Here is a 65000-nt window from a genome sequence, read left to right as displayed (position 1 = left end):
AAGGCAATGCTGTGGTTACCTGTGTATAATCTTACCCAGTCCAGTACCTAGGGATATAGGGGATTTAAAGGGCTTTGTTAAGGAGAAGAGTAAGCAAGCCACCAGCTGCATCTTTGTAAATATCCCATGGACAGGTAGATTTGTAGATTTCTCCTGAACCTTTTCAAAGCTTCTAGTTTCTAAGAAAGGGCTCTTGTTGAATTTTTTCCAAGACACTTGAAATCTACAATTGTACACTATACTTCCTTAAGCCCATCAGCCCTTTCTAAGCAATGTCTCTACAAAAATCTTAGCTTTATAGAATCTCAGACTTAGCATCTTCCTGTCAGCCTCTTGCATGTTAGGATTACAAGTGTGCACTACCAGGCCAGCATAAGATCAGTGTTAAGCCAGAGCTGATCTTTTACAAAGCAAAGCATTTTCATGTGCACACAGGCACATGTGCATACATGTGCACTCGAGCACGTACACACACACACACAATTTTAGAACAAGATTTATTAATATCACTTTATTCAAATTTCCACTCACTCAGTTTTGAATGATTCCCCACTCCTAGTGTGAGATCCACAGAAAGTGAGAGAAACCGCTTCGTTAAATGTTTGACTCCGGAAGCTCTGGCCATTGCTATTTATTGGCTTGGAGACCTACCTAGAGATCTGCCTCCCCCAAATCATAGGCATACCTCTAACTGCATGACATGCTTCCGGGAGGGGAGAGTCTGTGATACGTGAGTTCTGAGAACCCGGTCGGTGCTTGTGTCTCATTCTAGGTGTTTGGTGGGTTTAGGTTTTGTGAAGTAATTGGATAGAATCTCTAAAGCCAGTGGCAGCCAAGGCAGAACACCTCTCCATTTGTACGTGTTCTGAGCAGGCTGTTTCGCACACATGGCAGGCTTTCTTGAGCTATTTGGATACAGTTTTTTTTAAAAGTTGTACGTTTTTATATGAAGGAATTTATAGAAAGATGGTTCAAAAGATTGTAATTTTTAGACCGGAAGCCCCTGTCATGTGTTTCTTTTTCCTTCTCTTTTTAGAAAAAAGAGAAAGCATTGTTGTCATGCTTAGAAGGAGGTGTCACTGCTTTTCAGGGAAAACGTGTCCTTAATGACGCTGTCACAAACCTAATGAAAAAGTTTGTTCGGGTTGGAGTGTGGGCAGTGCTGATTCATGGGCTGTGTAGTGAGAGCTCGAATATTTGATAATGTTTTTAAGAGGTTTGGATTTTTTTCTTTTGTGATGTTTAAAATGCATGTCCTCACTTGTAATAACTGGTCTGTTATGACAGAAATATGGTGTCACACTTTCATCTACTTTTGACTGGTGGTTTTGCCTTTCTGTACTGTATACAGAGTTAAAACTGTCAACTGAAATATACTTACAGTCCTCGTGTTCCGATTAGGGTCTCTGTTTCACCAGTGCAGAAGGCAGAGGGTTCTGGGAACATCTCTGTTTCGCTCACCGACATCCTCAGCTGATGTGCCATGGTTCTGTATCTAGATTGTGCCTTACACCTATCTGAATGATTTGTGCAGTCCATTTAGAAAGGGAAACCCTGGACATGTAAAGGAATACCTATTGTTAAATTACTCTCTACCGCCGAGCTTAACTCTTACCCTTTATAATTACTTGTGAAAGTCTGTGCTTTGTGCACTGACTTTAGTTTAGATACAATAATAGTCATCATAGAGCCCCCAAATTGTAGGGGCTGTTAATTCTGCTTTTCAGATATTACTTTTGGGCGAGGAGTTGGCGCAGCTTTTGATGACCATCATCCTTGACTCTATTTTAAAACCCAGCACCCTTGGGTGCTGGTGGGCATCCTGTGTACATTTATTTCTCAAATTTGTGTGCCCTCTGGCACGTGAACCTGCTTCTCTCACTGGCCGGTGCCTCTCCCTCCTCAGCCCTGCTGATCTCGGTTGATTACAAAGCCCTTATTCATGCATTTGATTCCTAGGATATCCTGCTGGCTTTCCTCACATTTACCAGTAGCCTGGACACTGAGATTGGGATGCTGAGGAGCCCAGAAATCTTTGAAGAGCAGGAATGACTCAGCACAGTGCTCCTCCTCCTTCACTTGCACCCCAAAGTGCACAGTACACTGGTGTGAAACAGGGGCAAAGGACACCACCAAGGGGGAAGGGTAGAATGGCTTTGTCACCATTTGTCCTTTGAGGTCTTCCAATTACCAGAACAAGCTGGCAGCCATGTAAGATTACAAGAGGTGTGTTCTGCAGAACTTGGAAAGTTGATATTGTATCCTCTCAGACTTAAAATCCTGCCTCCCAGTGTCTGGTGCTGCCTTGAGGAAAATACATTTTTTTTGATGTAGGTTTGAGTAGCTGGATCATTGATTCTAAGTGTCCCCCACTAACCTGGTTCAGGGGTTGTACCTGGAGCCTGAAGTCAGCTGCGGAAGAGTAAACCCGGCTGATGAAGCTGTTTTGCTGAAGAAGTTTTCAGTGTTTGAATTCCCCCAAGGCATGTGAAATGATACCTTTTAAGACACTAAGCTATTTTTAGCCCCTTTCTGTTAAGGATAGAAAATTTGGGAGCTTCCCAAGTGCAGTAGATGTTCCCCTTACTCTCAAGGACAAGGTAGTTTCTGTAACAGAACCAAAACCAACAATAAAAAACAAAACAACCCCCAAAAAAACAAAACAAAACTGTACCAGCTCAGTAGATTGCTGTGATACTGTGTCCTATTTTTTTTGTTTGTTTTATGGTAAAATATAGGGGTGACTTACCATTTTAAGGAGGACATCTTGGTGACATTGAAGATGTTTATGATGTCTTAAAACAGCCACCACTATCCAACAGAACTTTTTCATTATCCTCGATTGAAACCTCATTTATTAAGGAGTAAGTCTGTCTTTCCTCACCCAGACCTACCTCTCTACTGTCTCTGTACTTTATCCATCCTAAGCATCTCATAGAAGTGAAATCACATGACTTGTTATGTGGCCAACTTATTTTAGTTAGAATATTATTAAAGTCCTTTTATGTAGCAGATATCAGAATTTCATTGCTTTTTGAGGCAGAATACTATTCTGTTTATTCCTTCATTCACGGATGAGCAGTGTGAGTTGCTCCAACCTTAGGATCACTGTGAATAATATATTTAATGTCTCCTGAACTATGCCTGGTCACGTGTGCTTTCTCTTCAGCATATGTTTCTATTTCCCCAAGTTAATAACTTCCGTGTACTTATGCTTTTTGCTGTCTTGTGTCTTTATTTTTGCTTCACTGTTTTAGCTTATTAGTAAGGCCAAGAAATGCTTGATGCTGATAATCGATGATAAAGCTGAATTTACGTGCCTAGAGATGTGTGTAATTTTCCAACATCAAATCAGTATGTACATGGGGAAAAGTACTGAACTTGTTTTCCAAAGCTCCTTTGAACAGGGGTCAAAATGCAATTGTGTGTTCAGAGCTAACCCCCTGTCACTGTCCACCCCTTCTTGAGGGTTTGGGAATAGAGTGGCAGGGAAGTTATGTATGAGGTCACGTGGCAGGGAGTGTACATGAGCCCAGACTGCTTAGATTATAAATCTGCATGAGCCTTTCTGTTTGGTCAGTTTTGTCTTGTGTGTCTAGGACAGGAGATTCAAGCAGTTCAATAACTGGGAGGCAAAAGCTGGACCTGTCCTCCTGGGAAGCAGGAGAGAAGATGCTACATTTGTCTTGGAAAACTAGGTCTTTGGTGAATCTGAGAGTGACCATTGGGAGCAAAGGGGAGGATTCATTGTGTAGGCTACAAATGAGCCCCAACAATAGAAACCAACTTGTTTTTTACTGAAAGAACAGTGTAACAAAAGTGACAATTGGGGATGAGTATGAATTTGTATCAGCTGTGCATGCTTCCTTATAATTTAAGGCTGCTTTAAAACACTTAGGCTTGGCTGCAGGCTTCTGTTGGCTCACCTTGTGCTTAAGATTCACGTGGTGTTATAGAAATGTCCATCAATGGGCCTTTGTTCAAAGCTTTGAGAGAAGTAAACAACAACAGGTAGGAGGGGGTGCCTTCTAGAAGCTGCTTTGATGAAATTTCACCTCTAGCTCTCTGCACACAAGCAGGTTTGCCCACAGAGAGGCTCACAAGGAGGCTATTCAGGCCAGAAGAGAAAACACAGATCCACAGCTGCTCACAACCTGACCACTGCCTCATTGGGAGTGGTTCTCTCTCTCTCTCTCTCTCTCTCTCTCTCTCTCTCTCTCTCTCTCTCTCTCTCTCTGTCTCTCTCTCTCTCTCTCTCTCTCTCTCTCTCTCTCTGTCTCTCTCTCCCTCCCTCTCTCTCTCTCTCTGTCTGTCTCCCTCTCTCTCTGTCTCTCTTTCTCTCTCTGTCTCTTTCTGTCTCTCTTTCTCTTTCTCTCTCTCTCCCTCTCTGTCTCTCTGTCTCTGTCTCTGTCTCTCTCTCTCTCTCTCTCTCTCTCTCTCTCTCTCTCTCCTTCAGGTCAGCTACTCTAGATGAAGCAGCCAGTACTAACACATTCTTTTTAAAGGATAAAAATATATTTGCATGTAGTTTACTACTTTAAAAAAAAAAAAAAAGCTCCTTTATTCATAACGAGACCCAAAGCCTCTTGCCCACTGCCTTCTGCCTTTAAGTCCTGCAGCGCTCACTCCTCTTGGGTAGCATTCTAGGTTAAAATATCAAGCTTGGCAACTGGCCTGTTTCATGGCCAGTCTTGGCTCTGTTAAGAAAACTCCTTGCCGTCCTTCCTCCTTCAAACATATGTTGAAATGTTGCTGTCGGGCCTTTCTGTGGCACATGGGTCCACACAAAGACACCCTTCTACCTCTTGTCACACATGGTGGACAGTTCCTGAATCTCTCAGCCATTTCTTCCTTCCCTCCAGCTGCTGTCCTGCCATCCAGAATTGGAACTGGCTGTGTTTGGCCCAGGCTGCTGACTTTGCCTGGCCCTTCAGTCAGTGGCTTTTTACAAGTGATTTCAAGAACTGTATTTGCCTTTCACTTAGAAACTGTATCAACTAGGGACTGTACATGATAACCTCATTTAGGATCAGGAGCCCTACTTAGCATAAAACCAGGCCACGGGAAGCAGATGCAATTATTTAAGTGCCCTAAGAGGTGGTGTGCAGCAGGTGGTGGAGGCCAGAGCCCCTCCCATGGTGTGTGTGTGTGTGTGTATGTGTGTGTGTGTGTGTTCTGGTCTGATTCACTTATAGCCCTGCTATGTGTGTAGCCAGTATGGTGAAATCCAGGTCTTCTGGTTGGTTACACGTTTGTGTGGCCATTTGGTTTTTAAGGCAAGCCTCCTCTCCTACGGCATTCTGAGAAAAAGCACCAACTGCACCATCTTCTTTTACAGACCTCAGTCCCTGACTCCCTTTGATTTCTTCTTTAAAAGGCTACCAGTGTGTTATGACCCATGAAGCCAAACTCCCTCATCGCAGAAGGCTGACTGCTGCTTGACTCTGAACACACCAGGAAGGGATTAACCCAACTGTTCCCTTCTTTGCCTTTCAGATTTGACTGAAGAGCGACTTGGGGACAGCAATTCATCGGACAATGCTGCGGAGGCCTTCAGTGACAAAGACACCGACCAGAGGAGCTCCCCAGATGTTGTCAAAAGCAAGAACTGCTTCACTCCGGAGAGCCCCGAGATCGTGTCCGTGGACGAAGGTGGGTACGCCGTTCAGAAAAACGGGGGCAACCCCGAGAGCTGCCCTGACAGCCCCAAGTACCACACTGAGCAGAGCCACCTCCTGATTGAGGGCCCGTCGGGGACCGTCTCTCTGCCCTTCAGCTTGAAGGCCAACCGGCCACCCCTGGAAGTGTTGAAGAAAATTTTTCCCAACCAGAAGCCCACTGTACTGGAGCTCATCCTGAAAGGCTGCGGGGGTGACCTGGTCAGTGCCGTGGAGGTCCTGCTGTCCAGTCGGTCCTCCGCGGCTGGGGCTGAGCGGACGGCCGAAGAGAGCCTGGTGCTGCCCTCCAGCGGCCATATCTTTGAACACACGCTGGGCTCCTACCCTATCTCTTCCTCCAAGTGGTCCGTGGGCTCTGCCTTCCGAGTCCCTGACACCTTACGCTTTTCCGCGGACTCCAGCAACGTGGTCCCCAACCCCTTGGCCGTGCCCCTGCAGCATCCTTTCCCCCAGCCACCCCGGTATCCGCTGATGCTGAGGAATACTTTGGCCAGAAACCAGTCGAGCCCCTTTTTGCCCAATGATGTCACCCTGTGGAACACCATGACGCTGCAGCAGCAGTACCAGCTGAGGTCCCAGTACGTCAGTCCATTTCCCAGTAACTCCACTAGTGTCTTCCGGAGCTCGCCCGTGCTCTCCTCCCGCACCACAGAGGACCCTCGAATCTCCATCCCCGACGATGGGTGTCCAATCGTGACAAAGCAGTCCATCTACACGGAGGATGACTATGACGAGAGGTCTGACTCCTCGGATTCCAGAATACTCAACACGTCATCCTAAAGTGTAACTAAGGGTGGTGACCAGGTGACATTTTGTGCGTGCTGGGACCCTGTCCCCTACCCCCGGGAGAGCCCACTAATACTGTATACTCTTTCCTCCTGTTTAACAAAATGACTGTGCTTGACAGACGCTACATTAGCAATAAAAACATAACTTATTTAATTTCCTGCACTTCCACTGGAAAATGCCAAATAGCTCTGCTCTGTGGATTTAGTGCCGAATGTTGTAGATGAGTTTAAGGCCGAGAGCTGCTTGCGGAGGCTGGGCCAGTGGGGGATTTAGTGGGGTGGGAGGGTAAGTGTTACTCCTAAATTCAACCTGGAATGTTCAATGAAATAGTATACTTGAATGCCATTTTGTAAAAGAGGATTCCTCAGGACACTGGAAACCTTAGGGAGTAGTTCGATTGCCACCCGACTGTGAGCAGAGACGTTGTTTTACTCCAGTTCTGAAGAGAGACAGCGCTCCGGCTCAAGCAGACTGCGTAGGCTCTTTATTTAAGCTCGGACAGTTTTCAGAGACAAACTCCATTAAGCATCATTCTTTTCACATGGCTGAATCAAAAAAACGTGTGTAATGCCAACATAAAGCCGATCCCAGCTGTGAACTGCATGAAACGTATCTGGAAACGAACACAAAATTAAGCTTTGTCAGGTTAATGTAGCATGCTAAGTAAGGACTCTAGAAAAATAAACTAAGGACATGATCTTGGTTGATGTCTTTTCTGCTTATGGGAGGGAGATCTCCAAACACAGAACCTCCCTACTAATTCGTGGGTCCAAAACCCAGATACCATTCAATGGGGACATGTCTTAAACGGGGCATTTCCTCTACTTGGTGCGACCTGGGTTCAGCGGGTTGGGCTCTGGTTCACCCTCTAGCACTCCAAACTGAACAGAAACAACAAAACATAGTAAAAATGGAAAACTACTATCAGTGTACACCCCAGCGAGAGACAGAAGCGAGGTGTGTCCATCCAGCAGAGATCTGGCACAAAACCCACTGGGTACATGAAGTATGTGGACACTGTTGCCCTGGAAGTCCAGCAGCCTAAGCCTCACATTCAGAATATAGGTGTGAGTTCTCCCATTTCCATTAGGATCATTCTAATATAAGGCAAAGCATTCAGGGCTCCCCCACTCTTCTCTGGAAAAGCATTCTTGGGCTGGCCGAACCATAACTTTCTGTTCTGTTCTTCACAATGCTTGAGGGGGAGTGGGTGATGACTGTTTAGGTCAGACAATCCTGCTACGAACCTTATTAATCCTGAAGGGAAGGCCAACAGTGAAAGCACAAGGCCCTCCGCATGAGGAGATGCAGGGAGCCCCCCTCGACAGGTGTCAGCTTTGAGAGACAGGAAAAGGGCCACAGTTCACCCTGAGACTCCTTCAAACCCAGAGTGGGCTTTGCAAAAAAGATTCTTTTCAAAAAAGAATCTCATTTTTGTTTCCACGGGGTGCCTCTGGGATGAACAGTCTTGAGAGGGAAAGATTTCTTTGTGTTGCTTGAACTATTATTGTATTTTGTGGACATATTACATACCAGTGTGCTTGAAAATAAATATCATTTTGCTGTTGAGGCTCTGTGTAAACATTAGTGCTTCCAGGAAGTGGAAGAGAATAACTTTCCCTTTGAACTTAAAGATGTGACGTGGCCCTGATGTCTAGTTTCTGAGTCTGCCCAGGGCAAATGCATTTTAAAGGACATTTGCATCCCCATGGTCTTCCCACCTTTGTGTGGACCATAAAGCTTCTGTTTGAGCCAAGCTCTTATGAAGTCTGCCTTCTAGATGTCACTTCTCCAGGTAGAATGATCCCAGGTGGAGCGGGAATTGGTAGACATGTGTCATCAACTTCTTATGACAGACAGCAAAACAGAAATCTCAGAAACAGTTTACTTGTGAGCTAGTGTAGATCTGCTCCCTCCCCACACCCTGTGTTACCTTTCACAGAAAAGTATATTTTAGTGGGATAAGAGTGGGCTGGGCTCTAGAGTGAGAGTGGCTTCCTAGGTTCCCATATCCGGTTCCCTGTGTACCTAGGAGTCAAACCCTTCTGGTTAAACCCTCTGGTACAACCTCTCAGATTCCAACTCAGAAAGCACCCTGCTACAGCACGTAGAGGTCAAGTGAGCTGGGTACACCTGTCCACTCAGCTTCTTTTCCCTATGCCAGTAAACATCTGGATGTCGGGGCCAGGGGGGACATCACCCCAATTCCAGATAAATTCCAATGCTCACAGAGCAACTAGGTGCTTGGCTGTGAACTTACAATATTCACTATTCGACCTGGAAGCCCATCGGCCAGATTAGGAGTCGATTCCCACTGACCTTCAGTCTCTCCGGTCCCTTCTGGTGAGGTTTTTCTTTTGTCTACTCTTAGTTTTTGTTAAGTGCTACTTTCATCAATTATGCTGAGAACGTGTTAGTTGTCCTGTGATCCTTCTGTTTCAAAGTGGTTCATGCATCCTGGTGCTATGTTTCCAGGGCAAACTCCTGAGCAGATTTTACCATGGAGCCAGAATCCTTGGCTTCTGGGGCAGTACATCTTCATCACCCTCTTGAGGTGATTTGTAAATTCACTAGACTAGAGTCTGGTTTCTCTCTCCCATGATGCTTTTCTTCTCAGGCCTGTGCCAAGTGAAAGACTTGACCTGAGCTTCCCGGCCTGCCTTTACATGGCTAGTAAACCTCACTGTGTAAGCACCGAGTGCCTACTCTAAGCTTAGTACACACAGGATCATTTACTAGGTGAGTACACACCTGGGCACACAGAAACAGAAATGTCTGCTTCTGGAAACATCACGTTAGCAAAAAACCAGACAATAGTTCAAATATGTGGTCCCCCCTTTTGCCCAGGGGGGAAAGAAGGTGCTGTGATCCTTCTAGATAACCCACATTTCTAAGTTTAGAAGTGACATTGGAGAATAGTTCTTACCATGCCAATTTGGGTTTTTGGAAAAGCATCAGCCATTTTCAGAGTGGGGCAGAAGGAGTGATATAAACTCATCAAGAAGCGAGGCGTGCATGTGCTTCCTAAACAGCAGCAGATACCCAGGTAGCTACCAGCCCAGGGGCAAGCAGGAGTGGTTCCGGATGGAGGTTGGTAGGCAAACTAAAAGCTGTCTAATGAGTCATTTTACATATTTAAACTCTATGAAGAGAAACTGCAGTGAGAAAGCATGGATGTAGCGGCCAGAGAGTCTAGGATTTGCTGCTCAGGGACTCCCCTCTCAGGGTCCTTCTGCTTGCCCCGTGGATCCATCTGGACAAAGTCAGTGAGGGGGAGAATCTTGGAAACATTTGTCGGGCGCCCAGGAAACAGGTTCTGACTGCTTTTGAACTGACGGCTCTGAAAAATGAACTTGATCTCACTGCATAGCGTCTCAGTGATTCATTCTTTCGATGAGCATTTGCTCAGCAGAAGGAAGTCGGGAAGAAGATGGATGCTGAGTTTATATGTTAATTCTAATACTGAAGCTATCTTTTATTTGAAGAATAAGATCAATGCTTCAATTTCATTTCTTATGTGATACTGAAAGTTGTCATCGCTGCGGGGGAGAAAAAAATTACTTCTGAATGCATCCTCCCCAAATTCCAATCTTCCAGGGCAGAGCAGCCTCAGAAGAGGCAATCTTGCCTTTGGCTGATGGTCTATGCTGGGCGGGCTTCAGAGTTCCCACAGTATCACTTACTGTCTCTGTGTCAAGGGGAAATAGCAAGGGTAGTGGTGTGTCCTTAAGTTACAATGGCGGTTATTTACTAATTGGATGGTGAGAATCGGCTGGTTTGCTGAGCTGTGTCCTGAGTTTCATATATCACACAGGCAAAGCCACCCGACTTAACCGAAAGTAAACTTAGCAGTTGTTAAGAAAACTTATCCCTCCAGAAGGCCAGAGAACTGCCTGGTGGTTTTAGACCATGACCCCAAACTCACACTGGGATTTGGATGAAAGATTCCAGAGATCCGCGCAGACTTGCCTGGGGGAGAGGAGGGAACTCTGCCTCCCTGTATGGTGGGAGCAGATGTGTGAAGGCTGCTAGGAGGGAGAGTTGGGCTGGGCATAATGGCTACTGTGGAGATGCAGGGCTCTTAGCAGGCTGGATCCTTCTTTTGGCTTCTGCCTTAGTAAGTGCTGGCTGCAGTACTCTGCCGGGGTGGGGGTGGGAGGGGAGTGGGGGAGGGAGGGTGTGGGGGTGGGAGGGGGGTGGGGGGTGGGAGGGGAGGTCCTGAAGGGCTGACCATCAGCATGAAGAACCCTGGAGCTACAGAGAAAGACCTTCATCACCCAGTGTCCTCTGGGAAAGCAGGAAGTGGTTTCAGACCACAACAACCCCACCCTCACTCTGTGGAGTTGAGAGGAAAAGTTCCAGGAAGGGGAAATAGATAGTTTTTGTTGAGAACCCACCACTTGCATCTGTTAGCTTGGCTACCCATGTTGTATTTTTTTTGTTTGTTTGTTTTTTGGTTTTTGGTTTTTTGAACTTCTGGAGGTGGGTTCTAGGACCTGTTGCGTGCTAGCCCAGGCTAGCCCTCCATTCTGACCTTGATTGCTCTCTAGTGATTTTTTTTTAAAATCAGTTCAGGTTCCCAGTGATTAAACTGGACAGATGTTCTTTAGGGCTGCTGGAGCAGTGTGGGAAGTCACAGGAGGGTGGCTGCTGACACACCCTCCAGTGAACTGTTTATACTGCCTTCTGTCTTTGAGAGGGCTTGAAGGTACTCATCCGGATTTCCCAGACAGTAGTAGTGTCTATACTTACAATTTGTAAATCCAGAAACACTTATGTCTAATGTAGCTTATGCCTGAAAAACACCTTATATTTAGAGTCTTGAAAATTAGAGTCATGCTTTGTTATTCAGACCCACAGGGGAAGTCTTATTAACCCAACAGCAGTGTATCCAAATTAGCATCTTAAAGCTCTCTCTAAATAATACTGTTTCAAAACATCTGATAATCTAAATTCCGAATGCAAAATTAATTTCTAAGAAACCAGTTTCCCCCAGAACTGCATTTCCCCAAAGTGGCTTGGTATTATGGGATATAGGAGTAAGGGCTGAGAGAACACTTCCTAGTGTTAGCCACTGTTCTGAGTGACTTCACCTCATCCTCTTGGGGATTGTGCAAGGCTGGTCACGATTGCTCTTCCCATTTCATAGAAAGCAAATAACTTGCCTAAGCGGAGCTACCTAGGCATCAGCTCTTCCAATTCAGCTATAGGCCTCTGTCCAACCAGGTTGTTTAGCTTTGGGCTGAGGAAAGCCTCCAGCAATGAAGGCAACCACAGCCTGGCAGTAGAGAGTGGGGCCTCAGAGACTGAAGGCAGCGGAAGCCGGAAGTTAAAGCAACCAGAACCCACCTGGTCCATCCTGTCCGCACAGCTTGAATGGCCGGCTGTGGCCACCGTTACTGTTTCTCATTGCTCTGCTGCCCCCTAGGGGTCAGTGGGAAGAGTGAAATTGGGTATTCATTAGTATTCCTTTGGTCAAACGAGAAAGGTCCGGGTCGTTTCAAAGAAACAGAATACAGATTCTTTATTCATCTCTTTAAAATTCAAGGATCTCTGAGTCGGGACCCTTGTGACTGAGGTCATGGCAGCACATACCCGGCCCCACAAGAGACACTGAACAGCAGTACCCGGGAGTGACTTGGAGTGGAGTGGACAGGGTGGATCTCCCTGGATTTGAAATACCCATATGTGTCAGCCTATAATCTATAGCCCAGATCTCCCATAAGCCTTCTCATTTATAGATCCAAGAGTGGACAGCCACTCCCTCTGGGGATCCACAGTTGTAAAGAGAGCCACCGAATTTTTATCCTACCAGAGAACAGCCTTAGGAAACCCAGGCTAGCACTTCAGTGAGGAAGAAGGGACAAACTTCTAGTCATAGCACTTGAGAATCTGTGCTCATCTTTAAAGTGAGCATCTGGCTGGAGAGATGGCTCAGTGGTTAAGAGCACTAACTGCGCTTTCAGAGATCCTCAAATTCCAGCAACCACGTGGTGGCTCACAACCAACCATCTGTAATGGGATCAGACTGCCTCTTCTGGTGTGTCTGAAATAAAATACATGAATAAATAAATGTATACCCAGAAGAACAGGCTAGTCTCTCAGGTTAGCACATGTGAGTATATCCAAATCACTGTAATCTCCCAAGACATGAGTTACAGACAGTTGTTAACCGCCACATGGGTGCTAGGAATAGAATCCTGGTCATCTGGGAGAGCATCCAGGGCTCTTAACCACTGAGCAGTCTTTCCAGCCCTCCTGACTTGCTGTAGTTCAGGGTTCATTGTGTTTCTATTTGCTGACTTTGGCCAACCTTCTCAGAGAGGCCTATCCATTTCGGTGATCTTCTAGCAGTCACAGATCACAAGGAAACAAAGCCGGCAAGAATCTGGCTAGATTTATCTCTTGGTTGCTTAACCAATGTGGACTTTTCTTCCACATTGCTAACACTATACATTGGAAAGCCTCGCTTATGTGCTGTATTCTGACTTTGTGGGCGGCATGAGAAACATGGACATGGTGCAGGAAACAGACTGGCTCTACCTTCCTCCGTGCCTGGCTCCTGTGACTGAACTCAAGACAGTTGCTTCTGGAAAACTTGAATCTCTGGAGAAATGGTTTTTGGTGCTGAAATCTCTGTCTGAGGCTGTCCTGGAGCCTGAGGTGGGGATTTACCCTCCCACCCCCGCCTCCCGCCTCTTCATTTGCTTCTTGGAGAGTGACCTTCCCTTTGATGCCCTATTTTCTTCTCTACAAGGAAGGCACAACCATCCAAGTCTCAAATTTGTTCTATTTTTTTTTTTTTTTTTTTTTTTGCCTCCATGCTTTCCATTTGGAAAGCCTTGCCTATTCAAGAAAATGACACTCTTAAGCCTACCCCTCTGATGTCTGAGAGGCCCGAAACTTGGTGGTTTTGAGTATGTCAGAAACTAGGATCAATTCATAAACACGAATGAAAGCACTGGAAAGACTTTCAGGGCCCTTGTTGCAACCTGGAGGGAGACTCAGGGCTAAGGCGGCCTCAGTCATTCTCGTAACACCTGCAAAATGTCCATGCTTCTGCATCTGTTTCAGACCCATGTAAAACCTGTCACCGTGCTGGCCACTCTCTAGGAAGTGACACAAGATTCTGGGTCTTCCCTGGGGGCAGCTGACATTTCTGACTATGGCTTCCCTGGCTGCAGGCAAGAACTTGGGGCTGTTCAGGGACTTATGGGGCTGCAGTTCCATTGGCTGATCCCATTGCATGGGTTCTCTTACTACAAGGGGCTTGGTGTTCTATACGAGTAGGAAACATGGTAAACCCAAAGTGTTGTCACAAGGACATTTGGTGGACAACCTGTGTGATCCTCTCCCAAATCCTCCATGCTGTAGCTCTTGGTAGGCATAGAACTGTGATGTGGTGCCTTGACTATAGCTTTATCAAGATTGACAGCCACTGAGTGGAAAGATGTTGCAGATATTCTGACCTGGGAGTATTTCCAAGTCTCCCCTCCCACCTCCCAAGGGCCGGTCTTCACTTTAAGCCTCATCATGGTTGCAGGAGGACTTACCCTCAAAATAGCCCTGCAAAAACAGTTCTTCCTCTGTACTATGCTAACCTGCTTTAAAAAAAAGATTTATTTATTTATTTTATGTGAGTATACTGTCGCTGTCTTCAGACACACCAGAAGAGGGCATCAGATTCTATTACAGATGGTTGTGAGCCACCGTGTGGTTGCTGGGAATTGAACTCGGGACCTCTGGAAGAGCAGCCAGTGTTCTTTACCACTGAGCCATCTCTCCAGCACACAAACTTCTTTATAGAATTGAAGACAAACAAACCCCAGACTAGGCTGTTTTTCTTTCCCTTACCACATTTGAAAAAAGAACTGCTGAATCAAGTTGTAAGAAAAAAGAAAACAAAAACTATGGGTTGAAAAGAAAAAAAAAAGGAAGAAAGAAAAACAAACTGCCCCCTGCACACCTTCTCAGTATTCATTGTTTCTGTGTGCAGAAGGCACAAGTCACTTTGGGTTGCAAAAGGTTGGTGTGAACCTAGAACCTACTACCCACCCTTTACCTCAACAGTGAGACCGAGCCTGGCTCCTGGGCTTGACTAGTTTGACTCTGGGAACCCAGGCTCAGGAGTTTTAATGGTCTAAGCTTCAGGGCAGACTCTTTGGGACCTCAGAGAATGGGAGATCAAGAGAGCAGAGCATTTGGAGGGTTGAGCCCCGCATAAGAAGAAACTGATGTTGCTTTGCTTTGACCAGATATGGTGAGGTAGTTTTAATTTGGCATAAAATGGTCTAGTGTTCCCCCACCCCCATAGGGAGACTTTACTTTGTTTTGCTCTTTTTGCTGATTTGTAGCTCACACTCAGGCAGCCACAGTTCTCCTGTTCCAGCCCCAGCTCAAATAGAAGAAATAGTTTCTTCCCTTCTGTTTTGTTTGCTTTAGGTTTTAACTGTATCTTTTGAAAAAATCAAGCATCCATAGAGTTTCTATGGGAAAATAAAATCAGGGTTCGTGGTGAAAAGTCTTTCTTCTTCCAGCCACCTGAGAGTACACAGTACTATCACACACCTTCAGAAGAATTTTAGGCATATGGAAACAGAAACATCCCACCACCCTTACCAGAAAAAGATTGGAAAGCGTATTCAGATCATCGATTCTCAACCTGTGGGTCATGACCTCTTTGGTGGGGGTCAAATGATCTTTTCACAGGGTCACATATCAAACATCTGGCACATCAGATATTTACATCATGATTCATAATAATAGAAAAATAACAGTTATGAAGTAGCAAAAAAAGTAATTTTGTGTTTGGGGATCACCATAACTTGAACTGTATTAAAGGGTTGCTGTGTTAGGAAGGTTGAGAACCACTGGTTTAGATGATTGTTCTATCCCCAACCCCCAAAACCCTGTTTTAAAGGTCATCCGATGTTATTGAGAACTAGATTATTTTCAAATTTTCATATTGTTACATGGTCTAGAGTGGATTCCTCGGTACTGTGATGTTTTCACGTTATGGGTTATGAATGATAGCAATAAATAAGTAATCTTAGGTGTATATGCTTTGTGGCCGGAGCAAGTAGGAGTTAAATAAATCCATAAAAGAGGAATTTCCAAGTCAAAGATGACACACCTTGCTCATTTATTAAATGCTGCCAAATTGTCTCCTACTGTTATTTTCTGGTTTCTACTCTTACTGAGAAATCCTGTGAATGACTTTTCCTACTTGCTTAAAGAATATTGCTTTATAGTTTTCACTGTATACACTCTGAACATCTCAATACGGCCCTTCCCTTTTCCTTGACTGCCTTCCCATCCTTTCCCCTCCCTTCCCTTCCCTTCCCCTTCCTTTCTCTCTCTTCCCCTCCCTTCCCCCTTCCCCTTCCTTTCTCTCCCTTCCCCTCCCTCCCCCTCCCTTCCTCTCTCTTCCTCTTCCTTTCTCTCTTTTCCCTTCCCTTTCCTTCCATTTCCTTCTTCTTCTCCTTTCTTCTCCTCTCTCCCCTTCCCCTCCTCTCTGCACCCATCTTTTCCCCCTTTCTATTCCTTCTCTTTCCTCTCCTTCTTTCTTGGAGCTAGGCAATTAGTACCAGGGCCTCATGTACTCTGGGCATATGCTCTACTATTTAGCGATTCTGTCAGCTTCTCTGTGTTCTTCTATTTAATCCATTAATTCATTTCTGAGTTTTGAGACAGGGGTCTCACTTTATGGCTTAGGCTGGCCTTGAACTCTTGACTTTTCTATTCAGCTTCTTGGATGCGAGGATCTGCAGGCTAGCCCCACCATGTTCTTCCAGGAGTGCTTTGTGTTTTGTTTTATTTGTTTGTTTATTTATTTTATATTCGTACTCTATCTGCATGTACATTTGCACTCCAGAAGAAAAGATCAGATCCCTTTTTAGACAGTTGTGAGCCACGTGGTTGCTGGGAATTGAACTCAGGACCTCTGGGAGGAAGAGCAGCCAACTGTCTTGCTGTTGAGCCATTTCTCCAGCCTGCTTTGTGTTCTTATTGAGAATGAAGGTGCACATCTTTTCATATTTTAGAGCTGTGCACCTCAACGGCATTGTAGTTTTGGGATCCCAGCTTCCCACAGACTCTTGACCAGACTCAAAGTTGGCAGAACTTACTGTGGGGAGACACTCGAAGTTAGAGATGGTGACATTGCCAGGCCTGTTGGTCTCCTCAGTGTCTTGGTCACCGAATCACAGCTGCAAAGGCCGATGGCGCCATCTATCTGTGGTAGGGGGACTTGGGCACCTAGCTGGCGAACTTTCCTGTCTGCCAGAAAAGGTTACTGGCCTATGGAATTCACCCCATCTGCTAAGCAGCTGTGACCATATCGCCCTTGCATCCTTTTAGCTAAGCAAGTAATGTCACCAAGGCAGATAATGTCATCTCACCTTTAAACACCCCTGCTCTTGATTGCGGCACATTGTAATTTGTTGTCATGATGGGATAACCAGCTGTTGAGCAGGGTGTCGATTCCTACTGGCTGTGCGGGGCTGCTGGGCTCCCTTCACCCCTGGATTTCTTCACCATTTAAGCTACTTCTAGAGCCGTGGTTCTCAGCCTTCCTGATGCTGTGTGCCTTTAATACCATTCATTCCTCATGCTGTGCTGACCCCCAACCATAACAACATTATTTTTGTTGCTACTTGTCTTAGCTAGGGTTTTACTGCGGTGAACAGGAACCATGAACAAGGAAGATGACATTTAACTGGGGTCAGCTTATAGGTTCAGAGGTTCAGCTCATTATCATCAAGGGAGAAGCATGGCAGCATCCAGGCAGGCATGGTGCAGGAGGAGCTGAGAGTTCTACATCTTCATCTGAAGGCTGTTAGCAGAATACTGACTTCCAGGCAGCTAGAATGAGGGTCTTAAAGCCTACACCCACAGTGACACACCTATGCCAACAGGACCACACTTTCAAATAGTGCCACTCCCTAGGCTGTGCAGATACAAACCATTACACTACTTCATAACTGTAATCTTGCTATAGTTATGAATCATGATACAAATTTTGGGTACTTGGGACATCTGATATGTGACCTCCATGAAAGGAGTTGTAACTCACACATTGAGAACCTATGTTCTAGAGGCTTCTTTAGTGTGGGCTCAAGGGTTTGAGTCAGTGTCTTTCACAGGATTTGAGTCCCCTTTCTACTGTGCCACTTCAGAAGGGGCAGAGGAGTCCTATGTCCCATTCAGCAAGGCCAGTGGCTCAGGAACGCCAGTAAACCCCTCCATTACAAACCTTGTCTTCAATCTTCTTTCTCCATCCTTCATGGAGTGAATTCCGGTACCTTTGCCGCTCGAGCCTGTTATTACTGAAGAAAAATGAGATTTAAAAGAAAATTGTCATTCTACATTTACTATCTGATTTTTTTTTCCGGTAAAGAAGATTAGAGTTATGATCACCATAGGGAGGTTCACGTCACAGGAAAGAATTTGGAAGTGGGAGGGGGAGAAATAGATGTTTGAAAAATTTTTTCTGATTACACTCATTTCATGTAGCCCAAGGCTGGCTTCAAATTTACCATGTGTCTGAGGATGGCCTGAACTCCTGTTGTTCTACAACCTCCTGGGTTCTGCGATTGTAGGTGCTCCTCCCCCAGCTCTGTTCATGTAGTTCTGTGGTTCAGGCTTGCATGCATGCTAAGTAGGCTCTCTGCAAGCTGAGATACATTTGTACTGCCCCTGCCCCCAACAGTTTGCTTGCTCTTACTTCTGGGACCCAGAAGTATACTGGGACCCAGCAAATACTATATAAGTGCTCTGCCACCAAACTCAGCTCTCTGTCTGGAGAGGTTTTCCTGCTCAGAAGTGAGTCACGTGTGCCTGTCATGGACAGTCATTCTCACCTGCCACACAGTACCTAGAGACAGAGCCAACAGGCATTGTCATTTGTGAAGCCTCTTGGCAGCCATCCCTCAGTTTCTCTACCTTTGAAGTAACAAAAAGATAAGGCCAGGTGGCAAAGATCAAGAGAAATAATAAACGTAAACTATTCATTATCTTTCTTTTCACCTAAGCTCTTAATATATAGTAACCCAGTAAAAGTGAAAAGGGGAGGGGCCATTAAGATGGATCAGCAGGTAAAAGGCAATTAATTCCTACCAAGTCTGACATACTGAATTCAAATCCTGAGGACCTAGTCTCCAGAAAGTTGTTCTCTGACCGCCACAGGCACTAAAAACAAACAAACAACAAAAAGGGACCCCCCCCACCCTAAATCTTCAGCATTTGAGAACACACAAAGGTCTCCAGGACTCTCATCCGTCCTTCAGTCCTTCAAAAAGAGCGTCCTCCAGATAGCTTCACACACACCCCCATACCACTCCACACACAGAATGCCTTTCGGAGGTTAATAGGTCGCAAGCGAAGTGTGCAGTTGCTGACGGGTGGAAACCAGCTTTGGCAGTATTTTCTCAGTCAGCGGACCCCTGATTGTAAAGTCCAGAGATTGCTTGCTGCCCGGGAGTAGGCTTGAAACAAAAGGACACGCCCGCGCGGTGCTTTCCTCGGGCCTATAGCGCCATCTTGTGGTGCTAGGGCGTCAACACAATTTGGCTTTTGCATCCTACTCAGAAACATCCAGGCTTTCCCAAGGATTTCTGCTTTAGAGCTGTAGTTGTCTGCATGCTTACCAGAAAACACGCAGTTGTCAGGTAAGCAGTCTTCTATCAGTTTCCCGGATGATGGTTCTCTTGTTGGTCCCATGTCACACTCCCTTGCCTCTGACATTGTAACCGCTGCCAAGTGTAAAAAACGCACCTTTCGATGTGGTTAATACTTCTACAGGAGGAGTTATAACCATTGGGTTTTGTTAGGGTTTAGAAAAGGTAACGATCTGAGGACACCAGATCCCCCTAAAAGGATGGGCCAGCTAACCTCACCCTCTTCCTGCTGAGTGTGGTCTCAGGACTGGCATCACAGTGCTGTAGACAGGGGCAGAGATGCAGGTTCACACTTGTCCCTACTGCTCAGAGTCTGGCTCTTTCGATTATCTGCTGATGGAATGTAAATCTCTGAGTTTGAGGCCAGCATGATGGATAAAATATTCCAGGCCACCCAGAGTGGGATGCTGAGCTCCTGTCTCAAACACGTGTAAAACTCACAGAGCCCAGCACGCTGTCTGCTCCCATTGGACCTTGGAATACCCTAGGGAGCATTCCAAGTTTTAGGTGTCCGGCATCACGTAACTAATATCACTGGAATCTCTGGGAATGGGGGTGAAGTTGGATGGAGTACATTTTGGATAGGACCACCCCGTTAGACCAGTGCTTCTAACCTTCCTAATGCTGTTCTTCATGCAGAGGTGACACCCCCACCCCTAAAATGATGTCTCTGCTACTCCATAACTGTAATCTTGCCACTGTTATGAACTGTAATGTAAATATCTTATATGTAAGCCATCTGATATTCAATCTCCATATAAGGGTTGTTCAACCTCAAAGGGGTCACCACCCACAGGTTGAGAAGCACTGAGTCAGACGACCCTTTCCCATAATGTCAGGGAACACCGATCCTGACTGAAGGAAGAGCTCACAGAGGCAACGTGAACCATCCAATCTCAGCAACGGTTGTCTGACAGTAAACAAAGTAAAAGGTGCAGATTCCTGATAGAGCTGTTAAAGAACATACACAGACAATCCTGGTGTGGGCCAGAAGGAACTCACCAACAAACATGCTGTTTGTCTTTCTGAGTCTAGTTTGTTTTTCTTAACATGGTGATCTCCAGTTCCATCCATTTTCCTGTAAGTGACATGATGCTGTTTTTCTTCATATGTACATGAAACTCTACATATATGTATGCCTTATCTTCATAGGCTGCTCACAAGATACAAAAATGTACACACACAAAGACAAACAGACACAGATATGTATACACACACACACACACACACACACACACACACACACACACACACATCTTTGTAGAGTAAAATGCATCCTGTAAGGTGAACACAACCATGTTTCCAACACCAGGAACAGAACGAGAACCTCCCTGGGACCTCAGAACTTCTATATTTTCCTCTCGATTCATTTTATTTCCATTTCTTTTTGTGGGTGTGGGATGTGTGCTGGGGCTCTGGGCACACACACAGGTGTGGACTCTGCTGCTGAGCCTTGCTCCCGTGTCCTCAGTCTGTTTTCTCAAACTTTGTGCAGACTGCTCTCCACTCATCTGGTGCCCGAGGCATCTCCGCTGGCGTGGTTGTACCTAGCTGTAATTCATTTCCATTTCGCATGTTGTTTCCGGACTTTGGCTGCTAGGAAGACGGCTTTGGTGACCATATGTAGAGACACCAGTTCTGTAGAGACATAGAAGCAGAACATGTTCCTTTTGGGTAAATTCCACTAGTTGCCCACAAATTTGTGCCAGTTTGTCCTAGTCCTACAAAGCACGAGGGTCACAGATGTTCCGTGTCCTTGCCCAAAGTCTTTTACATTTTATCCATTCTGGGAGTGTTTGGGGATTATCTCCCTGTAATGTTACAACTCTTCCCCAACGAGTAATGCTGTTGGGCAACATTCCACATGTTTGTGAATTTTTTTTTTTTTTTTTTGTTGTTGTTTTTGGCCTGTTTCTCCTTTACACAGTTTTTACTCATTAATACTGGCTCTCTTTCTTTTTCTTATTGATTGGCACACCCTTTGTATTTTGTGAATTTGAGTCTATAGGTGGATGTGTTAATAATTCTTTTTTTTTTAAGATTTGTTTATTTATTTTATGAGTACACTGCAGCTGTGTTCAGACACACTAGAAGAGGGCATCAGATCTCACCACAGATGATTGTGAGCCACCATGTGGTTGCTGGGAATTGAACTCAGGACCTCTGGAAGAGTAGTCAGTGCTCTTAACCGCTGAGCCATCTCTCCAGCCCGTGTCAATAATTCTTAATTTTAGATGATGTCTACCATTTTGAAGCTAGTCTGTGTGCTCATCTAGAGCTTGCACTGCCTCACAGAACAGCAGTCCATCTGGAGTGGATCTTTGGTGGAGGGTGAGGTAAGGTTCAAGCCCATTTCTCCACAGTCTCATTTCCGGTTGGCCTAGCACTCCTTACTGGAGGGACCTGCCATCCAGTAGCTTCACTGATGCTGTAAATACGGCATCTTCCCGGTCAGTTTTAAGACCATGAGTTTTTCAGATTGTGCTGGCACACTGTCTTAGATGTCAGTCAGGATTCATCCCTGTCTCTTGTCACAGGAGCCCTTTGGCTTTGTTAAGACTCGGTTGAAAATTCTTAGTCATTTGCATTTCTAAATGAGTTTTAGATGTGTACTGTCAATCTCGTCAGAACAAAGTTGTCAGTGTTCCCTCCTTTCCCACCTGGTCAATACTGGAAGTTCAGCCCTGTGTCCATAACAAAAGCTTACACTAAACTCTGCCCCTTGGTGGTGCCTGTGACAGTTTTACAATCACATCTGGGGACTGATATCTGTATGATACAGATTCTTTCAGCTTAGACTACATCTCATCATGTCCTTAAAGTTTCACTCATTATATTCAATAGCAGTTTGTGGTGTTCTATAGAGAAGTTCATATACATTCCAAGGTTATTTCTAGATAACTTTTTCTTTTAAAAAGTTGTATTCCTTTTAATTATGCATCTTTGTGTCTGTGCCCATGAGTGCAAGGGGAGGGGAGGCCAGTGGTATTAAATGACTTGGACTGGAGCTATAGGCATTTGTGAGAGCTCTGCTGTGGGTGCTGGGAACTGAACTCAGGTCCTCTCAAAGAGCAGTCCTTGCTCTTAACTGCTGAGCCACTTCTTTATCTCCCAGATATCTTGGGGACAGGCAGGGTTGAGATGGGGGTCTCCCTATTATGTAGCTGTGGCTGTCCTGAAACTTGCAATGTAGTCCATGCTAACCTCAAACTCACGGAGATCCACCTGCCTCTTCCTCCCAAGGGCTGGGAGAAAAGACATGCACCCTGCCCATCCAAGATATCATTTTTGCAGTTACTGTTAATGGTAGCGTTTGAGAAGGCCGTTTCTGAAGCGTCTTCTCCCTGATGCATAAGTTAAAGTGAACCGTGAACCTTCCCCTTCTATCCTGAGACTTTGCTGACCACCCTTGCTGATTCTCCTGACTTCCCAGGTCTTTTACTTCAACACTGTTGGGCTGGCTGTGGGTGAATATGCAGTCTGGGTTGGGGGAATGGAGAGACAAGCTTTCAGCAGGGTGAGAGCTGTGTCACACCTAACCTGGGGAGGTATCACTACGAAAAACCTGCGTGGGTCAGAGGTTCTCATCTAAGTGCCTGTTTTGTCTCCTTGGTTCTACAACACACTGCTGAGTTTCTCAGCCGTGTTCACTAGTTAGTGCCAAAACACACCCGACGGGCAAGGTGCCCAGTGTCAGCTTCAGAAATTTCCATGTCATCATCATTATTATTAATGTCTATTTTTTTTTCATTTCTGGACATCTGGTAGTGAAATGGCATCTCATAGTGAGTAGTTTTTAAATAATTTAATGGCTGATGGTGTGCAATATCTTTTCATGAGCTATTGGCCGTTCATATCTATTCTTTGGTGAAACGTCACCTAGGTGCTTTTTAATACACTGATTATTACTTGGACTGTATGTGAGTATAGTGCATGAATGTGGGGGGAGGGTAGGTGTGCTGTGGTGTGCATGTGGAACTTTTAGGAACCGGATTTCTCACCCTGTTTGTTGAGACAGAGTCTGTCTCTGCTGTGTAGCAGCCGCCTGTGAGCTCCCAGACTGTTCTCCTGCCGTCTCACCATGGAACAGTCACCATTAGAAGTTATTTCATTGGAGATTTTGGGTCACAGCGTGTGCTGGTACAACATGAAGTATGTAAGAATTTGATGCTAAATACATGCAATTTGGTGGAAGGCTGGAGACGGTGGGGGTACCATCGGGCTACTTTGCCATACAGGAGACTGCCTCAGAGCTCGAAGTCTGTGGAAGGAGACACTGGCGTGTAGGTAGCGGCTAGTCCCCTTTAAGCCTGGTATTTTCTTCAACGCTGGCACCCAGGTCTCTGTTGCTCTTTGATTCTGTCTTAGGACTTTTATTGCTGTGAAGAGACACCGTGACCGCAGCAACTCTTATAAAGGAAGACATTTAATTGGGGCAGGCTTACAGTTCAGAGTTTTAGTTCATTATCGTTGTGGCAGGAGGCAGGGCAGCACACAGGCAGACATGGTGCTGGAGCTTTGAGTTCTACATCAGGATTGGCAGGCAGCAGCAGTGGAGAGAGAGACACTGGGCCTGGCTTGAGCATCTGAAACCCCCAAACCCCACCTCCAGTGACACACTTCCTCCAACAATGACACACCCTCCAACCCTCTCAAATGACGCCACTCCCTCTGGGCCTATGGGGACCACTTCATTCAAACTCCCACAATTTCTAATCATGTTTGTGGGCCCAGGTGTCCTTAAAGAAACATGGCTTTTATCTTACCCAAAAGGGACATCATGAGTGAGACCTGAAAGTATTCTAGGCTCAGCATCTACCCATCAGAAGTATCCTGTAACAATGGAGTACTACTCAGCTATCAGAAACAATGACTTTATGAAATTCTTAAGAAAATGGATGCGTCTAGAGAATATCATCCTGAGTGAGATAACCCAGTCACAAAAGAATAGACATAATATGCAGTCACTGATAATTGGATACTAACCCCAGAAAGCTCTGAACACCCCAGAAACAACTCACAGACTGTGTGAAGTTCAAGAAAAGAAAAGAAAAGAAAAAACCATTGTGGTTAATCCTTATACACCAAGAAAACTTTGACTAATTCCGAGTTACATCCTGTTTTACATATACTTTATGCTCATTGTAACTAGTAAGATCTTAGTGCACAATATCAAACTTAAATAAAAAAAGGCCAAGCACTGACAAAAATGTATTTGTATGCTTTTATGCAAAGATGCTTAAAATTTGTACATTTATCTTTGTTTTTTAAAATAAAATTGTTCAATAAATAAAGAAGTATTCTGTAGCCTTCGCACATAACCTCAAACATATCACTTTTATCACTTTTATTTCCTTCTTTAAAATAGGCATGTGTGGCATGCCTGGTGGCCCATAACTTTAGTCCCAGCACTTGGGAGGCAGAGAGGCAGGCAAATCTCTGAGTTCCAGGACAGCCTGGTCTATAGAGTGAGTTCCAGGACAGCCAGGGCTGTTGCACAGAGAAACCTTGTCTTGGAAAACAAAATTAAACAGACACACAAACAAAACCAACAAAGCCCAAACCCAATTTAAAAAAAAAGTAAAATGAGTGTGTGCAGTCTTTAAGCATTAAAAAAAAAAAATCCTGGAGAAGGTGAACATTTATGCTCCTGCAAGTGTCTTTCTCATGTGTCTGTTTCAGTGATTTTGCACAGACATGGAGGGATTCTGGGACATTCTCTCTCAACCCCTCCTGCTTGCAGCCAAGGACTTCAGCCACTCCTGCTCATACTCTCCCAAGAGCAAGATGCAGAACCAGCGCTAGAGGGAACCTTTAGCTACCAGAGGGAAGGCTTTCTTGGGAACGCCTGATATTGAGAGCCAGGCCTGTGACTCAGCAGTGAGGTCTGAAGCCCATGTCCTCAAGTTCCTGAAGAAGCAGGAGGAAGAAGGGAGAGATAGGAAAGCCTTTCAGTGACCAACCAACCCAGTACCCGACACCTCAGCGAACCAGCGAACAACCTCCCGTTCATCCGTTATAAACTCAGTCAGCCAGGCGTGGCACTGTGCAGCTGGGGTAAGAAAGGGACAGAAAGGAGCTGGGATCCCAGAGTAGTGCCCGGGAGGTCTGGAAGCAGATTCGAATCCGTGAAGAAATAACCAATATGACAAATTACAAACTGGTTTGTACTCTGATAAAAAAAGCACAAAGGATTCAGTCGACAAACAAAACTAACAGGTGTGGATTGCAGGGGGAAAGGCTTTTCTGAGGAAATGACCCACATCCAGAGACTTGAAGTGGGACAGGTGGCAAGAGAGGGCTCTACCGGGAGAAAAGAGGTGCAGAGGGCGCGGGCTGAGAGGGAGCCGGAGGAGCTGCAGAGGTCAGTGCAGGCAGGTGGAGCTATGAGCGCTGGTGAGGCGGGGCTCCGGCTTCCTTCTGTCCTGTACAAAGCCACCCTCAGCTCTCAGAGGAGAGGGATGTGATGGTAGGATTTGTAAGCATGCGCTATTTAACTGTCTCCATGGAGACAGGAACGTATCTCAGCAGGGCTGGGGATTTCTGGCTTTTTTTTTTTTTTAAGAGGCTTCTCAGAGTCTGCTAGTGTGTGTCACAGGGACCTAGTAGGACATGATCTAAGGACAAATCCCTTAGGAAGCCATTTTGGGTTCAAAAGCCTTGTTTGGGTGTGCTAGATACAAACAGTATATCTTTGTTCCCTGTAATATGGTATGAAACCATGAGAGTTTACACATGCACACACACACACACACACACACACACACACACACACACACATTCACACACACATGCACACACATACACACATACACTCATACTTATGTACAAATGTATATTTCATACAATATAGGTATATGGTATGTGTGTAAGTATATATTGCCAAATAAGACAATTCCTAACCACTGGAAACACATATTCCCTTCCTGACATCTCTTATTTCTACTTGAAAGCCACTTCCTTTTTTTCAATTTGCCTACAAAATATCCTGCTAATATGTAGGTTTAAAAGCAGACAAAGGGAGCGTCCACAGGTTGTCCTGGGCTCTTGAAAGACTGAGCAGAACCCCAGCATAAATCACAAGGATCATCTCTTTTGAAATGTCACTTATCTTCCTCTCTCGTAGGAAATCGGGGTCCAGAGAGAAATTATCAAATGTTCCAGTTCATCTGGTTCTTGTTACTCTGAGCAGGATAAGGACACATGAGCAGGACTGGAGAAGGAGAAGCAAATCCACTCGGAGTTTTACAGTTTCCCATTTTAAAAAGAAAAAAAAAAAAATCCCCCCTGAACTTTATAGGAAGACAAATGTTTTCATCCAGCATTCGGCACCTGGAAAATATTACTCATTGATGACAGTCCCTAGAGTTGTCTGTGAGCCAGGGCTGGGTGGCAGAGTCACAGTGCAGGACAGAAGTCATTGGGTATTTTTACCACCATAAAGTCTGAGGTGTGGGCAAGTGGGGAGGTTGCCTCTGAGTGTGACTGGCCCTGTTCTCAGGACATACGGACACATTAATCTGTGTTCCCCTGTCCTCCCACCAGTTAACCTTCCTCTCCTCCCCACTTACCCTTCTTGCCCCCCATTTGCCCTTCCTGCCCCCCACTTACCCTTCCTGCCTCCCTACTTACCCTTCCTGCCCCCCATTTGCCCTTCCTGCCCCCCACTTACCCTTCCTGACCCCCATTTACCCTTCCTCACCCCCCACTTACCCTTCCTGCCCCCCACTTACCCTTCCTGCCCCCCACTTACCCTTCCTGCCCTCCACTTACTCTTCCTGACCCCCCACTTACCATTCCTGACCCCCACTTACCCTTCCTGACCCCCCACTTACCCTTTCTGCCCCCCACTTACCCTTCCTGCCCCCCACTTACCCTTCCTGCCCCCCCACTTACCCTTCCTCTCTTCCCACCACTTACCCTTCCTGCCCCCCCCACTTACCCTTCCTCTTTCCCCACCGCTTACCCTTTCTCTCCTCTTCTGTTTATCTGTCAAACATGTTCTGTTAGTTAAAGCACAGTAGATGCTGAGATGGGACCTTCATGGGAAACAGTGCACAACAGAATGTGGCTGTAGAAGAGGTGTGGTGGTCTGTGCCTTCAGTCCCAGCACTTGGGAGGCAGAGGCAGGAAGATCTCTGTGAGTTTGAGACAAACGCTGTCTCAAAAACAAAGCAAACAAAAAACAAAACCCACAAAAAAACAAGGAACAAAAACAAAAAACCAAACCAAACCAAACCAAAAAAAAAAAAAAAAAAAAAAACCCAAAACTAAACCAAACCAACAAAACAGGGGTTCTTAGCCAGAACTGCTTCATGTTGATAGGTGACGGTTTCTAAAGACTTTAGTGTGCTGGGGCTCCCTGACAGCCCTCCTGCAGGCTTGCTGGGGGAAGGGCCTGGCTCATCCCCTTGCTTGGCTTGTTCTGGTTGATTTCCAAGGACAAACAGATTTTCAGATGTGCCCTCATTGTGATCCTGCCCCTAGGGATGAGTCAGAAAGAAGCTTGTATCTGTGAAGCTACCATCGACCTTTGATTCCTAACTTTTCTACCCCACTCTCTGCTGTGCAGGAATCTCCAAAAGCATCTTCCAGAGAATGACTCCTTCCCTGCTGGGGCCTGTGGACTTCTCCTTTCTCACTGTTTCCCTTTTGATCATTCATTCATTCATTCATTCATTCTCTCTCTCTCTCTCTCTCTCTCTCTCTCTCTCTCTCTCTCTCTCCCTCATTTACATCTTCTTTAGGTTATGTTATACTGAATTACATTAGGCCATTTTTCATGCTTAATACACTTCGAGCAACCCACTTCTCCATATGCCCTCAAATTTCTTGTCCCTTGTTGAATCATCTAGTTTAAGAATACGTACATGGCGGAGGTGTGTGGCTCTCTAATCCAGGACACAAACTTTATAAACTACAGCAGCAGGAAGGATGGGTAGAAACTTTCTATGGTATTTTAAGCCATTTCCTTGTTTCTAGGGAAAAAAAAAATGAAGGCCTGGCATAGCTGTCCAGTACTTTTCAAGGATTCCCTATTGGGACAGTTTGCCTGCCCTCATTAGGAGGTGCCCACCCGTGCCTTGCCTTTCCTCTTCACACTCTGAGGCTGAAATGCCATCCACTCCCATGGGGTAGCCAGTACAGGGCCAAGGAAGTAGAAATCCAGGCCACATTGCCTGGATCACCATCCTTTCTTCCCACCATTTGGTAATTAAGATGTCCTTGCTGTACCTCAGTTTCCTCACAATGTTTCAGAGAATTGTCTAGAAAAGGACCAGTCACATATGTAAAAATTAAACACCAAAACCAAATGAATCTTCTAGGTGGGCTGTGAACTGAACAGACAATACTCAAAAGAGTAAGAACAGGTGACCAGTAAGTACTTCCAAAGCCTTCAACCTTTGAAGTGGAAATTTCTGGTTTCTTTGGAGACTCAGTTGTGTCATGTGATTTTTTTTTTTCCTGGAGACTTTTTTACAAGAGGATGCTTTGCTGAAGCAGACACATGGGAGGGTGTTTTGCTGAGGACAGACATGTGGTGTTTTTCTGGAAGCTACCTGGAGGAAAGGCATGAGATGTTTTGCTGGAGCAGACACTTGAGAGGACATGACCTTTAGAAAGAGTATACATATTACCCAGCAGTCAGTGGATGACGGTATTGCATTGGTTCACCTTGCCACTCCTTGCTGGTCACTGTTGGGCTTTGCTGATGCTGGCCTTTGCTGACAGTGCTCTGGCATTGGGTCACCTTGCCTTTTTTTCTAATTATTGTTTGTCATGACTTTATAGAGAGAAACACACCACAGAACTTCTTGTGATATTCTGGTAGCTTCTTGCCACTTCTGTGAGCCTCATGGTTGCTTCTGGATCAAACTGCCTTTGCTGATTTGTGAAAGGTGTTTGCAAGTGGAGCTACCACTGCTGGTTCATGTCAACAGAACTGCTAATATCATGACAATGAAGACTGAAATTGCCCCAAAGACCTATTTCTAAACAGGTCCACATTCTCCTTTGCCCTATTAACCTTTCCTTTCCACTACCTCTGGTGGGTATTTGGCTAGAAAGGAGGTTGAAGCATTTAAAAACCCTTATTAAAGTAGGCTTTTGAAAAAGCTAAGCTTATATAAACTTTAGCCAACAGGAAATGCAAATTAAAACTACTCTGAACAAACAGCAATGTATGCTGGCTGGTGGAAGGACAAACTACAGCTACTATGGACAAACTTCAGCCACTATGGAAGTCAGAAACCTAAAAGTAGGAGTGTTGTATGAGTCAGCTATACCATTCCTGAGTGTGGACACCAAGGACGTCTACATTCTGCCACAGAAATACTTGCACAACCATGTTTACTGTTGTACTGGTTATAATAATAGCTTAGAAACAGATTCAGCGTACACAGTCATCAATAGATGAATAGATAAAGGAAACATGATACATACATACAACAGAAATTATATCTGGCTGTAAAGAAAAAAAATGGAAACATGACATTGAAAGAGAGTAGACCTGGAAGTTGTTTTAAGCAAAAGAAACACAATTGTTAAGGCAAATACTGAATCTTTTTTTCATATACAGATTCTGAATCTTAAGTTTTAGATACATGTGTGACAAGGGCTCATTGACATACTGTTGGGCTGCGGGGTTATGTTGCTATAACCTGAAACAGACCTAGGTATCCACTCACTGTTGATGGACATTTGTTTGACTCTCAGTTTCGGGCTACTAGGAATGACGTCCTTCTGTAGAATTATGCTCTGTAAGGCTCTGTCTTCTGAACCACACCGTACACCTTCATAAGCTCAGCTGTGTCTAATTGCCAGAGTCCACTGCACATTACACTGTGACCTTCTCACCAAGGATTCATCCTGCCACCTTTCTTGGCCATTTGCATGTGTTTCTGCCCTAATGTGTGTGGCCTCGGGGTTTCAGAGATGGCCTTGAATATACAGGGTAGGAAGAACTAGGGGAGGGAGACTTCCTTTATTAGTCTGTAGGGAAGACATCACCCATGGTTCCAGAGCATCTGTTCTGGGTCTCCCATGGTTCAGCAAGCAACCCCTTACCCATAATCCATAAGTAAGACCAATAATCTTAATGGTTAACTATAGTAGGGATATAATTTGGTTTGTTGAAAGAAGGGGTGGACATTATTCATGTCTCCCCCAGAGAAGGGTTTTTTTTTGTTTTTTGTTTTTTTTTTTGGCACCACATGCTTTTGTTTCTCTTGATAAATATTCATCAGTCAAACAATCATATGCTCCAAGATATTTTCTAGGGCACAGGTATCAAATTTTCATGTCATTGTGAGATCTGATACTCTGACCAGCACTGAGTATTATCAGTTTTGAATAGGTGTATTTACTACCTCATTACAAGGTTTGAATCACATCTCATAACTAGTAGGCCTTGCCGAGCACGCTTTCTTAAGCTTGCACCAATTTGTGTATCTTTGGTAAAGTTTTTGCTTAAAAGCCTTTTACTCACTGGTCTTTCTCTTTTGTTTTATTGACAAAGGGCCTCAGATAGCCCAGGCTGGTTTTGATCTCACCATGAGTAGCTAAGGATCTCTATTTCCTGGTCTTTCTGCCTCTTTCTTCAAAGTGCTGAGATCACAGGGTTGTGCCACCATTCCTGGCTTCATTTTGCTTTCAGTTAGACCTGCTTGTCTATTTTTACTAACATGTGAGAAGAACGCCTTGAGAAGGATACCTTTAACAAACATATAGTTGTTTAGTTTCAGATGAACCAGGATGGTTTTTAAAGACTTTGCTCCTTTCAAATGATACAAATACCGATCAAGAGTTAACTTGCCATCAAAGGGTCACAAGTTGGGGCGTTCCTTAAAAGGTGTCATGTAACTACTTGAGTCAGTATTCCTTCCACTCTTGGCTCTGGGTGTTTACATTTGGACTTGAAAAGGCACCCTTCCCAAGCATACAAACAACACTCTACCTTATACCCCAAGTCCTAGCATTCCCAAGTCTACAAGATGGAACAAACAGATGTCCCCACAGGAGGGGTCCAGCACGTTCTGATGTTTTATGTTTTGTTTCTTTCTTCTGAGGCATCTTGGCTTTTATTAGTTAGTCATTTGTTCAGTTTGGACGGCAGGGACTGAAGCTATGCACTGGCCCTAAGGTGTGTTGTATTGCAGTTGGCTGGCAGGATGGTATTGGAGGCCATTATAGCCCTGGGGGGTAGAATCCAGATGCATTTTATCAGAGGAAGAAAAGAGACCTTTAATTCAAAGCAGGGTCAGCAGAAACTGGTGATTTGAGAGCTAAGAAAATACCAATTTCTATCATTTTCTAACAGAAAATAAAAGAATAAAACTGATATTCAACATTAACAGAGACATAGTAGTTTCCAGCTACTGTGTGCCATTGTTCAAACCCATTTTCCATGAATATCTCAAAGCTACTCTGTGAGGAAGGCAGACTTTTAATCCCCCATCTTTAGACAGGGAAGCTGGGAGCTAAATACAGTAACAGTAGTAACAGAGCTGAGCATTCTGTATCTGCTATGAGCTATCACAGAAGCCCTTCCCCACAGATGACTGTGCACATTCCCATCCTTGAATATTAGGCTTGTCATTTCATTAGTACACCTCCTTTCTTTTCTAGCTGCCATTACTCTTTGGGGGTCGGGGCATGGCTTTTCTAACTGAGGATACTGGGGACTTACTCCACCCATACCTTGTTTCAGTGAAATAGAAAAGGCTGACTCATCATTCCTTTCTGGAAACCCTGGGCACACAAAATGTCTTCCCTTCTTCCATCCAATGCAGGGTTCAGAGGCACGTGCTTAGCTGCAGGACTATAATTCTGAGTGTTGGTATATGCTCCTGTGCATACCAGCTGTGCCATGAGTCTGATTCAAGCTTATGCCCCAGGAAACTCAATGAAGTCCAACTGCCTGGGTCTCTCATGTTACTGTTAGCGAGCTGGAGTCATGCATATGGAAGATGGCAATCCTAAGAATCCATGATAGCCCTTGATTTCTGTGCCAAACAACACTTTCATATTATAGTGAATTAAATAAAAGGGGGAACAAGAAAACAGTATTCTTCAAAAGCCAGAGTGGGAAACATTCAAGGTCAGAGGGGAGCACAGGAAGTCTCCTTTGGGTCTCAGAGCACCTGCCAATAAGGTCACCAGCAGAGTGGCCAGGTGGAGGCGGGCAGACAAGTTGAGAACCCAGCACAGGTCCACACAGGTGGAACCCAGGCACTGCAGGGTTGCAAGGTATGACTCAGGCTGGAAGGTGTCACAGAGGTGAGACCACTGCCCTTGGCAAGCCAGTCCCATTTTATGTGTCCCTTCTGACCTATCCTTAGTCTGGCTGACAAGGGTAGCCTCAGGGAAACCTGCATAGGGCTCCCCCTGCCCAGTGACCTGGTCTGCTAGGCTCTTGGACAGTGATCAAAGCGTACACAGAAAGCTGGTAACATATACTTTACCAAAGCTGAGGATGCAAAAGTTTTGGTTTTAGTGTAGATTAGGTTCATGAAGATTAGGCTTTGAGGGAGAACAGATTACTACTTCCTTAAAAACAGATCATCGGATTAATAGCCATTTCCTTCGGATCTTGAAGATGAGGAAGCAGGTAAGAGGAGTTGGATTATGGGGAGAGGCAGACTGCCAGGACCCACTGTAGTCCCAACTGTGAGGTGAGCAAAACGTATTGCCTGAAGTCTGGTGTCTGTGGCTCCCAGCTTTTAGGATTAGTTTTTCCCATGTCCCTGGACTGCTCATGGAAAGGACTATACACTGGCTATGTACTTTGACATAAGTTTCTGATAGCGATTCTCTTTGTAAAGGGTGTAATGGGGTTGGAGGAATGGCTTAGTGGATGAAGTACTTTCTGTGCGAGGCTCTGAATTCTAATTCAGAGAACTGGCAAAAACCCAACCCTCTGATCTTGGCATGGTTTTGGAGACAGGAGGATGCTTGGAAGCTTTCATGGAGTTTGTATTCGCCAACAGCAAAAGGCTGGCGTGAAAGAAATGCACACCTGGGGGTAGTTTTATGACCTCCACTTGTGAACTCTGGCTAGAGCACCCTCCCCTCCCCTGCCCCGGTGTCCTGGCTAGGGATGCTGGAGCCGGTCTGTCTGCTACAAATGTTGTGTGAATATATTTACTCTCCAAATTTCTTCCTGTTCAACAATGCCACTCTACATTCATTTGTATATAGGAACGTTTTGTCTTTGAGTGAATTTATTCCCATGGAGCAAAAGGTCACCTGATAGTATGTCACATTGCTATGTCTTTAAGCTTCCTTATGTGTAAAATGAGATGAAAATTAACAGGATTTTCCTCACAGGTTTGTGTGAGTTACTGTACATAAACCCTTAGAATAATAGCTGGTATAACAACAACAACAACAACAACAACAACAATAATAATAGCATTGTCTCTAATTCCTGTGATTGTTGTGAAATTATATAATTTCACACACAATAATTTCAATAATAATTGTATAAATATAAGTGACAAAGAATTCTTAACTTTGCCAGCTTTTAAATTTTATTTCTGATTAGGGAAGATTGTGTCCTGCTGAAAAGCTATCTTAGGCTCCATGGAGACAAGAGAAGTGGTTTTCTCTGTCTGTCTGTCTGTCTGTCTCTTTCTCTCGTTTCTTTTTCTTTTTTTATTTTGAGACAAGAGTGTTCTGTTCTTAAATTTGTTTTGTAGAATAGGCTAACTTTGAATTCAGAGGGATCCACCTGCCTCTGCCTCCCATGTGCTGGACTAAAAGCATGAACCACCACTGCCTGGCTAAGAAGTGTTTTTTGTTTGTTTGTTTGTTTGTTTGTTTTGTTTTGTTTTGTTTTTTAAGTGAGGCATCTTGCTGACATGCTGATTCATCTTCTAGGAGGAGGTGTCCACATCTGACATTAGCTTATGAGGGGAAAACACAATACTCACAGGGTAAGGAGCTGTCTTTGGAAAGGTGGGCCCAAGCAGCCGTCAGCCCATGGTCTGGGGTCAAAGACCGGGATTGTGCAATTCCTGGGTGCTCACAGTCTGTTCTGCCCACATCCTGACTGGTATCAGTCAGTGAGACCCCTAGAGATCTGCTGTACCAGGTCGGGCACAGATTAAGGGATAAGGTGTTTCATCTGCCTGTGTCCTCATTGTCCCAGTGACAGGTGTCCCATGCAGACATTTACAGGACTCTTTGGAGGCACCTGGTTGTTTAGATTCAGAGCTCTAAGATGCTTCTATTAAAGTCGCTTAAAGCTGTGAGCTGCAACTTCTGGTCTACTGAGAGCCCTGGGCTTTGGTGCCTTAAATGGGCACCAGTTTCCTTGATGTTTCCACAGTAGGCATTTTCTTCTCTGTTGATTTGGCTCTGAAGTGCACACTAATGATCCTCTAAGGCTGACATATTTTGATTTAAAGGCATAATATCTAAATATGCATCTGTTCTCACCTGTTTATGATTACCCTTAGAAGGAATGACGGCATGTGGAGGGTGACTAGGAGACAGTAAAAAGATGAATGAGCCAGCTTGCTTCTGTTCTTACAATGGTGTCAGCAATTTCCCCTCGGTATGGAAGGAATGTCATTTCTTCCTTTTCCAGAAGTAGGGTGACTAGGTCAAAGGGTGGGCACAAGTTATGTCTCCTGCCCTGTCTTTCTAAAGTGCTTTGACGGACTGTATCTAAAGCTGAAGCTCCCGCCACACCTGAACACCAGCTCCACTAGCTTTGGATGTTCTTATAACGTTCTACTTTAGTTCTGCATTCTTGAATTTCCAGTGGGGTCAGACACTCTTCTATATCTGATCAGTCTTTCTATTAATTATTTAGTGAATTCTGTTTTTTAGTATGGACAGAGCACTCACCCCGTAACTACTAACAGCACTGAAATGTGTTCTTCAGTTTTTTTTTCCTTTTCTAAAGTCCCAGTTCTTCTTTCTGTGCTGTGCTGTGCTGTGTGTGTGTGTGTGTGTGTGTGTGTGTGTGTATGTATGAGTGTATGTGTATACACTCACATGCACATATCTGCGGATATTAGAGGACCACTTTCAGGAGCTAGTCCTCTTTACCAAGTGGGTCCCAGGGATTGAACTGAGGACATCAGGCTTGGCCGAAAGCACCTATACCCTCTGAGCCATTTCACTGGCCCTCTTCCTTTTTGTATCCATTTCTGTCATGTGTCTTTGTTTCACAGGATTGATGAGCAGACAGGCAGCAGACCTGACTCCCTCCCCCACTCTCCTTTGGAGCTGAGGCAGGCAGGAGAGGAGGGTACCTCAGGAAGGAAAAGGAGCTGAGGAAGATGAAGTCAGTGTTTCTGGGCTCTGGGGTGGCAGGCAGAGATAGTCAAGTTAGGAGGTTTGTCCTTAGTGGATGTGTTTATACTGGCGCTGCGGGGAACTACTACACAGAAGAGAAGAATGTTATTGCAGTGAGATGGAAATGTGAAGCCAGTCTTCTGGTGGGTCCCCATGTGGGCTTGCAGTACTCTGGGCACATCTTCTGTGTCCTTGGTGAGCAGGGAAAGGCACAGTGCTGTTTGTTTATTGAACAGACAGAAGCATGTACCTCAACTCCCCAGCAGCTGAACTCTTGCCCAGACTGCTCATGTGGGTCTGAGGGGTGTGCACAAATTCTCAGTTGGCGAGACATGCTTCTCTGTGTGCTACTACATGTGTGATGCCACCATTATCCTGTGGGTGTGTGGTGTGTGTTGTGCTAGCACAAACCAGTCTCTTTGCAAAGTGGAAGAACTGATTAAAAAGCAATGATGAGGGGCTGGAGAGATGGCTCAGTGGTTAAGAGCACTGACTGCTCTTCCTGAGGTCCTGAGTTCAATTCCCAGGAATCACGTGGTGGCTCACAACTATCTGTAATGGGATCTGACACCCTCTTCTGGTGTGTCTGAAGACAGCTACAAATGTACTCATATAAATAAAATAAATAAATTTTTAAAAGTGATAATGATTTATCTTGTCTAGGGAGAGATGGGGAGGTAGGGTAGATAACAGTATCAAGATAGAGTTGGATAGGGGTTAGTTCTAGAGGTCCATAGTACTGCTGGGCAACTGCCATCCATCAAAACAACCAGAAGAGTCTGAAAGTGCTCAACATACAGAAATAATTCCCTCTGAGAAGAGGGAAATGATAATTTTCTCAGTTTGATCATTATATACTGTAAATATGCATTGAATTATACTATATCCATAAATCTGTACAGATGTTACATACAACTCAAAATGAGAAAAAGGAAAAAGACTTAACTGTTCCCACCTCTCTCTTCTCTCGATTGTAGTGAGCGCAGTGGACAAGGGACAGTCTGTAATCAATCATGAGGTGAGACTGTCTGCACTGTGGAGGAGTAACTCAGCTGGCACACACAGCACTGGCACAGGAGATGCTGGCACAAAAGATGGGGAATTAACAAAGGATTAGTGACACTGAGTATCAGTGATGATTTGGTGCTTCTATCGGGACTGAGTCACACCTGCAACCAAGAGTAGAGCCCCTGCTGTCATCGATAAGAACTGTTGCTTACTATTGGGACAAGCTATTGGAACTAGGAGCTGCCCGAAAGTGCAAGCCTGATTGAGGGCTTTGTGGGGTTCTGCTACGCTGGGTCCTCAGGAACAGATCTGATTGCTTCAGTGTGTGGTCTATTCAAGCCTACTCTTTCTTTCTTAGATGCAGTGGACTCTCTGCGGATGTTGGTTTGTTGACTGACAAATGAATCAGGCAGACAGGGTGAACTCATCAGCTCACTGTTACCTTGCTCCCACCCTCCTTTGGCAGAAGGACTCTTCTATGTACTTTCCCACAGACTCTTAAGAACACAACATAGTGCTGGTGCTGTTACCTCTGCACACTGGCCCCTAGGAGCATGCTCACTCTTCTTGACTGAGGGTTTAAACTCCTCCCTCATCCTGTTTCTTCTTCTCCCTGACCCCTGCTAACCTCCCTTCTATTCTCTCTGAATCGATTGTCTTTTAAGTCTTAGCCCCTCCCCCCACATTTAGCGCCCGGCATTGAACTCAAATGTCTACATGTCAGCGCGCATGCTTGCACCACACTACTAAGCTACACTCCAAAGTCTTAATTCTGTAGGTGGGAGAAAAGACAGGAAAATACACCTAACATTCCACACCAGCAGAGCTTGAAGACAAGCCCAGATATGCTATCTTAGGGAATGATGTAGGGGCAAAAGGAGGGAGACACGCATTTAGGTTAAGAGGAGAGGCTAATATCCCTTCCTGTCTGTCTTTATTTGCCTGTTGATTTTACAGCTAAGGATTTGCAAGGGCCAGTGGTAGGCATCACCCCTCCCCCATTCTGCCCAGTGATGTCAGGTTGGGAGATGGGAATTCAGAGAGCACAGATCAAAGCTCAGTCCCTTACCCCTAAGCCAGCACTGGACAGCCCAGTGCACAGCTATGGTAGTGTGTGAGCATTGCTATTTACGTGATAAATTCTTGGTAGATGTTACATACCAATCATTCTGTTAATTTAAAGCCAGCATAATGTGTGAATTTGTCAGTACGTTAGCCACACCTGTACTACTCAATTGCTCTGGTAGATTTAAAATTCTAGAACCTTCCGCCGAAGAGATGGGGCTCGGTGCTAAAGAGAACTTGCTCTTCTTGCAGAAGACCTGGGTTCGATTCCCAGCACCCATACAGTTTACAATCATTGATAACTCCAGTTCTAGAAGATCTGAAACCCTGGTCCTGACATCCTTGGGCACTGCACCCTTGTGGTGCACGTATCATACACGCAGCAAATACACAAAAAATAAAATTGAAAAATCTGAAAAATAATTATTAAAAAAAAATCCTTCCAGAAATTTAGAATCAGAAAGGAGTTCCGGTCCTCTTCTCAAGCAGTCCCTGGAATAATAAACAAGTTAGTGATTTTTATCATTTTAAATGTAGCACAGCCCAGCAATGATCCCGTGTCTCTGAGAAGGTCTTGGTTTCCCACTGTCCTCTGGGGTCTGTGGTGAGGTAGGCTCCGCTGGCACAGGTCTGAGAGACGGCAGCTGCTACAAGACTGGGTGCTGAGGAAGCCCTTCTGTGGCTGAGGAATTGGCTTCTGTGGCCCAGAGGGTGTGGGAGAGGCTCCCAGCTTCCGACTCAGCCCTGGGATTGAAATGTCAACACAGAGCCTTCTCTGAACTTGTCTCCCAGGGATTCACATAGGAACAACTGAGGATTTGAGATTTCAGGGTTCCCAGGCTAGGGGCCCTTGGTTTTCTGTAGTTTCCCCGCCAGCCTGTAATTCCAGCTCTGTCTTAGATGACAGGTTATACTGTTCACGAGCAGGGACGGGGTGTCCCTCTCCCCAGACAGTATCAGGAATGAATTAGCTTGTTTCCCCTGCTGTAAGTGATCCTCTTTTTGAATAAACATCCCCTGGGTTCTGTGATGTGTAACTAATGAAGTGCTAAACTCCCAGGGCTGGTTTAAAACTCAGAGTGCACACGTGTTGCCAATCCATCATACTCCTAATACTAATTAACATAGCAGGGACACAGTAAGCCACAGATCCTACACACATCACCCAGATCCGGTTTCGCTCTCAGAACAGTCTTGCGATTGACCCAGCGAGGGCACACATTGGGGAAAGGAGGTCCAGCCCTTCTCTCGGGCTTGGTCTTCCCAGCCAGGCAAAAAGGGCCACTGCGTGCCACCAACGGGGTGCCTGATGCCCGCTTAATGTCTGGGCTTTGTGATGGTGCTGAGTTCCCAGGGTTGTGACTGGGTGGGGGGCTTCCTGGGAGCCTGGTTCCCCAGCTGTGCCTGGGTGAGAGCCAGCAATGTTTCTCTGACCCCCTGGGCTACTGTTCCCATTGGGATTTCAGAGCCTGCCTGGTTCCCAGCTTTTAAGCCTCCCAGGAAGGCCTTCTGCCTTAATGAGAACTGGTTTTATTACCACACCAAAGGAAGCATTTATTCCCCCACCAAATTCAGCCAAGTAAGCAATGCACATATCAGGAGCCTTGCTGGAACGTTCCTTGTAAAGTAGTTTGTCCACATCATGCAAACACATATATATGTTTGTCAGACATCATTCCCTGGTATTAAGCGCTAGAGATTCCATTGTGCGTAACTTCATCCTTAGTAAGAACGTTTGGGAAATGTCTGTGGCCTGAAGGAGCCATGCGTTTCTGAGTGTCTCACTGTTCAAACAAGTAATAGACAGCAGTGGACCGCCGAGGCTTACACAGTGCCCATAATCTTGTGTGTCCAATCCTGAGGCCTTTCTTTGCTAATGACTTTGTTCTCTTTGATGTAAATGATTATGAAGGAAAACGTATAGGTTATGATTAAAAGGAGGAAATGCATGTTCAAAGCCCTTAGGACCCTAGTAAGAACTGGTATAGGAAATATAAAAGATTCCCATTTTGGGGGCCCTCTCACTAAGGGGTTATCTGAGGGACAAATCAGAAAGTATTCTAGTCTAGTGTTGAAAAGTTTTAGCAAGAAAATGCTGTTTAAGACAGCATCTGGTTCAACTTTCATTTCCTAATGATTTAGGGACCACTGTGTTGGGTGGAGACAGGGAAGCTTAGCAACTTGGGACGTCACTTCTGTTTTGATCATGGTAATTTGGAGTTTAATTGTTACATATTGGGATCTTCTGTGCTTTTGAGCTAAATAGGCTCAAATCACTCAAGTTCATGCTTCTCAAGTCCTCTCCTGCTCTTCCACGGCTCTCTGTGGTTCCTTCAGGTGCTGGTGTTATATTCACGGTCTGCAGCATCAGAAATCCTTTCACCAAAGTGTGCCTAATGCGTGATATAGGGAGACTCAGGCTTACCTGCAATCTAAAAATACTGCAGTCTTTAAAAATCATTTACTAGTTGTGTGAAATATGAGACACTGAAGCTGAGCTCTAACTCGGTGGTAGAAACCTGGGGTGGACACAAGGCTCTGTACAATATCTAGAACAGAGAAAGGAAGATGGAAAACATAAATATGTATCATTATGGACTACACACACGTGTAAATATATATATATATGTGTGTGTGTGTGTGTGTGTGTGTGTGTGTGTGTGTAGTCCATAGTTCCATAAAAGCAGCAGAAAATATTGAGGAATAGAGAAAGCTAACCCGAGTGATTGGTTTGTATATTAGAGATCTTGATTTTGCAGGTGTTGGCTTCTTTTTAGACATTGTCTGTCAGAGAAAGCACACACCAACCGTTGTAAAGCAGGCACTTCAGAGGCTACCAGAACCCGCTAAAGATGAGCTTGGAGAACAAAGAAGGAAAACAATATCACACTTTCAAGCTCAAACTCCATTAGGGGCCTGAAGCCCACAATGGAGGCAGCAGGCTGCAGTTAAACCAACAGCCCGTAGAGACTCTTATGGTCAGCTAATCACTGATGACCTTGATGGCGCCGCGGGATTACAGAGTCATCGCATCATTAGCCCTGGCACACTTGATAAATCACACAATTAAACTTATCTTTTGTGTTGGTTACAGCACTGTTTAAGTTACTCGGTTATAAAGAGCAGACTCTCCATCAAGACTGACAGACAGCAGACCGAACGCTGCTGTGGCTGTGTAGGGAGTGGGTGGGCTTTACCCATCCCGTGCGGAGTGTAGTGTTTCCGGTAACCTGTTTTCCCGTCAGGTTGGATGCCTTCTGTACCTTGGCTCCTCCTTAACAATAGTGTCACTGCCTGCCTACTCATGCTCCTTGGTTTCCTGCATAGCAGAAGCATTTGCCACTTCTTTTCCTCTGTTCATCCTGGGTTTTCTTTTTTCTCAGGGTCTTTACATTTAATTTTTTTTTTTCTGATTGGGATTCTTTCTCCTTAAATATCAACTTCTTCAACTCTCTTCTCACCTCACCTCTCCCTTTATCAGTGAAACCTCACTGTGATGGTTTGCATATGCTTGGCCCAGGGAGTGGTACCAGTAGAAGGTGTGGCCTTGTTGAAGGAAGTGTGTCACTCTGGGGATGGGCTTGGAGACACTCCTCCTAGCTGCCTGAGGATGCTCAGTCTGTTTCTGAGGAAGATGTAGAAACTCTCAGCTCCTCCTGCACCATGCCTGCCTGGATGCTGCCATGCTCTTGTCTTGATGATGCTGCATCTCTGAATCTGTAAGCCAGCCTCAATTAAATGTTTTTATTTATAAGACTTGCCTTGGTCATGGTGTCTGTTCACAGCAATAAAACTCTAAGACACTCACTGTATAAAATATTGCTCCATCCAGACCCTCTTTATCTCACTTTTTCTCCATGGCATGCATGCCTTTTGCCAGTCTATACTTTCCTGTAATCAAGTGCCTAAGAAGAAAGTTTTGGTGTGATTCTCAGCTTGAGGAGTATATAGTTCATTTTGTCAGGGAAGCCCTGGAGCCAGACACAAGAGGTGGCTGATCATGCTTTGTTTGAAGTCAAGAATCAGGAGGCAGACACAAAATAAGTGAAGCTGGGCTATAAAACCTCTAGGGTCACTAGTGGTGACACACTTCCTCCATCAAGGCTCTGTGTCTACAACTTTCTAAAACAGTGCCACCTGCTGTTCAAACATATGCACCTATGGGGGACATTTCACATTCAAACAAGTCTTTGAGTTACTTGTGTCCCAACAGCCTTCTGGTATTCTGGTAACAGCTTATGAGAGAGGCACAGATTTAAGTTTTTCATCACATTAGAAAGATCTGGTTATAACTTGGAACACAGCAGATCTGGTTTTTAAATTCTCCTTATAATTTCACTGACAGTTGAATTTGGGGGAAAGAAAACAGTCATACATCATTGTGTAAGAAGGAAGCAACTTGCTCAGTATTTTCTATTTGGAAGCAGATTGAGGCAGGGTGGTGGTTTGAATAGGAATGGACCCCATAAGCTCATGTGTTTGAATGCTTCACCCAGAGGGAGTGGCACTATTAGGAAGTGGGTGTGGCCTTGTTGGAGAGCTTTGAGAGCATTGTGGGTATGGCTTTGAGGTCTTGTCTGCTCAGGCTTCTCCCAGTGAGGTTCACAGTCCCCCTGGCAGCCTGCAGATCAAGATGTAGAATTTTCAGCTCCTTCTCTCGTACCTTGTTTTCTGCCTGCATGACACCATGCTTCCCACCATGAGGATAATGGAATGACCTCTGAACCTGTCAGTCAGACCCAGTTAAATGTTTTCCTTTATAAGAGTTGCTGTGGTCACAGGGTTTCTTCACAGCAGTAGAACTCTGACAGGCAGTGGTGCAGTGAGGTTGTTGTTGGTGGGGGAGTGCGGGGGGGGGGGGCGGGTAGAGGGATCAGTGGGGCTGCATCCACAGGGAGCTGCTGGTGGGGGATGTGTGTAGTTTCTCTCTGCGCTCCAGCTTCACTGTAAGCAGCTGCCTAGACTCTCAATACGTCTGTGCTGAACCTTAACAGGGTTGGTTTGGCTTAAAATTAATTCCTACTTGCTTGGATAAGGCTCCAAAGGAAGGCAGGGCTGAAAGGAGAGACCCAGAGATGGGGATTCTAAAAACACTGAAGCATAAAGTAAATGACATCATATGCAGTAGTCCTTGCCTGTCACTCCTGAGTGACTCCTCACAGGCCGAATTGTTCTCTCACCATCCTTGGCTAGAAAATAGCCACAACTGAATAACTAAAAATACTCTATTTTGGCTATCCTCATTCAAAATTCTGTAAGCAATAAAGAAGACATAGGAATCAAGTGGTTGGATCTATAGAGATTTCTTTCTCCCCAGACCATGTACCACAGACCCAATATTGTTTATATAAGCTGAAGTGTGGCTGTTCTCACACATTTGAGAAAACGTACAATTGAATAAACGATAATTACTGGGTTGTGTATGTAACCCTGTGGCATGGTGCGTAAGTAGGATATACACGGTCCTGGGTTTGATTCCCAGCATTGAAATGTAAGAGGAAAAGTTTATCTTTAGTAAAGATCTTAAATTCTTTCTTTATTTTTATCAAATATGAAATATTCTAAAGATAAAAATCTCTATGCATTAAAAATATATAGACAGGGGACTGGAGAGTTGGCTCAGCAGTTAAGAGCACTTGTTCTTGCAGAAGAGCCACTGCACACATGGGTAAGTCTGTAAGTCCAGCTTTAGGGGATCTGATGCCCTCTTCTGGCCTCCTCAGACACCAGGAAAACATGTGGTTCATCAACATGCATGCAGGCCAAACATCCACACATATATAAAAAAAAATTGAAGACAACAACAAAAAGACAAGCAAAGGCAAAGATGCTGTCAGTTCCGCATTTAAGAATTAATGCCAGAAAATGACACATATGTATAATATGAATTTCCTGTGAAAATTCCAGGCATCACTCCCAAGCACTGGTAACACATGATAGGCAAGCATTTACCAAGCTATAACTGTAGCACCCCAAATCCTGAGCCTCAGCTTATATTCCTGTACAGTATAGCACTAAAATATGTTTATGTCCCTGCACATTTTTAAAATAGAGGAACTATTTTCAAAGCAGGAAAACTGACAAAAACTGTTCCTATAGCTGTGATAAAAATTATAGTTTTTTAAAATCTGAGCTATCAAATGCACATGCTCCTGTGGCCGTGAATGCTTCTTATTACTGTGGCTCCATAGAGAAATGGGAATAAACCTGTCATCCTAAAGGTTTAATACAATTGTAGGTTCTGTAATCTAAAGTGATTTATAAACCGCTCTCACTTTTAGTAAATATTCGATGACTTCCAAAGGGCTCAAGAGCCTTGCTCACTTACAGAGTCAATTCATGAGTTCTTTTTAGTGATTAATACACCCATACATCTAGTTTTGAGAAACAGAGTGCATTAATTAGCTCTCTCAAATAACTAAGGATTTGTTTTCTCAAACTTTCTTTAGGGAAAAAAAAAAAAAGAGATGGTTCAGTCAGACTGAGTTTAACTGAGTTTCTGCATGAAAAATTTCATCCCAGAAGGATGATATTTTTGGAAAAGAGTGCAAACAGGAGCTTTGAATGGAAGTGTGTGTGTGTGTGCGCGCGCGCATATGTGTGTGTGTGTGTGTGTGTGTGTGTATGTGTGTATGGAAGGGGACCCCGAAGTAACCTGGAAAAAACAAAAAACAAACAAAGAAACAAAAAAAAAAAACCAAAAAAAAAAAAAAAAAAAAAACAAAAAAAAGAAAAATCCTTAAAACACATGAAATGGCAGGAGCCATGATCTTGTAGCCAGAAAGGAAAATTAGAACGTGTTTCTCTGAGGAAGTTCATTGACTTTTAAAATACTTTATCTTCCGTCAGTAACAGACAGAAGACTCTTGAAGAGCAACTGTTTTAAAAACACCAATAATCTGTGGGGACAAGTAAAATTAACAACAAAAAAGGAGAGCATTGTAATGGGACTCCACATCTGGTTGACATTTAGAGCGCTGCCAGAGTACAAACTATTTTCGAGACAACAAACCTAGTGATATATTTTTTAAAAGATTGCAGAAAAAAAATTTTTTTTTGGCTAGGCGAATCTTAGCACCATATGTGAGGGAATCGTCAATATTTATTACATTATAGATTTTGCCAAACAACATGAGGACATCTGGGAATACGACTGGACAGTTGATTCTGCCCTTTCATGTATTGGGTTGGACTCCACAATGAAGCCGGATTTGATTCTTTTTGGAACCGATAAGCCAAGTTTAGTGACTGCGCCGTGCTCAGTGGATGAAAGTTAAGTGTACAGATGTGTCGTGTATTGTGCAAACTGGGATTGGAAAAAAAAAAAAAACTAAAAGAGAAGGAGAAAAAAAAGCAACAAAACCCATAAAACCCTGTTTATTAGCAATGCTGGAAGGTTGTTGATAAGAATGAGACAAGACTGAAGAGGTCTTAAAGAGATGGTTTCTGACTAGAGTTCAGAGTTTTTAGAGCTAGGGCTGAGATTTTTTTCTGTTAATGGAGCTGATTTTACCGTCTTACAGCACAGCTGTAAGATTTTATCGTTTGAGGTCGTGACTGTGTTTTAGAGGACATTTCCCAAGTTATTTAGAAGATCAAGTAGCATACAATTAGGTTTCTAGAGTGTAGATCTACCAATCCCTCTGGCCACCTCTGTCTCTGTCCCTTGTCCACTGGCATCAAGCTGGGTGCTCTGCTAATGAGTCTCTTGCTCAAATGATTCATCATATGTTCATGAAGCACACAATGTATTTTACCCCAGACCTCAGGAATTCCATTGACTTGGTATAATTAAATGTTACCAACTCAGCTGACGCGCAGAACTGCAGTGTGGCTCTCAAGCCTGCAGAGTCAGTGGCTGATCTGCCTAATGCCTATGCAGACATTGTATGTTCTTGCGGGTCATTGCAGTTATTGGTCCATTAGATTACTTTAGTAGATCTTATGCAATTTGGCCCGTTCTTGTATATTGTTAAGTTTTTCCCTAAGTAAGAGACCGAAACAACCATGAGAACAAACAAGACCAACCAACCAAACAACAAAAATGAGCCCAGCTGAAATGTCCTATTGGAAACAAGTTGTAAGAATGGCAGCCTGACTGTCCCTTCCTGCCTCAAGGACAGTTTCTTGGGAAGAGAGATGCTGAGAACCTACAGCAACTGTTTGTTTAGGAAGGCTTTGCCCCCTTGCTGCAACCCCTCCTGATCTTCAAAGTGAGGAGGGACAAGCAATTCTGTATCATACTTGAAGATCTGGATCCTTGTTGGCCGAAAGAAAGGTAAGTCTGCATTTTTATTTGATTGGGGGGTGGGATGGCAGCTTCCTCTGAGAGACAAGAGTTGCTTGAATTAGGACCAGTAACTTCATCTGTTGACCTTATCTATTTGTAACCCAGGACATGGTGTTCCTGACTTGAAATAAAAGTAGATATGGAGACCTGGGCACCTTATACTCACAATACTTTCAGATTCTCAATTGTCAATGTTTATATTGCCGAGAGCTTACATTTTGCAAACAAGGAGACAAAGACATAGAATGTAAATGGTGCAAAACTTTTCAGGGTCCCCCGCAATGGTTTGTGGTACCGCGGGCTTTTAGAGCCCTGGCTGGTCTACACAGAGCATTAAGACCCGTTCGGAGAAATAGTCTTGGGGACGTTCCCACTAAACTTGTAACTTCATCATTTGCTTCAGAGTGGGAGTTTGAAAACCCGTTTTCCGCCCAAAGGTCCTCCGCTTCTCAAATCATTTTTTTGAGGGACTTACAAAGGGGAAGCAGGAGTGGTGGGTGCGGGGTGGGGTGAGATGGGGGCAGTTCTGATTGTGTGCTCAGGGAAATTAGGTTCCTGTGGAAGGCTTTAGGCAGAAGCAGATGGAGCAAGGTTCGCCTCGCTTCCAGGGTCGCTGCAGCAGCTAACTGCAGAAGCTAGCTGAAGAGGGATGGCCTCTGACTTCTTCCACCTTAAGGATCAATGCTTGGAGAGACCTTCCCTGTTCTTCCAAGTAGAGGCTACAAGAAGAAGTAATCTGGACACTCAAGGATGCGGACCACCTGCATGAAACTTTCTTCAGTGAGTACCACTTACTCGATTTGCCTTGCAAAGCTAGTGGGAGGGATGGAAGATGTAATCCTGTGGAACTCCCAGACCCTTGTCCACCGCTGCAGTGGGCACCCACAGCGCCCCCTCGCGGCCTCCTTGTGCACGCTCAGGCACTGGGATTCTAGAAGCTTGAACCAATGAGCTGCTTGACCAAGGATCTCAGGCTTTTTGGGGACTGTTGGACACTGGAGGGGATCAAAGCATTCTTGTGGAGCCCGATGCTCACGAGGCTGCCTTTTTGTTAGCTGCTCTCACCCCGTCAATAAATTTTCTACCAAAGAAAGGGCAGGGGTGGAGGGCTCAGGGGCTCTAGGTGGATGGGAGAAGGGGCTGGAGTTTCTTGCACCTGCGCTCCCTCCCTGTTAAATCAGCGTGAAGCAAGTGACGTCTCCTAGCTCGCCCCTTTCCAATGGCTCATCTCCCGAGGAACACCCACCTACTCTCTGGGGGTCAGCACCTTCAAAGAGAAGATTTCCTCTGCTCTTAAAGTTTATGTAGCCTCTTGTTGTAATGGCGGGCTCCAGCTGGCGCTAGTCCCTCTTCTCTCGCTTTTCTACAACCCCCAGGAGAAAACAGACCAACCTCTCTCTCTCTCTCTCTCTCTCTCTCTCTCTCTCTCTCTCTCTCTCTCTCTCTCTCTCTCTCTCTCTCTCTCTCTCTCTCTCTCTCTCTCTCTCTCTCTCTCTCTCTCTCTCTCTCTCTCTCTCTCTCTCTCTCTCTCTCTCTCTCTCTCTCTCTCTCTCTCTCTCTCTCTCTCTCTCTCTCTCTCTCTCTCTCCTCCCTCCCTGTCTCCCTTCTTCTTGTTTGTTTGACCCCGCCCAGGCGTAGTCAGAATTTAGGAAAAGATTTCAGCGATAATTCTTGTTCCGTTTCAACTCCTTCACAACACAGAAGCCTCACGGGTAATGGTGAAGAAAATGGCCCAAGGTCAGGGCTGCTATAGTTAGCCAAACTGACTAGAACAGGATCCCCAGAGACCTAGTTTCCAGTGACACCCCACCTCCAGTCTGTCTTCTTTCCTCCCCCTCCCTCTCCTCCTTTTAGTCCGCCCCCCCTTGCCACTTATTATATGGATGGAAAGAATCTCTTTTAGGAAAGTTGTGTCCTCTTTTAGGAGCTGTGTTTTTGCCATTTGGATTAGTGATCCCGGATCACACTTTAGTCACCCGGGGTCCTGGACAGTCACCTGCTATCTAGATGCACAGCCAAGTAGAGTTTGATTCTCTCTGCCCCCACACTTTCTTCCAGTCCCACACATTTTTTTTTCAGTGGCCCTGGAGTCTGCTTTGGGCCAGTCACCCCAGACTGGAGGAGTTGAGCTGAAACAGGGATACTTCCTTCCAGCAAGTGTGCTGCTCAGAGATACTTCCTGGCTCTATAGTAAGGAAAACTTCGGTCTGCTTTAGGATCCAAATCCAGATCCCAGAGTTAACGGAAGATATGGAGAAAGAGGTCTGTATAATCTGCCTGCTGACTTCTTGCTTAAAACCCAGGCAGAAGAGGCCTAATCTAGAAGCCACAGGGTCACAGGCAGGTTATGAGGTGTGAGGGCTCTTTTGGCCAGTGTGATAAACCTCATCCAGTCTAAACTTGGAGTGAGGTCCTTTTTTTAGATTGAATTGAATCAATAGCAGAAAGAAAGTCACCAGTAGGTCAAAATTGGTGCCAAACTGTGTTTCTATTTTTTTTTCTTTCCTTCTCCTCCACATTCTTGATCTTGTTATCCAGAGAAAACAGGCTGTGAAATTTCCGTACAGTTTTTTATCTCTGATATAGTAACTAGAAACTTGAATTTGATTCCTTCAGTCTATACTCAAGGACCTGCAGGGACAGGGTGGTGCTTCATATACAAGGAAGATGGTTCATTCTTCCTATAGCTCCTGCAGGACCAACACTTTGCTCCCCACGCCTCTCTTGAACCCCTTCTACCTTGCTGGTGAGACTGTTGGGAAGATGTGAAGAATGATGTGAAGTCTAGATGTGGGCAAAGGCTAACACTTGAAATGTCATACTCTAACACAGGGATGGGGATGGAAAGTTCCCAAGGTAAGGGCATTTGTTCTACCCAGGCCTGAACCCCCTTCAGTATGTCTATACAAGGAGGCCCTTGGTACATTTAATCTCCAGACTGCCTTCTATAACAAGGCTGCCACCTCTGGGGTCCTAATGCCTCCTGGGGAGTATTTGGCACAGGTTTTGAAAGATGACTGTAGTTCTCTCCTCTCTTGGCTGCTAGATGGCCTCCTGGTGGATTGAGCCCAGCCCCTCCTCCTGTTATTGGCCCTTGGGGAAGGCAGGGTGGCAGATGGACCCTGAAAATACGTGGCAAGATTGCCTCACCGTGCACAGGATTCTGTATCTAGCCCAGAAGGTCATGTTTCACAAAACACAGGACAGCAGCGAGGTGGACCAGAAATAGGCAAGGCCTCTTTAGTTCTGCACGGTCTCTGGTCTCTGTTTTGGCTATGTCCTGTCCCCCTCTCTCTAGCAAGTTCTTGATCCACTCCTTTGATCTTAAATGTAAGATCAGGGACCAAGTTGTTGCTCTCTTTCTGTTTTCACCCTTTTACCCAGCTCCCCACGGAAGGAACAAGAAGGGAAGAGAAGAAACGTTAGGATTCCTTTTGTCCTTTGCTTTTCAGGCTGCCAAAGCAGAGGCAGGGGGGCATGCTAACCACCCTGGCGGAGGGAGCAGCCATCTCCTAAAGTGCTCCTTGCTCCCTCCCCTCCCACTGAGTGTGACAGGCCCTGCATCTAATTTCCGCAAAGTAAATTGGGAAATCATATCTCTGTGTTCCCATCTGGGATTATTTATTTCACCGTGTCCACAGCCAGCTGAAGTTGTCAGACTGCATGACACTTTTGCTTTCTACATGAGGACGTGAGTTCAAGGTCGGAAAGAAACCAGAGCCACAGTTAGCCACAGCAAGACCTTATACCAAGCTGCTCAGAAGTGCCCAACAGTTTGTCACCACCTGGCACTCAGGGTTAGGGCCAACTAACCAGCTTAAGGAGCTGCTGCTGCTGCTGGTGGTGGTCTCCTAGGTCCCCTCTATGGGTCCTCAAGCTTGTTTACCTTAGGACTCCTTGAGCAAGTGGAGGCTGAAGGACCAAGGTGGGAGTCCAGACAGGCCTTAGTTGTTAAAGATAGGAGTACCTAAGCTGTGTGATTCAGGGGCCATTCTAATGGAATTTCTTTCAGGACTCTTACAACAAATGGAACCATTTTGACATATGCTTCCCTTCTTTGAATATTTTTGGACACGTGGTGTTTGGAGCAAACAAGCCAGCCGTGCTCACCAAGGAAAGACCCCCCATTTCTTCCTTTTGATATTCTGAGGACTAGCTGAGGGGCTCAATAGTACTGGGGCAGGAAGAGTGTAGAGGTGTGTGTGTGTGTGTGTGTGTGTGTGTGTGTGTGTGTATGTGTGTGTGTGTAGATTAGGTGAAGGAAGTCAGAAGCAAGCCAGGGCATGTGCCACCTTCACTCATGTGGGTCAGGACGGGAAGAAAACCAACTTAATAGTCTGAGTTGAGCCTCACAGCAGCTCAGAAAGCACTGGAAAGAACTGTGCTTTGTGACTTGGTATAGGTTTTCACGCTCCTTTTAGGGATTTTATTTTTTTATTTTTTATTTTTAAAGAGTGGCTGAAGGAAGGGAAGACAGGCTCTCACTGGATGCAAGTACTATCCCGCTATCCCCTTGGGAGAGAAGAAGTTCTGCTTTGGAGATCTCACGGTGTGATTACCCTATCCTTGCTAGTTATATGCCAGGCCAGGAAAAGTCCCTCTTCCCGAGATGCTGAAGAATAATTGACCAAAGCCATATAATCCATGGAATAACCAGCTGGAGCACAGGCTTTCTCACCCCTATTTCTTCTGAATATTTAATTTACTGAACAGTTTGTGTAACTGCGAAATTTGTTGGCAGTTCGATAAAAGGCATGGCCACTTACCCCAACCCTCCCTCCCCAGAAGCAACACACAGAATTTCACTTTTAGTATGGGAGTGTCCTGGACTTCCTGAAGTTTGTCCTGGGGCAAATCCCCATCCTCGTTGAAGCATCTCACTTTCCAGCCGCTGGTGGGAAAGTGGTTCCCCGGAGGGCCTCAAGACCAGAGGATGTAATTCACCAGGATCGTGATTACAGCTGTGTGTCCTGTGTCCTGAAGCGCACAGATGGTGGTGTAAGAAGGGAAGGCACACGGGAAAGAGTCCAGGTGGAGGGGAAGGGGATCAGTAGACAGCAGTGGAGTCATTGCCCGGTGTTTTTCCTCTCCTTGGGGTGCTGGAGACAATACCCCTCACAGAGGAAAGCATCCACCTGCTAGAAGTCTAGCTAAGCCTGGAGGCTCTTTCTTACCCCCTTTCTAGTCTGGTCCAGCATGTCCACAATATCACTAGCCTGGTCTCTGTCCTACAACACTCCCAAGGGCTGGTCCCCTGCCTTAGAGTCCCGTAGCCCCATTTCCCTGTTTGACCTCATCTGGCTGGTTCATACGTGAATGCTGTTTGTCTTCTCCTCAAGTGCTGTTTAAAGTCTGAACAAAGGCTCCTGGGCTTCACAGTCTGTTTACTTTCAGTTCAGGAAGCAGCTACACACAAGCTCTTCTCCCGGCTCTACTCTCTGCTATCTAGCAGCAAGCAAATCTATTTTCTCAACTTTGTTGATATTTAAAACGACCGGTGAAGGGCTAATTATTCTATCTTCTTTCTTCTTAAGGGCTATACAAGCCTGAAGTAAAAACCTCTCCTGTCATCCAACGGATCTGGCAGATTAGTAGTGGTGGCGTTATAGTTTATTTTCACTCAGAGGGCAGATGCGCACAAACTGCCTGTTTGCAAAGGTAAAAAGTTATTCTGTGCTCTGTGTGTGTGTGTGTGTGTGTGTGTGTGTGTGTGTAGTTAAAACAAAACAACCAACAAAAGATCAGTGCTTAATCCTGTCAGGAGGCTCTACCCCTAACTCCAAGTGCTAAAATCTGAAGGGATGCAGGAGAGCTAGGGAGCTACGAAAACAAAAACAAAGCAACCGCAACAATAACAACAAATAACCGAGAAGCCACAGCAAACCATCTGCGGCCGAGAGCCGAGGACTCGCTACTTTCTGTCATTTAAGGGCACGGGCTATCCTGATCTGAGGTTCTTTGACCAGTTCCCCAGGAGTCAGGGCTGGGGCTCCTCACTTTCATCATCGGAAAAAACGAAGGTTAGAAAAAGTGCTTCAACTGTAGTCAAGACCTCAAACACCCCCACTCAAGGCGGGGGGGCTTTAGTTAGCAAAAAGACCACAAATGAACTCATCCGTGTTACTAGGCGGTGCAGAAAAAGGGGTTCCAAGAGTTGGTTCTCAGTGCCTTGCGATTAGTTGCCCCTCAAGACTCCCAGAGACACTGAAAGAAAAAAAAATCTGCGGAAGCATACAGAAAGCCATCTTCATATATTTAGGGGGACTTCATTGCCTTGGCTCTGAGAAGAAGCAGTCAAAAAATGAGGTTGCAGTGCTGGACCTAGGAGGAATTCGACCTCACAAGGGCCAGAGAATACCTGTGCTTCTGGCAGGCAGACAGGCAGGCGTCTGGTCTTTGTTCTCACTTAGGAGAGCTTGATTGACCTCGAACTTTCTGACAGGATCGGATTAGAGGAAAGTTACAATCAGCTCCGAAATTTTCTCCCTTCAACAAATATCCATCGCTACTCAACCGCGTATCCAGGAAATCGACAATCTGTTTTCTAATGTGTTTTCTAACCCTCTCTTCCTGCAGAGGGTTGGATCTAAAGTTGATCCTAGAAAAGCATCGGTGGAATTTTAAACTTAGCTTAGGATCATAGAATGTCGCGTTGCTTTAAGGACTTCTCTGTGCCTCGTGGGAAGTTTGATTTTGTTTCAAACATTTTTGTGAAGGGTATTTTGAGAGTGAGAGGGAAGAGAGTTACTTTGCTTGCTAATCACTCATTCACAAAAGCAGTAATGTTCTAAAGTTTTGTATAAATGCACGCTTAGGTAGTATATTTTTGTGTCTAAAATTGCTAATGGCGTGGATTATTTCCATTTGCTCCAAAAATGAACCGTGCTATCCACGGATAACAGGAAAACGTAGCCGCTGCCACCTGCCTCGCAAGCTCTGTGAATGTAAGGGGCTGCTTCGCACTTCAGAGTTCTCCACAAAATACAGATATTTGTAAGACAACTAGGCGCGTTTTCCTGCAAGACAAACACAGACCTTTCGTGCGAAGAGAAGATGCCAGTGTGCCCCTTTAGAGTGGCCTCTTCTCTCCGCCCAACTGCCGGTCACCAGAGATGGTGATAATATCGGCAGAAATCACGCTAACCTTTCTGATCTCTACCGCTTAGTTACCTTCTCCAGAACAATGCGATGCGTAAGAGTGCGAGAATCAGCTTGTTCCCTAGTCGGTGAGATAAAGGACGACTCTGCCGCAACCACTGCCCACATTTTCGGGTTTAGCCTCTAGACCAGGGACCCCGCTGCAGCGAAGGCTGGCGGGCGGACTCCGGCGGCGCAGCAGCGCTGGGAGGGAAGCGTCCACTGGGCCGAGGAGGCGGGCACTCAGCCCGAATGCTCCGGCCAATCAGCGTGCACACCGCCTGACAACCGACCAATCAGAGGATGCGGAGCTCGGGCTGGGGGTGGGTGGTGGATAATACTAGGAAGGGGAGCTCAGGTCCCGGACAGCAGAGAGTGACTCGGCGCTGAAGGCAAAACAGAGTGCCCCCGAGGCGGAGTCCTGCTGGGTCCCCGCCCGACCTGTCCAGTCCAGTTTGAGCCAGAAGTGAAAAGCAAAGCGAAGCGACCCGGGCTGCAGAGGACCGAACAGAACTTTGCAGAATTTGAAATGTACCGGGTGAGGTTGCTGAGGACTTGACTCGCCTCTGGCCTCTGTTCCCCATCACCATCCAGTGGGCTCCCGCGGCTTGCAGCTCCGGGTACAGATCCTGAAGCCCGCTCTCTTTTATCTGGGTTGCAAGCCTGAGCCTGATTCTTGGTGAGTGTTGTGTTGTCGCCGCCGCTCGGGAGTCAGGGAGGGCACAGGACACGAAACTTCACTACTGCTCCTTTCTGTTTCCGGTTGTCTTGCCTTAAAGATGAGAATCTGGTTCCATCAACTTTGCGCGGCCCAAGCACTACTGATACCAGACCAGTTTCTTCAGCCTTATGGCCAGAGTCCCGCACTCCTTGTGTGTGCGTGGGCGCTCCTATAATAGCACAGCATCGGTTTAGGGGAAGGGGAGGACCTTTGAGAAGACCTTTATGGTGGCGTAGGTCAAGCGACATTTGGGAAAGGTGGTTTCAAGGCCCCTTGTAATAGAAGGAAAGATAGTTGTTCCATCGGGCATTTTTATATTTATCATGGCCATGTTAGCTGGCTTAGACTGATGAGTGTGTAAGGTCAGTGGGTGACTGGTCTGAAAAGGACAGACAGGGATCCGGTTAAAGGTCAGGTGCACGGACCACTTAGAATTAGTAAAATACAACCTTCGTTGAGCTGTAGATCTCTGGGGTTCTCTAGACCCATGTGGCCCGTATCATAGGGAACAGAAGAAAACTGGGTAACTCAAGGGGACACAGGCCTTGCAGAAATTCTGGGCAGTGCCTCAGAGAGGGTCCCTGATTGTGACGGGCGGGTCTTTAGGCTTCTTTCTGTCTCTCTAGCGCGCGGGCAACTGAACCGAACGACAGCCTAGAGCCATGATGGAAGGGCAGGCAGTCCCCGGAGTCGGGGACTGGGAGATTGACGTGGAGAGCCTAGAGCTGGAGGAGGATGGCTGTGGGACTCCGCTGCGGGCCACGCCACAGGAACCCAGTCCGTCGGCGGCCGACGGAGAGGAAGACGAAGACGAAGAAGAAGAGGATGAAGACGCGGAGGATGAGGGTGATGGCGAGGAGTCCAGAGCGTCCCCGGAGGTATCAGAGCGGCCAGAGCAGCCCGGGGGGCTGGCACCCAGGCCGCCGCCTGCTGCTCAGGCGCTGCCAGCCGCCGCCGCAGTCCCCGAGCGCGGTGCCACCGCCGGTGGCGGCGCAGAGCCGCGCAAACTGAGCCGCACGCCAAAGTGCGCACGCTGCCGCAACCACGGCGTGGTGTCCTGTCTCAAGGGCCACAAGCGATTCTGTCGCTGGCGGGATTGCCAGTGCGCCAACTGCCTGCTTGTGGTAGAGCGCCAGCGTGTCATGGCCGCCCAGGTGGCGCTCCGGAGGCAGCAGGCCACAGAGGTGGGTGCTGACAGGCTCCGGGTACGTCTCCAGGGTGCGCATCCAGGTGGGATGGGGGGGGGGTCCCTTACAGCAGGGAGCTGGGCTTCCACTCACACTTCCGAGTGACCCCTGATCTCGGATCGCCTGGCAGGAGAGGCGCAAACAGTCCGTCGACTCTAGCTTGCGGGCTCCGGAGGGAAAGCCTTGGGCTTCATTGCAGAACCTACTGGAAAAGTCTCCTATTAAAAAAACAAAGAGAGGCAAAATACTAAGGTCCATTTGGGACACCACGGAAAAGTCAATAGAATGTTTCGGGGTTGGTTTTGCATGTGGTCGAGAAGGGAGGAAGTTGGGTGACTGGGCGGTATATCCAGTCAGGATGCTGCGCCGGTGCTGTCACTGTGCACCCGTCACCCTACCTTGGTACTTAGGCAGAACTTGATGCCCATTTTCCAGATGAGACCAAAATGTCGGTGGAGTTAGGAGGCCCTCAGCCTAAGGCTATTGGCTATATGACCTGCCAGAGAATGCTTAGAGGTCTTTGCAGCCTCCACTGTGCGGTTCTGTCCTGAGAAGTCAGTATTTTTCCTCGAGAGGCTTTTGAACCCCGGAGTTTATCCTTCCCTTTTGTTGCTTTGAGGAAGTGACGGCGGGCTTCACAGGATCTTCTCTCAGACCCGAGGCTAGGCAAAGCTTTGAATTCTTTATTATTGTTATTACTGTGGTTGTTTCAGGGGCCAAGGATGGGCTTTAGGCAAGTGCTCTGAAATTAAGCTTCTACCCCAGTCCCCTGGAAAACTTTCGATTTGACTTTCCCTTCTGACAGGTGCAGGTGGTAGTTAGGTGACTCCAAATGCAGTTGGTGACTGTGCAAACTGACCGGGGACCTCAGGTGGCCCTGGCTCTGGGTTCAACACCTTTGCTAGTTGGGCTACATCCTATTTCTGCCTTGCTAAGCTTCTCCATAGCCCACTGGGTCAGGAGTAATCGGGCAGTGACCAGAGGTCTCCCAGGCTGGTGTCTCTTAAGCGTTCCTTCTGCTTTAAGGGACCTCACCTCCTCCAAATACAGAAGATCGCCCAATCTCTGGCATCCCATTATGCCCACTCCACCTAGGGAAGAAACCACCCCGTTTTTTTTTTTTTTTTTTTTTTTTTGGTCCTCAGAAGCTGTCAATGTTCTGCCTTAAGTGTCAAGATTAGGTGACAGCTGAGCACTTTCAGGTTTAGTGGTTATGCCCTGAGGAGGCAACCATCTCCGCGTCCCCCCTCCAACCCCCCCCCCCCCAGTCCTTCAGGCTCTGTTATGTCTCCTGGACTGTGAATTTCCCCTCCCTCTACACGTGTTCTTAGCTGTGCTGAGATTAAGAAGAGGCCTTCCCATTAAATTTCTGGGGATAATTTTTTTTTCATAAGAGATGGCAAAATAGATTTGTTAAAGCCTGGGCAGGGTTCAGAGGCTTTGTGGATGCTGCCCCACCACCAGCCTCACAATGGTTTCTTGTGTTTACAGGACAAGAAGGGACTTTCTGGGAAACAGAATAATTTTGATCGGAAAGCAGTGTACCAGAGGCAAGTCAGGGCACCGAGTTTGCTGGCCAAAAGCATTTTAGAAGGTAAAATGATCTCCAGTTGTCCTTTGGCTTTTAAAAACCAAGTTGAAGGATGCTTATTACATACATGCAGGACCTATGTATTAACCCAGGAAGGAACTAATTTTCATTAGAAACTTTGCCTTGGGGAAGGGAACTCGTCTGGAAAGTGGGTGCCACGTACAGAGGGTTTTTGCCACCACAATAAGATTGTCCTCCACTGCAGCACCTGGTGAAATTTATCCAGTGTGAGGGACATAGAAAAATGGACCGTCAAGTGATCCTGGAAGCCACATTTGGGAAGGAAAACAACTACAACTCACTGAACCCTTCCTCCTTCAACTCTCTAAGTTATTGAAGGAGTTTAAGGCACAGAGTAAACCAAGCAAGGAGGTTATAGCTACTGTGACCAAGAGTCACATCTAGCCTCAGGTTAGAGTTTCACCTCTTTCCTCCCAGATGGTTGCTGGGTCCCCAGGATTCTTCCTTACAGCCTCTGTCTGTCAAGGCTGCAGAGTGGGAAAGACTTTGAATCAAAAAAGCAAACTGAAGTCTCCCGAGCTGCTGCTAGTTAAGTTCTCCCTAAGCCTTTATCTCCTACACATCCTAGAGACATGGTCTCTTCAAACAGTGACGATTTTCTAAAGCATAGTATTTATGGCTAGCTAAGCACTGTACTGGTCCTCACCACTCCCCTTTCTCTTTATCTGGAGTGAAGTTACATTCACTCTAAGAACCACTTCCTACAGTTCTGCTTAAAAAAGAAGGGTTTCCTTCCTTGAAGTGATCAGTAGAGGTTTTCTTTTTTCTTTTATTCTTTCCCTGTGAGTCTTCTGAATTTAGCTGATCCCGGACGGTTTTGAAGTGTGTGTCTCAGCCCGTGCTGTGCACTTCTGACCTTAGAAAGAGTTCTTGAGAACTCAAAGTGAATTTGGTTGCAAAGTGGGCAAACATCTATAGCCATAGGGAAATTTTGCCAAAGCAAGTTGAGACACTTGAGGTCTCAGTGGAAAAGCCAACTTAAGTAAGTAACTTTCTGCCAAACACTTAGTCTAGTGGAAACAATAATTTTCAATGTTTATTTTATTTGCGAACGAGTATAATGGGCTTGTCACTGTGTAAATACAAATGTCACACTGGATTCTTCAGAAAAATTTGCTACCAGTGAGTGTTTGGGAGTGGCGAAGTACTCTGAGCATTCTACTTTGGTTGTATTAGCTTTTGTTTTTGATTTTGCTCTGTTCGTGAACTGTGCATGATTTTTTCATCTGCACCCCAATGACATGCTTGCTCAGCCCTTTTGGTATCTGGCCAACACGAATGAACTTGGGGGAAAAATTGCATGAGACCTGTTATTTTCAGTGTAGCTGGAGAGGTCTTTCCCATACCCGCACTGTCTTGCCTGTTCTGGAGGTCAAGGGGAGCCTGGCTCAATTGTTAGTTTCCTTGTGTGGCTGTGTGTTTGGGCTCATTAACTGCTCTTTTAAATTTTTCTTCGAATCTCTATATCCTCAAGTCTCTTCTCCTTTTTTCTCTTTACTAATCTTCTTTAACTGTCTTTTTCTTTTTCTCCTAGTTCTCCCTGGATTATTCCACAGCTGTAACAATGTATACATAATGAGACATCTTTAGAAAATAAAAGTGGCATCAGCTGTAGGTATAGATATCTTTTATAATAATCCCCAAAAAGGAAAAAAAGATACGGGCAATGAAACATTGATTAAGATACTGTGGGCAGATTTGTCTCTCGATATCTATGGATCTGGGAAGAATACTCAAAGGTCAACTGATACGATACACTCGTTGAAGAAAGCAAGCAAGCAGACATGCCTATACTAACAAAACCAGTGGCTGCCAGAAGCTACCATACAGGAACCATTCCTCAAAGGGAAACTACATGAAACCAAACCTGTATAGCTCTCTGCATTAAAACATCAATGTTAGGAATTGTAACTGATCACATCCTATGCTTTGTGATATTGCTGTTGTCTTCTGGAATTTCCAGATTTTTTCTTGTTGGTATGTGATTATGCTTTCTTTCCAACCCTTGCTTATTTTAGGCTATCGCCCAATGGCGGCGGAGACTTACCTAGGAGGGACCCTTCCTCTCCCCCCGCCTGTCAGTGACAGAATGAGGAAGAGAAGAGCCTTTGCTGACAAGGAGTTGGAGAACATTATGCTGGAGAGAGAATATAAAGAGAGGGAGATGTTAGAAACATCTCAAGCCGCTGCCTTGTTTCTGCCCAATCGCATGGTGCCTGGGCCCGAATACAGCTCATACAAAGGTGCCTACAGCCCCACTGCAGGAGAGCTGCCAAGCAAGGACTTCTGTAATTTTTTACCTACCTGCCTTGATCTCACCATGCAGTATTCGGGGTCCGGGAATATGGAACTGATTTCTTCTAACGTCAGCGTGGCCACAACTTACAGACAATATCCCCTGTCCTCACGGTTTTTAGTCTGGCCCAAGTGTGGTCCCATTAGTGACACCCTCCTCTACCAGCAATACCTGCTAAATGCCACCACTTCTGTCCAAGCCCTGAAGCCTGGGGCCGGCTGGGACTTGAAGGGAACCCGAGTTCAGGATGGCCTTAGTGTAGAGCATGACATAATGCCACCTAGACTGGAAAGCTCTCTAGTACTGCCTCATCTATCTGAGGTCCCAACCTCAAGAACTGACCTTCAGGCTCACCAGGTTGTCCCCGAGAGGTCTGCCTTCTCCCCACCCAGTCGGAATTTCTCTCCTGTTGTTGATATGGACTGCCTGGCGGCTCAAGGGCATGTCTTAACCAAGATCAGCAAAGAAAACACTAGGCATCCTCTGCCACTTAAACATAATCCATTCCACTCAGTATCCCAGCAGACGCTCAACGACAAATCGGGCCCCGAGTTGAAAGCACCGTTTGTCAAAGAAGCCTTTGAAGAGACCCCAAAGAAACACAGAGAGTGTTTGGTCAAGGAGAACCAGAAGTACACATTTACAATAGACAGATGCTCAAAAGACCTCTTCGTAGCCAAACAAGTTGGAACGAAACTCTCGGCGAATGAGCCACTGTCGTTTTCTGTCGAATCTATTCTTAAGAGGCCGACATCTGCCTACACTCATGTCTCTCAGTGAAGGGCTGCTTGCAAGGGAAGCTGGATTTTCTCTCCAGTCTCAGATTGTTTTTGGCAGACGCCCCTTTTTTTTTTTTAAAGTTAAGATGTGTGTACAAAGAAATTTTTAATGTAAATGACCAATTCTTAATATCCTACGTATTTTCTCTGCATGTATCTTTTCTTATCACATGAGTATATTTAAAGATGGAAACTACTTACCATGCAAATTGTAAGGGTCTATGCTTTACACAGAACTCCAAAAGCAATAAAAATAACACCGTCTTCTAAAGACCCAGTATTTGTTGAAGCAAACAGCTGTCTCTGGCTAGATGAAAAAACTTATGTCTTAGAATATTATTCCTTATATTTCTAGGAGTCTACGTACTTTCAAGCACTCTAAATGGTCCTTGTTAACCACAAGAGAATACCTTTGAACTTGTAATGACTCTTTTTGGAGTTCTTAAAATTTATAGGGAATATGAGAAAAATCCAGGGCCTCACACATACTGGGTGAATCTTCTTCCTCTAAATGACATTCCTGATGTTTTTTGTACACACACACACACACACACACACACACACACACACACACACACACACGTATATATAACTTTTCAAGATGGAGGCAAAGGGAACTTGAGGATAGAGTTGGGGCTGTTCATATGTTTGTAGACCTACTATGTGGCTTGACAAAGTTGGAATAATTAAAAGAGAAACCAGGTACAACAAGATTATGTACTTTTGAAAGTGTATTTGGGGATGGATAACTATGAACACCCGGCCCATTTCTTCCTCAGGTCAGGCCTTGTATGTCTAGTTTTAAGCATTCATTCTAGAAAAAAGACCTACCTTTGAAGATTTCTAGTTGTTTAATAGAACACACCGTATCTTTAGCTTGCTGATGATCACAGATAAGTTCCCTTTGTTGGGTGCAATCCATTTAGCCTGCGATGGTGTCAAATTCCACCCCTGGCTCTTGAGTTAGTTCACTATTCCTGAAGGCTTGCTAACAGCAGTCCTTTAGATGTAGGTGCCAACTCTCAGCTGGTAGTCCCTAACTACCAGTTTATGCCTCTCATGGGTGTACCTGTCTCAAAGGCTGTCAGCATAAATTTCTTTAGAGATTAAAACATTTACTATACAAATGTTATCAACAGACACTTGCTGAAGCCTGTGAATATTTATCACAGAACGAAGGCAATTTCTCTCCCCGACCATCTGTAGATTCTTTGCTATCCACTTCTTTCACTTAGGAAAATATTAAGTGTTGCTTGATAAAATGAGTGTGAGACACGTGTGAAGAAACCAGTCTTCTACGGCTGCCTTTGGGCTAGGGACAATCTGAGTGCCTGCTTAGCATGCACAAAGCTCTTGTCTGAGCTCCTGCACTACATAAGCCAGGCTGTTCTTGTACTCTTGGCACTGGGAGGCAGAAGCAGGAAGATGGTTTTGAAGCCACTCTGGGCTATGTCACAAGACCCTGTCTCAAAACAAAGCCACGGGAGATGAGCATAGCATCCTTTCTTCAGTTTCGAACCCCCAATTATGTTCTAGTTTTGGAGCTAATAAGATGGATTGGTGAGCAAATATGCTTGATTCTCATTCCCGGTGACCTGAGTTTGATTCCCAGGATCTGCATATTAGAAGGAGAAAACAAATTTCTGTATGTTTGTTCTCTGACCTCCACATGTGTACTGAGGTGCAAGTAGATGAACATTACACAGACACACAGACATACACACACACAAATTAATAAATATAATGAAACCTTTGATGTTCTAAGATATCAAAGAAGTCATCTCAATACAGAAGAACAGGATTCAGGTATTTCACCTAAAGGGCTGCCATGGGGGTACATCTGGATATCAAGCCCATTTAGGGTTTGTGGAAAGTGACAGGGTTTCAATAACATAACGGGTTTCTTGCCTGCTCTTGAAAACACTTAAAAACTTTGGAAAATGCTTGTGCTACCGACTACTAGCTCATGCAGGTCTCCAGGGAGTCTCAGGGTTGCTGCTTAAAATTAGCATCAGTTTCAAAAACCCAAGCCCAAACTTAGGTTGATTTTCAGTTTGTACTTGTAAAATAATACTTGGTTTTGTTGAGTCAAATTTACTTACTGTTACTCTTGCAAAAGCCAGAGCGAATGGAAGCTTGCCAGCCACGCAGAACTGAAAGCAGGCAGAAATTTCAATAGCTGTTGAGGATTATCATTAAGTGGGAAAGGTGTTTTCCAGCCAAGTCTTACCCTCCCCCCCCCCTTAGGTCTGCCTTCAGTCACCTGGGCATTGTCTACACACTGACTTTTTTTTTTTTTTTTTTTTTTTGTTTTCCTATTGAGGATTTGCCTTGTGTAGAAAGCCTCGAATGTGAACTGCGTACCACATCAGCTCATTAGAGACAAACCATATCAAAATGTTGTGGTGAGAAAGGGTTCTTAATCCAAAGATGGATTTATTCTCCCCCCCCCCCCGCAACTAGGCACCCACTGTCTAGGGTCACACTTAGAGTGGGCTATGTAGCAGAGAATGACCTTAAACTTCTACTCCTTCGCCTCCAACTCCTGGAAGATGGGATTCTAGGCATGTGCCACCATGCCTGGGGTTAAGCAGTGATGACAAAAAAAAAAAAAAAAAAAAAAAAAAAAAAAAAAAAAAGGGGTACCTTAGATAAGGTCTCTACCAACTGTGGGAAACCTTAATTTTGAATACTCATATTCAACAATTATTTCTCCTTTTGTGTCCAATGATATTGGGACATCTTTGTCCTGTCTCTGGCTCATTTTAATCCTATTAAGTGAATCCAGTTGGCTGTTAGTGGTTTTTCTCACAATACGAGTGACTGGAATTTTATTGTCCTTGAATGTTTATGAGGGTGAGTACTTTTCCTGGCAAATTTATTAGTTCTGCTGTAATGATGAGTTCTTAGAATTTCAACCTAGCAAATCTACCATCAGCCACGTAATCAGAGCTCTGCTCTTGGTCTGGTATTTGATTTTTTCAAACCACTGAGCTTCCTCTGAAAGCCCCCAGTCTTCAAAGAACTCTGTTTTTGACATATTAAGCCAAACTCCTGATTCACTTTGATCACTTTCGATGTTCAAGGTAATGGATAGATCTGGCCTGATTCATTTCTTGAGAACTTAATGACTAGTAAAACATTTGCCTTTTTTTCTCGGCTTAACTCACAATGCAATAGTGCAGTGCAGCTTTAATGAACGACTTTCCTTCTCTGTCAATTGATCAAGTTTTTTTTTTTTTTTTTTTTGCTCTATTTGCAGTTTTCAAAAGCTGACAACAGCATTTCTCAAACTTTAATAGACAATTGAATTCCCCAGACCCTTGGTAAAATGCAGACTCTGATCACACTGGCCTGGGTGGGCCTATGCTTTTTAAAGTTCCCAGATGTTGATGTTACTGCCATCAGACCTTGCGATCGGTAGCCAGTGATTACAGTTCCATTAATGCACCTTTCACTCAGTGTGCTGTGGATTGTGGGTACTAATGCAATGATAATATTATTAGCATAAGTAATTTTGTATACATTAACACTGAAAGCTATTTCCCTTTCTGCTAACCTCTTGGTGGCTTGAATAGGTTGAAATCTAGGTAAAGGCTTCAGAAGCTGCACTGTTCTCTTCTGAGGTTGGTGCTGCTGATGGTCTAATTAACTCCCAGAGGTTCCACTTGATACTCCCACCAGATTAAAGTCATCACACTGGTGGTCATGTTTCTGCTCTGTGATGCTTTGACAGACACACTCAGACTATGCCTAAGCCATGTCAGTGTGCACATATCTCTCCAAATTGTTCCTTGTCACTTGTCACTGGTCATCAGTGCCACCAACCTATCTACCCGCTTCTTTCTTTGGAAACTGAATTTTCTCAGCTAGACATCCCTCTCACACTGTACCTCCCTCAGCAAGTGCAGTATTGCCTTTCAGGGACTTCAAGATCTGTTAGACACTTTTCAGTGTGTGTCTGAGTGCGCTATCAGTCACTTGAACCTAAAAGCTAAATTCCAATTGTGTAAGGAATGGCTGCAACTTGTATTAAGAAATGTTCCAGAAGTCTTGAAGCAGAGTCTCCGAGGTGCTAAAGGGAAAAGAAATGGCTGGAGGTCAAGATGAAGAAATAAGAATCCACAATCCCCTGTAGAATAATAAAGACATCACTTAATGTCAAGGCTGTGTTTTCGATTGAGACAAGAATGATTACAACCCACCAGATTTCATGAATTTTGGATCAACTTCTTTATTTCTATTCTAGGTTTAGCGCTGCAGCTAATTTCCAAAACTGGAGCCCAGTTCATGGAGTTCATGATTTCTGCAATGGCTGGACTCTGCATTATATAAACCTGGGCCAGTGGTCCGTCCGACTTGATATTTATTTTTATGATTATATTGAGCTTTTCCCCCCCTTTTATCATGTTTCACCTGCTTCATTCTTTTGGCTTCAAATTTGTTTTGTTCAAATACATTTAGAGCATGTTAGACAGAGACACCTGAAAGTGGGCTGGCAAAATGTAGTGGTAACTGGGCCATAGGAGTAAGTGCACGCGTTTAGAGCCTTCTAGTTTACAGAGCATATTTGCATTTATTATCTCAAGCATATGACTGGGAAGGAACAACGCTGCTGGCTATAAGGATCCTTTAGCCAGCATCCTTAGCTGGGGAACGAAGCATGTTATTTATGATGTTTGATGAGCCTGAAAATGAGCCCCTGTTTCAGACCTGGGTGGAAAGCATGCCCACCCACCGAAGTTCAGATACAAGACAAAGAAAGGGCTTGGCATTTGGGGATGAGACTACTCTTATGTACGTTTTCACTGATTATCATTACCTTAGTGAACAGAGCTAGCAGGATAGAGATTTCCTAGTGCTAAATTCTCTGGTATCGCAGACCACCTCCCCAGAAAGCCCCTGCCCACCACACTGCCCAGCCTGTGAACAGTGATTGAGAGTTTGTAGTCTCTGCATACAGGTTGTGACTCTTGACAGGAAGGAGAGGAGTGGAAAGAGGTCCCCAAACACTTTACCTACCAAACACCCACCCATCTGGTACGTTATTCTCTCTTAAACCTCTCCCTTAACATGCATGCACTCATGGTTTTCTTTGTTTTGCAGTCAATCTAGAGACCACACATATTTACATATAAGGACTGCAACCAACATTTAAATTGTTGCTGAAGACAAAGAGGAAAAGGGGTCACTTCAGATTTTAACTGGGTGGAGGATTATGCTTATTGCTACTTTGAGAGTAACAAAGAGAATTGGAGAGGCGACTTTATCTATTCCAGTTAGAACTAGCACACTTAAGACAGCACGCTGACAAGCGCCGCAGTATCATGCGACCGTGTGGTCACTGCTTGATGTTATTATGTGGCATGTTTACACAGGATATTATCGAGAGAAGGTACCTGAGATGTTGAGAAGCTGTGGTGCCAAGCATTTACGTCCTCGATACAGCTATC

General features: G+C 45.2%; 2 protein-coding genes across 6 annotated transcripts in view; both read left to right on the top strand.

Moving 5' to 3' along the window:
* The window catches only part of DMRT3 (doublesex and mab-3 related transcription factor 3), a gene marked incomplete at both ends in the record, with an annotated part of 12606 nt that extends 6148 nt beyond the window's left edge, over window positions 1-6458 (top strand). The window contains one exon of the mRNA XM_080912739.1: window positions 5497-6458. Coding sequence (XP_080768865.1) covers window positions 5497-6458 — 962 coding nt within the window. The remainder of the gene's footprint in view (window positions 1-5496) is intronic.
* A 46907-nt stretch (window positions 6459-53365) lies between these two features.
* DMRT2 (doublesex and mab-3 related transcription factor 2) lies at window positions 53366-59848 on the top strand. Of its 5 annotated transcripts, XM_080911453.1 has the most exons (5): window positions 53366-53631; window positions 54300-54857; window positions 56352-56454; window positions 58007-58087; window positions 58491-58607. In XM_080911453.1, exons 2-4 carry the CDS (start codon window positions 54336-54338, stop codon window positions 58060-58062), a joined length of 681 nt encoding a protein of 226 aa, XP_080767579.1. In that variant the 5' UTR covers window positions 53366-53631; window positions 54300-54335; the 3' UTR covers window positions 58063-58087; window positions 58491-58607. The 5 variants fall into 5 exon arrangements, with proteins under 5 accessions (XP_080767579.1, XP_080767576.1, XP_080767575.1 ...); XM_080911450.1 differs by lacking the exon at window positions 58007-58087 and having other exon boundaries at window positions 54300-54551; window positions 58491-59848; XM_080911449.1 differs by lacking the exon at window positions 58007-58087 and having other exon boundaries at window positions 58491-59848.
* Window positions 59849-65000: the final 5152 nt, after the last annotated feature.

Source organism: Micromys minutus (genome assembly GCF_963924665.1).
Source record: "Micromys minutus genome assembly, chromosome: 2".
Classification (NCBI taxonomy): domain Eukaryota; kingdom Metazoa; phylum Chordata; class Mammalia; order Rodentia; family Muridae; genus Micromys; species Micromys minutus.
The sequence above is the reverse complement of the archived record's forward strand: the minus strand, read 5'-3'. Positions and strand labels throughout refer to the sequence as shown.

What these genes read in the sequence shown, in the direction of transcription:
- DMRT2 (XM_080911449.1), top strand. Translation starts at nt 54,336, where the DNA reads ATGATGGAAGGGCAGGCAGTCCCCGGAGTCGGGGACTGGGAGATTGAC. An exon ending in GGAGGCAGCAGGCCACAGAG is followed by an intron (nt 54,858 to 56,351) that starts GTGGGTGCTGAC and finishes TTGTGTTTACAG; the next exon opens with GACAAGAAGGGACTTTCTGG. An exon ending in GGCCAAAAGCATTTTAGAAG is followed by an intron (nt 56,455 to 58,490) that starts GTAAAATGATCT and finishes TGCTTATTTTAG; the next exon opens with GCTATCGCCCAATGGCGGCG.